At 49.1% G+C, this 63,768-nt stretch overlaps 2 long non-coding RNA genes across 3 annotated transcripts; both read right to left on the bottom strand.

Annotated features, from left to right (window-relative positions):
• Positions 1-17,284: 17,284 nt before the first annotated feature.
• Positions 17,285-39,632, bottom strand: LOC109498001. Of its 2 annotated transcripts, XR_006595180.1 has the most exons (4): positions 38,045-38,594; positions 24,286-24,382; positions 18,027-18,476; positions 17,285-17,909 (listed from the first exon to the last, which is right to left on the bottom strand). It is a non-coding gene; the product is annotated as an uncharacterized LOC109498001 (long non-coding RNA). The 2 variants fall into 2 exon arrangements; XR_002154526.3 differs by having other exon boundaries at positions 17,285-18,476; positions 38,045-39,632.
• Positions 39,633-44,418: 4,786 nt separating this feature from the next.
• On the bottom strand, positions 44,419-46,734 carry LOC123384202. The gene is made up of 4 exons (XR_006594920.1): positions 46,401-46,734; positions 46,184-46,270; positions 45,742-45,832; positions 44,419-44,547 (listed from the first exon to the last, which is right to left on the bottom strand). It is a non-coding gene; the product is annotated as an uncharacterized LOC123384202 (long non-coding RNA).
• Positions 46,735-63,768: the final 17,034 nt, after the last annotated feature.

The following is a 63,768-nucleotide window of genomic DNA, read 5'->3' as shown; positions in this document are numbered from 1 at the left end:
CACCAGCCCTGCGTCCTTGAACAAGTCACTTCACCCTCTCAACCTCAGATTCCAAACAGGGACAAGTGCCCACCTCCACGGTGGCAAAGGGTAAATGAGTGACTGTGCGAGTCTCAGGCTGCCAAGCCAGGTTCTGGGCACATAGTAAGTGCTCAGTAAGTACTGCGTGTCTGCTGGATGTCTGGTACCATGACCGAGACGAAGGTTCTGCCCCAAAGGGGGATCCAGGAGTGCCAGACAGTGGTGGTGACAGTCCCCACAGCCACATGCCTCAGACGATATAAGAATCTTGCCTTTAGGGGCGCCTGGGTGGCTCAGTCAGTTGAGCGTCCGACTTCAGCTCACGTCATGATCTCATGGTTCATGGGTTCGAACCCCAAAGTCAGGATCTGTGCTGACGGCTCGGAGCCTGGAGCCTGTTTCCGATTCTGTGTCTCCCCCCTCTCTCTGCCCCTCCCCTGCTCACACTCTGTGTCTCTCCCAAAAATAAGTAAACGTTTGAAAAAAAAAAAAAAAAAAAAAGAATCTTGCCTTTATCTGAGCAGACACTATAGACGCTCTCTCCCTGTGCTCCTATGACACAGTGCACCTTTGTGGGTCGAGCCCCAAGTGTCCCTGGCCTGCCCTGTGCCAACCGTCCTCAAGTCTCCCTGTCTTCTCTAGACTTGACACGAATCCTTTAACCATTAAGCACTGAACATTGTGTTTTCCACCCTCAGAGGTTTCTAAACAGTAATTAGGCAGTAGAACACCCTGCCAGGGTGGGGAGGGTAAATATCATTAGTGTAGGAGGGGGGCGTGGGGTAAGTGCAGGTACTTGGAGGCTTGGGGCACAGCAGCGACCGAGCTGTCACCAGGGTGGCCAAAGCCTGGCAGAGCCCTTCCATTGCCAAACCCCTAGCTGCCTAGCACTTTCTTGGGGGAAAATCATTGTGAAGTGGCACGGACAAGCGATAGAATAGAGGGAACCCTAGTCTTTGTGTCAGAAAACCAAACTTTAAAATCCATCCTTGCCATTTTAAATTGGACGTAATATCTAACCAGTCTAGGCTTGTTTCCTCATCTGCAAGATGGGAATGATTCTACGGATCCCATGCAGGAGCGGTAAGGATTTAGGGAGATAACATGTGTGAAGTACGAGGCACAGGGCTTAGAACAGAATCAGGTTCTGTAAATGGCACCTGCCACAGCTCTAATGGAGCCAGCACGATGCAGATTCTAAAGTCACAGCATCAGGTGACAGACACGAGTATCCGATATTCCCCTTTAAACAATCTCCGTATCAGTCAGGATGTGCTGGGTTATGCCACTATAACAAGCAAGCCCAAATCTCAGGTGAAACCACAAAGATCTCTCTCTCCCCAGCGCCACATTTCTCACAGGTAGGCAGGGCGGTACCATCTGTCATAGTCACTTAGGACCCCAGGCTTACAAAGAAGCCACCAACTGCCACCATGCCAAAGGGAAAGAGACAGCTTTGGCATCTCTTGCCCTGGCAATTAACTGGTTTGCCCCAGCAGTAATGCACAGCACGCATCAGTTAGAACCTATCACACGCCCCACCCAAACGCAAACTTGTACAGTCTTCTGTGTACTCAGAAGAAAAAAAAGAATTGGGAGCTAGCAAGCATCATTAATCACTACCAAAGACCCATGCTGGGGGCTGGGGGCTCACACACCTTTTCTCCATCTGTCCACAAGGCCAGATTTTCTCTCCGGTATTGGAATAACTCACCATTTCTTCACTTGAGCACTTAGAGGATAAAATAGATGTGCACCCACGGCAATGTTGTGTGAAAATGTTCAAATCCTTAACTCCCAGAATCACAGCGGGTGCTGCAAGACACTTACTAATGGAAAGGCACATGGACTTGAGCTGACACCCAACTAGCCAGTTAACTTCTCCCCCCACCAGCTCACTCCGTGCCGACGCTCCCTGAGAAGGTCAATGGCCAAAATCATTGGTGCGCTTAAATGTTTTATTTCTTCTCTTCCTTTTTGTTTCAACGCTGAATTGTTTAAGTTAAATGCCTGTAAGATATAAAGCGCTTTCCTGATTAAACTTTCTGGGGTTCAGTTGGCCTTCGTGGCAGGAAGAAGAGATTCTCCAAGGTTGTCTTCGTGAAGTTCTCAGACTGAGAGCTGTGGGTGAAGAGCTTCTCTCTCTCTCTCTCTCTCTCTCTCTCTCTCTCTCGTCTCACCTTCAGAGTCTGAGATATGACTCCTTCCTTTTCCCCTGTCCTTCTCTTTCTACAATTGCAGCAGAGGGTGTGATCCCAGCTTCCTCCTAAGACCATGATGAACAGTCTATGGACCAACCTCCTACTGAGGGGAGTGCTTGGCCAGTGACTCCAGCTCAGAGGACAAAAGATAGTCTTGAAACTCAGAAACTCGAGCTTTCTATGGAACGCCTTGGAATCCAACTTCCCAGGCCCTTGGCCTGTGTGTTCTCATCCTGTGGATTCCTTGGTTCTGAAAGTTCTTTGGAGCCAGAAGTCAGTCTCTAGCTTAAAGTGAGGCAAGTTTCCAACTGTAAGATAGTAGAAACCATATTCCACAGTATTTGTGTTGTGTGCATGTATGTGTGTGTGTGTGTGTGTGTGTGTGTATATCTTTATCTATAAAATGAAAAATGAGCATTATAACACTTACCAGACACAGTTTTCTCTCCACCTAAGAAGTGATTTGGGGCTATCATGGAAGCCAAATTCAATGGAATCAAATGAACATTTATCAAGCACCTACTATGCGCCAGGACCAGAGCTGGGGAGTTTTACATATGACTTATCTCACGAGCAGTACTCGTTTCCACTTTATAGATCTTTATAGATGAAGAGCCCAAGTTCTGAGAGGCGAAGTGACTCATCAGACCCCACCGGTTGAGACTTGAGTTCTGATCTGTCTGTCTCTGAAGGTCATGTCTCTTCTCCTCCACTCTCTTGGATGCGCCCTGGGAAAGAAGTCCTTACGGCCTCCACCTAGATTTCAAGGCAAGCAGGGAGGAGCAGTGGGTTAAGAAAGAGAGCAGAACTGCCAGGTTGGTCCTTGGAGACCAGAACCTGTGTGGGAAGTTGCCAGGAAAGCTGGAAACGTGCGTCAGCCCCACCCAGATGCTTGTTCTGAATCCATTGGTCCACTTCTTCAGAAAAAGGCTTCCAAGCCTGGACTTGTAATTAATTACAGGTGCAATCTCCCTACTGTGCACACAAACTGCGTGTTGAGGCCTAGAATATCCATGTGTGCTAAGCCTGATACCTTCTTTCACAACCACTTAGACAGATGAGTGAGCACCGGTGAACATGGGACGCCGTTTCTCCTGCCTGTTCCACCTTGAAATAGGTCCATTCCCTCCTTCCCATCTCCATGGCCACACCATTGCCAGGTGTTTGCAATAGCTTCCTGGCCGGTTTTCTGGCTACCAGCCTCTCCTCCCATCCACCAAAACTTCCTATAAGCCACCAGAATCATCTTCCTAAAATGCAAAGCTGATCCCGTCTTATCCAAATTCAAACCAAACAAAAACCTTCGACAGATTCCCTTACTCTCAGGCTCAAGTCCAGAGTCCCAGTCCTTGGCCTCAAGGTCATTCACAATCCAGCTCCTTTTAACCTCTCCCACCCTAGCTCCCTCCTACTTCCTCATGAGCGTCCCCAGCTCTAGTCACAGCTAAGTGCACGGTGTTCTTCTATGGTTCCAGGCCTGCATACGACCTTTGTAGGCTGCCCTTTTCTCCAATTCCCACCGTAGTGAAACCCCATTGAACAGTAACAAGAACAGAAAATATGAGTATTCAGGATCTTCTTCCCTCCCCACTTCCTTAGAATCAGGGCAACATCCCTCGTTAAGATGCCTACAGAATGCAGGGACTGAGTTACCCATTGAACAATAAGCTGAAGTATAGGTAATATGGAGGAGATGTGTTCTTAAAAAACATGAGAGAGTTGGGGCGCCTGGGTGGCTCAGTCGGTTGAGCATCCGACTTCAGTTCAGGTCACGATCTCACAGTTTGTGAGTTCAAGCCCCACGTCAGGCTCTGTCCTGACAGCTTGGAGCCTAGAGCCCGCTTGGGATTCTGTGCCTCCCTCTCTCTTTCTGCCCCTCCCCCACTTGCGCACGTGCTCTCTCTCGCTCTCTCTCTCTCAAAAATAAATAAACATGAAAAAATATATGAGAGAGGTGAGAGTGGGATGGAGTGGATGGTTGAGAGCGGGACACAGAGGAGGTTGGAGGAGCCTCCATGTAGAAGATGTTGAGTTGGGAAACTGGAAGGATATTCATAAGAGTAACCCTCTACCATTCAGCACTTCCCCCAGAAATTGAATAAAGACCGAAACTACTTTTAAAAATTACATTTACTTTTTTCACTACCTCTTATGTCACAACACCAAAATTGGACTGAGCCATGTGGGATGTCAAGATTTCTTCAGGTTGCAAGTTCTAGAGAATTTAAATCAAAGCTCTTGAAGCTTGCCCCAACCACCTTCCCTGACCCAGCAGAATTAGTCATTCCTCTCTATGTAAAACCACAGCCCTTGATTATATAAGCCCTGTTTTAAGTCTTCACATTGAGATACATTATTTGACTATGTGTCCTCTCTGGCATCAGTTCTTGAGGTCCTAAGAGATCAGGGATGGCCATATCATCCCCATTTCTGAATCTTCAGTTCCCAGAACAAGTCCTGACATAGAAAACATGGCCATCCATTCTTGTTGGAGCCATTCGACTGCCTACCGGGCTCTTATGAAGTCTTCACCAAACTGGCCCACCACCCAAGCCTCACCTTGGCCAGTCTGAGATGAGAGGCTCCACTAAAGAGAGGTCAGCCTCCCTCCTAGGTGCCACCGCTTTCAGTTTTGGTTCTGACCACTTTCCGGCTGAAGAGAGAAAACAGAAGTTAAGAAAAAAACAAAAACGAAAGTGTCTGAACATTAAGGACTACAAAGACGAGTTGTCCAATCGGTTCTAAAAATGTGCTTTGTGCCTCTCCTTCCCATCGGATTCAACCTGGCCCAGTAAAAATTTGCGCAGCTCCCACTCTGCCTGGTAGAACAGATCCCAGCAAGGCACCCTTGCCACAGTCGTGTGTGCAAGCATCTCTGAAGAGTCTGGAAGGAAGTGAAAAATCAGAGAGGGAGGCAAACCATAAGAGACTCTCACAAATGAAGAAAACAAACTGAGAGTGACTGGAGGGGAGGCGGGTGGGAGGATGGGCTAAATGGGTGATGGACTTTAAGGAGGGCACTTGTTGGGATGAGTACTGAGTGTTATATGTAAGTGGTGAATCACCAAATTCTACTCCTGAAACCATTATTACGCTCTATGTTAACGAACTTGGATTTAAATTAATTAATTAAAAAAAAGAGTCTGGAAAGAAAATAACTTCCAACCCCAAGCACCCTTCTACAGGTCAGGCTTCATGCTATCACCTGAGTCTGGGAAGAGAATTGACCATGGCTCTGTTCCTTCTCCCTCACGGGCCTCTGACATTGTCTGAGTGTTGGAAGGACTTCAAACCTATGCTCCCTCCTCATTGGCTGAGTTCAAGGGCTTCTCTCTGGGCTATTCTATGAACCCCAAGGCAGCAGTACAGACAGCTGGAAATCAGGCAACTTCTTGAGTCCTTTGCTCTTCAGAGGACAGGCCCCAGGCACCCCCTCCACCATAATGGATGCCAAAGAAAAAAGGAAAGTTGGAAACACCCATGGGAGACCCAACTTCATAGAGAGGAATACCCTCCTAGAGAAATACCTTCCCAGGAAGTTTGAATGAATCCAGAGGTTGTGAATCCCTGGAGGAAAGCAACAAGGTCACCACCCACAAAAAGATGGAGGGGCTCCTGGGTGGCTCAGTCGGTCAAGCGTCTGACTTTGGCTCAGATCACGATCTCACTGTCCGTGGGTTCGAGCCCCACGTCGGGCTCTGTGCTGACTGCTCAGAGCCTGGAGCCTGCTTCAGATTTTGTGTCTCCCTCTCTCTCTGCCCCTCCCCTGCTCATGCTATCTCTTTCTCTCTCTTTCAGAAATAAACATTACAAAAATAAATAAATAAAAAGATGGCAACAGCCCTCCCTTATTTCCTGCCTGTGTCCTGCCTGTACCAACTGTGTCTACTTTTCCAGGGTCTCTCCTCCTACCTCCTGAGAACCTGCTCATGCCCTTGAGGAAGAGAACAGAAGGGAAGCTTGAGGTTGCCCCTTGGGGTCACTCAGGTTGCCAAACTTTCAGGCGGGACCAGATGGGGCCCAGAGTCCCCTGTGTCTGTGCGCTGTCCAACCATGAGGTCTGCAGTCCAAATCTGTCCTCACCACTGGGTGGCCAGGGGCCCCATGGGCATCACTTCACCTCCCAAAGCCACAGCTTCTTTCAAATTTGGATTTCAGTGGCTTGCGCGGGGGATTTCATGAGATAGATGGTGCATGCGAGACACCAGGCAGATAGGAAGGCGTCAGTAATTGTTAGGCATTGATTATTATTGCTGTTTAAAACCCCAGCGTGCTTCGTTTGAGAGACTGCACCGAACCACACTGCATTCCCTTGTGTTCATCCCCACAGCGCCCAGGCCCTCCCTTCGTCGACATCTCCACGTCCGCCTCTCTGCTCAATGTCTGTCTGTCCTCATGGCCTGTGAATTCTAGGTGTGGATCATGGACCACACTTCTCGTCGCCCGGAATCCTATTCAGTGCTCACAAAGTGTCTTCGACCTAATTCGCTCACATTCCAGCCATTGTCACGGAAGCTTCTCCTGTCTGCGGTTGTTGCCCGTTTCCACATTAACCTCCACCCCCCCCCCCGCCCCCCCTCCACCTGTCTCTCTGCCAGTTTTGAATCTGGAGAAGCCTCTTCTCTTCCGAAGCGGGCGTGTTGAAGCCTCCGCTGACCTGCGTCAACAGGTTACCTGCATGAATAAACAGAGACCCTCTTGGGCCTTTTCTCCTCAGGCCCCCAGGTGGATGCTGGAAGAAGGAGCAGGGCCAGGCTCAGGTGAACCGCTCTGGAAGCTTGGAAGTCGCCTCCCTTGGAGGAGACTCAAGCATGGCGATGGGCTCTGCGTCACGTTGGCAAACGCAAGACGGGGAGAAAGGGGGAGAGGAGAACGCCGGGCACTCTGACAGACGTGACAGCCAGATGTTATTATCCCCCATTTTACAGATGAAGAAACTGAGACTCAGGAAGTTGAAGTCACTTGCCCAGGGCAGTTACACCTCCCCGGACACTGACTGGGATGCAGTCGAAAGAGAGCGTCCGGGTAGGCGGGCAGCTGAGCTCGCTAACACGCACCCCTACCTCTCCACCCTGGCCCCCGCCCCAGAAGGTACCGGATGGCATCCGTAAACCCAGAGAATGTAGTGTCGTCCGGCTTAGCCCAGTGATGTCAGACGCCAGATTGAGCAGCTCAGGAGTCCCTCCACCCTTGAACTAAACCCTGTTCATTCTGGACACACGGTTCCGGCAACTTTGTGATGACAGATGGGGGAAGAACAGGAGCCCATCCTACCCTGTGATCCCAGAAGGGAATGTGAGGATTCAGACACACCGGCAGCCCGTCTTGACCACCCCACACTGGTTTCACCTGCATCGATGGAGACAGTTGGCGTGGGGGGGGGGGGGGTAGGGCGGTCTGAGAGTGTCCTGGGAGCTCCACACGGGGACCAGCTAGAGGCCAAACACAGGCTCACAACTGGATCTCTGCTGTCCTGAGCATTCCTGGCTACTTTCCACCCCCACCCCCTACATCTCCCTTCTGTTTCTTCTTTCCCTCTCCACAGTTCACTCCCTCTTCCATCCCAGGGGAATCAACACCCAGTTGGAAAATATATATATCGCAAACTGTTTAGTATATGCCCGTCACAAGGTATTGACCTGACTGCCATATCTGAACCACAAAGATGTTTTAGTTGTGCCACATAGAATGTTTCAGAAAATTTTCATGTAAAAATCCAGTTTTCTGCCTTCTCATGAATAATGGAAAACTGGAAGTTCTGAACGAATAAACCTCTCATGTGGCAACAGTTGGCTAAAGTTGAAAAACATCTGCCCCTTGGGGTCAGGATATTTTCCCCACAGCATTGTTTCCGTTGTTTCCCGCTTCACTCATTTAGCTACCTGGCCTCTGTATATGCTTGCATTTAAGACTTTGTCATCTTTGCTTAATTAATTTATTTTTTAAGGGGGGCGGGGTGAGAGAATCCCAAGCAGACTCCTCCATGCTCAGCGTGGAGCCCCAAGCGGGACTTGATCTCATGACCCTGAGATCATGACTTGAGCTGAAATCAAGAGTCGGAGGCTTACCCGGCCCAACCACCCTAGCATCCCAAATTTGTTGTGTTCTTAATTCCCAGATTCCCAGTATACAGAAAAGAAGAGAAAACCCGAGGCACCGAGAGCTTTACAACTTGCCGAGGTCACTGATGGGTAGCATCCCCAGGTCTCCCTGGTAACTGCCCCTCGGCAACTCCCACGGGAGAAGGGAGAAAAGAAAGCCTCAACTCACCTTGTCCTCTAACCTTCCACAGCCCTCTACCGCCGAGCCTAGAGGCCAGGAGTTCCGGAAGACCCAGGATGACGTCGGTGAAAGGCGGACTCCGGTGCGTGGGTACTTGGCCCTCACTACAAACACGGTCTCCTCCCCTGCCGGTGGCTTGTGGGGGCGGAGTCACCACCAGGGCGGGTGAGGACGGCTCTCAGGGCTACGCTGTCCTTACATGCCCTCTCAGAGCCAGGTCTCCCAGGCGTTGGAGCCCCTGCACCATAGCAGGGACTCTTCTACCTGACATGTACTCACAGTCCCACCCTCAAGGGTGAGTCCCAGTGCTGGAGAACACACACACACACACACACACACACACACACACACACACAAATGTATACATATACATATATACACACACCCAAGCACACACATAAAACACACATGCACACATACATTGCACAAATACATGCATGCAGACACAACAAACGTATACACACAAACACGTACACATGTACACACACACAATTCTAGCAAAGAAGGGAGGTGAGCAGTAAGAGGGTGGAAGGAGGGAAGCGAGGGAGGGGAGGGAGGAAGGAAGGGAGGGAGGGAGGAAGAGAAAAAGGAAAATCTTTTTAAATTAGTGTATAGTGAGTATTTACTCTGTGCCAGGCAATGTACTGTGTTTTCCATGCTTTATGTTATTCACTCCTCTCAACATCCTTTGGAAGTGGGTGTATTTTTCTTTCCTCTTTTCAGAGGAGGAAGCGGAAGCTTAGGGAGCTTGGACAAGCAGCCCCAGATCACACAGCCAAGACGGTTTGCTCTTGAGCTGAGGTGGGAACTGGTGCCTCGGAGAGTGTATTCATCGTTGCAAAGTCTCCTAAAGAGCCAGACTCTGTGCTAGGCCTCAGGAATATAGAAGTGGGGACCATTCCTAGCACCTACCCTCATGGGGTTCCAGTTTGGGGAAGGGGACAAATCATTATGCAAATACCACACAAATGCAAATATCCAATGCCCACGAGGTTGCAAATGTGATAGGTGCCATAAATTCGAGCAGCATGCGTGGAGGCGCCCTCACTTAAACTTAGGGGTGAAAAAGGGCCTCCCTGTGGGAGCACTGGGACCCCAGCCTAATCTCCCCACTTCTGGTTAAACACCTCATCATCACCTGCCTGGGAGGGAGCGCCTTTAAACTCAAATCAGGAAGACGGTTTCAGTAGCAGTTTTGGAGATGATCTACCTTAACCTCCAAAAGGCTTAGGAATCCAACTGCTAGTCTTGCTCTAAAGAAAGCCCATTTGGGGGCTTCCTGGGCCCATTCTGGGGGTCCTCACCCCTGAAGCCCACCCCCGGGAGCTGCACAGGGATACAGCCAGCAAAGACAGGGCCACTTGAGTGTACCAGGGCTCTTTAGGCTGTGCAGGACTGGTGTTCAACAGCGACACCATGTGGACAGGACCAAAATGAAATTCCACAGAGCCGGGCAGAGCTTCTAGTTCCTCTCACCTGACATCAGGAAACAGAGTGGGCCCCCCTCCTGACTGAACAAGACCCCAGTTGACCCTTGCAAATGGGCAGATTCATGCTAAAAATGTAAAGGGAGACCCAAGTGACTGATGGGAAAAAATGAAGTAGCAGTGACCCTATTGCTATTGTCCCTCAAGCTGTTCAAATGGCCCCTATTGGCTTCAAATGAGTTTCCAGAATGTTCTCTGGGGCTTCCCAAACACAATTTGCATCCTTATTTACCCTCTAGAGGTGGAGCATCCACACATAGCTAACCTGTTTCCCCAGAGGGCTGCTCAAAAAGTTCTCACTGGTATGATGGGGACAAAATAGGTTTGGATGAGATAAATCTGATTTTGAACACCAGATCCAGTACCTACTAGGTGATAACTATAGCACTTCCCTCAGTCCCTACCAGAATCTGTTTTCTTAAAAATAGTATCTTCTTCACAGGCTGTGGAAGGTGTATTAGTTTCCTACAGGTTATTTGTCATAATGAATAAACTGGGAGACTTAAAACAACAGAAATTTATTCTCTTGCAGTTCTGGAGGCCAGGAGCCCAAAATCAAGATGTTGGGAGGGCCATTTCCCCTCTTACAGCTCGAGAGAGGGGTCCTTCCTTGCCTCTTCCAGTTTCTGGTGGCCGCTGTCATTCCTTGGCCACCTTTAGCTCGGAGGTGCATCGGAGGGCTAACAGGACGGCATATGAAGACAAGGCATGCCACAAACACACAGCTAACTTTATTTGCATCTGAATCTGGGTGTACTGTGCCCAGTTCTGAAGTCCTTTGCTTCATTCGCTAGGCGGTCAACAGTAATTTTGTCAGTATAAAAATGGTCACATCACTCTCCTGCTTACAGTCCTCTGTGGCTTCCCAGTGCCCTTAAGAAAAAGTACATCTTGTGAATAGCCTGTAAACCCTCATTACCTGGCCCAACCTAATCTCCTACTCTTTCAGTTACCTCTGATCCTTCCATACCGACCCAGTCAACAGTCCGTGAGAACTCCACACATATTCACGCTTTCAAATCATGCCTTATTTTGTATCTGTCTCTAACCCTCCACCCAACCCTCTTCTTCACCAGAGAAGCCTTTTTTTTCCATTGTTCAGCACTCATCTTGTATCCTGTCCTCTGTGAGGATTTCCCAGAGACCCCAGGACAGAGTTAGAGCCTCCCATCTAGGGGTTCCTACAAAGCTCTGTATCCGACACGAACATGGCCTGCCCACATTCTATTGTCATTTCCACTGCCTCTGTGTCCCCTGCCGGGCTGTGAGCTCCTTAAGGATAGGGACTGGGTTTTATTCACTCTGATCTCCAGGTCCAGCCCAACAGGCCATGGACCCCAATCAACCACTTACTGAAATGGACATGAGATCAGAAGAGGTTCTGAGGACTCTCAGATCCCCCAGGGGTGGACAAAGGAACCACCAAGTTCCCTCTGATGTCTGTGACACCACTTAGAACAGTAACGAGAACCAAATCTGAATGACTTTGGATACCTGGGTTCTCCCTCCTGCATGTTCCAAACCTCTTAATCTACCAAAGTTTCCATTTCTTCGTTTGTCAAAGTAATGCGTGCTTCTAAACAGGTTTAGAAATGTCACCTGTTTTCACCCTCACAATGACCCAGGTACACAAACACTTCGTCTTCATTTCACAGAGGAGGAAAGTGAGATCCAGAGACGTTAAGTAACTTTCCCACTTTACCATAGCTAGTAGGCAGCAGACCTGGGATTCAGACCTATGTTCCTGAACCCAGAGACTCTACTTATTCATTCACTGTTTCATCCAAAAAACTCTTTACTGAGCACCTACTGTATACCAGGCACACGTCTAGATGCTTGGGCTACAGCGGTGACCAAAATGAGCAAACATCTCATTCACGACACACATTTTTCCTCTGTCACGCTGGCACTCTAAAACTGGTGGCACCAATGAGACGGACAACAGGACTGCAGGGAGCCCAGCCAGCCCAAGGGCACACACCAGCCTCAGAAGGAAGGCAGCAAGACTCACTGGCCAAGGCCAACCCATAGGCAGAGCTGGAGCCTGACGAGGACCGTGTCCTGCCTGCTGGGAAGGGCAGGGTGAAGTTGTTCAGCACCTGTGGCCAGGCTGGGCCAGGACAGGGAGGGAGAGACAACCTGGAAACGGCAGGTCACAAATCTGTCCTCCCGCCACCTGGAGCCCCCTCCCCACCCTGTTCTCAGCCAAGCACAGAAGCAATCGCTCAAGTTTACGAGGTGCCGCGTGCGAGTTGCAGACCTACCATCATCCGTAATGGGTTGTTGTTTTTATTTTCCATTTATAGGGGAGCCTGAGTTACTACCTGTGGTCACCGTGGCCATTAAACTGCTCCAGGGGCTGAGATTTACATATCGGCCACGTGACCTGCAACAAGCTTAGTGGAGAAAAAAAAGGGGGGGGGGACGTTTACAGTCTAATTAGAGCTGGTGATTGATACACAGGGCTGGCAGAGACCAGCCTCGTCAACCCCAAGAAACCCAGAAAGCCCCCACCCACGATGCATTCCCAGGTGATAAGCAGAGTGGATCCTGGGTCCCGTGCGCTGGAAGGAAGGCACACAGATAAGAAAAAGGGCTCCGAACCAGTGGGCCCCCTTTCCCCCCTGGAGTGGCCTGGGAGTGCTGGAAAGAGGGTGGGGAGGAAGCAGGGTGGGAGGGCCTTCACTCCTCTCCACCACTGTGTCCAATTAATGCAGTAATTAAGTCTATTACCTGCACAAAGGTTGCTGACAACCAGTTAATAACACGCTGCACCCTCCACCGCTTTCATCCCAAGATCTCCAAACACGTTATAAATAATTAAATGCTATTATTTAGTGATTTGTGTAATCAAAGAACTTTACAGCCATCTTTTTTTTTCTTTCACTGCACACAGCTCAGCACCATGACCTTCGGTGAGGAAACTGAGGCACAGAGAGAGGCCAGGGGAGTTGGCTTAGGTCACGTGACACCTCGCCATGGCTCTTGGTGCCCACCCACGTCCCTCCTTCCCTACCGACCAGCCCTCAGCCTGACGGCTCTCCCGGGCACAGTGATGCAAGTGTTCCCCACTGAAGCCATCTGCGTTCCCGCTGGGGCAGGTGGAGGGCCCCCACAGAACAAACCAGATACCTCTCGTCCTGGCCTCTGCCTTGACCCCCTTTTGCCGTTTGAACCCTCTGTATTGAACCAAGTCACTAAATTGTGCCCCTTTTTCTTATGGTTTACCAGAGGGGCAGGTTTTGATCTTTACAAACAAAGTCCAAGTTTCCACCGAGTGTCCAAAGCCATCTGTGGTCACTTAGATGCCGCCTTCTGAAAGCTATCTTCTATGTCCTATGACTATCACCCGTGAGGAGCAAAACTCGCACACGTGCGGGACCTTCCATCTAAAGCAACATTTCGTTATCATATGCCGTTGGGGCTGTAGAACTCAAGCCAGGACCCACTCAGGCCAAGGGCTGTGGGAAGCTGACAGCATAAGCCTAGACCGTGGTAACCCCCCTGCCCGACCTGGTCCAAGGCCCAGGGTAGAGTTAAGTAATTAATCCTCCCACAGCGCGCCTTGGACGGACCTCCTCCGGGATGCGAGTATTATAGATCATTTTGATTACTCATCTGTCTCCTCCATCAGCCTGAACTTCTTATCTCAGGATCTTTCCTACAGTTTCCTAATACTCTGAACAATGCTGTGTGGTAAATATGATTATCCTAATTTTACAGACGTGGAAACTGAGGCTCCTGATTTACCCAAAACCTCATAGATCGTTGATGCCTTAATCATGATGAGACTCGGTTTCTTCAGCCCTAAGTTTGCTGTTCTGCTCACAGCCCTCCGGATCCACCGTCCAGTCCACCTGACTCATGGTCAGAGTAGTCAATCTGACTAACTCAAGCTCACTCCTGCACCGGAGCTGTGGAGGACCAAGGCCACATCCAAACTGCAGAGCGAAAAGGGTAACTGGCAAGTAGCCATCTCAGATATCCCAGCCAGAGTATTTGGAGGCGAAGGAGCATTCTCATTATCATAATTGCCAACACAAATACAATTGCCTAGATCGTGTCAGCTTTCTTCATTGCCTTGAAGACATTTAGCTGTATCTGCACGTAAGTGAAATTATAGCACCTCTTAGCCAATCATCTGGTCTATAAAGATGAAGCAACCGTGTCTTGTCTGTGATCTGTGCCTCATTTTCATTCGGCACATGTTTATTGGGTACGAGGGATGTGCCAAGCCCTGTGCTGGATGGCAGGATGAGTGCATGACTGAGACAGTCCCCACCCTTGGAAAGTGCCCAGTCCAGAGAAGCCACGGGGTGCAGCTCCCAGGAGGAGTGCACTGAGGCAGGTGGAGAAAGACAGGGAAATCACGCAAGCCTAGGGCACACCAGTCACGATGACGATGACGATGAAGCTAGCTACCAACTCTGAGGCCACCAGACACAATAAAGGGGACAGCGAGGGTTTAGGTTTGTCTCTCCCTCCTCAGAGCCTGGCATGACCACCGGTAAAATCTTCCTATAATAAATAACTAGCAGTCCTCATGGGTGGGAGCCTAACGGGATACTAGGTGCCAGCCATTCTGGCCTCACACGTCTGCTCGGGCTCCCCTGTTCGTCTCCGTGATCACGTTCTGTCTGGGTTGGAGAGGACCCCATTCCCACTAAGGGGACACATTATTGGGTGCCCCAGAAAACCAGGGGTCATTCCTCACTTAGGGTGAAGTCCAAGAGCATCCTATCCAGGTAACTCAGGCCCCAGTCATTCTGAGGCTAGATTGCCCGTTAGGCAGTCGAGCGGTGGACGAAGTTACCTAGCTCCTTCAAGTAAGAAAAGCACCCTAGCGCCACGCCTTTGTTAATCAGACGCCAGCCTGCAGCGGCCTACTGGCCATCATCGTTCTGCTGCAGAGTTCATTGAGAAGATCAGAATTCAACATGTAATTTGATTGCAGGAATGCACTGGTATAGACAGAAGAGCAGAGTAATTGAGGACTGCCATCCCTGCTCCCTGTTAGATGGGCCTTGAGAGAGACAATAAGTCCCCAGATAAGTAAATCCTTTGACAATAATTATGGGTGTCCATTAATGGGTCAGACCCTGTGCTGGGCCTTCAGAAGCAGATGAGGCCAACACACTCCCTCTCCTTAAGGGGCTGATGCCAGATGGGAGGAGAGTACAGCCGCGGTTAGCAGACCATCCTAGGAAAGGACATGAAAAATACAGTGCCAGGAACTGGGGAGGCACAAAGGAGGGCTGCAAATTCTATCCACGGAATCTAAAGGCTCCAGAGAGGATGTGATGTTTGGGATGGGCTTCAATGAAACAAGCAGATCGTGAAATAAATGAGAAGCGAACCTTGAGACACGCCACATCAGGTAATGCTGACACTCGTGGTTATACAGTCAGGCTTTGTGGGATTATAGATCAGGCCAACTCTACCTTGGTGATGGGGCCGGATTGCTCTAATCTCTCCATTCCTCACTTTCGCCATCTGCAAAACACCATTATTCTGATCATTAAATTAGACCATCTAAGGCTAAGCACCTGACACAGAGTCTGGGAACGAGTGTCCAAGAAACGTCGGCCATTATCATGTATGGATGGAAAAGTGTGAAGGAGACGAGCAAGCCGGTGTGGCTTGAGGCTTTCATGCAAAATGAAGGGTAGGAACTGTCCAGTTTAGTACGTTGACATTTATCCCAAAGTCAATGGTAAAAATGAAGTCATCTCTGACCTGGACTATGCCACGCTGGATTAGATCAGAGACCACAGACAGGCCTGGATGCAGGGCCATCAGAGATGAGCCATTGACCTTGAAGTTTATAAACGAAGATGAAGAGAAGATGAGGGATTCTGAAGATATCAGGTGGTCAGTTTTATGTGTCAACTTGGCTAGTCTACAATCCCCAGTTATTTAATCACACACTAATCTAGAAGTTGTGGGGCGCCGGGGTGGCTCAGTCGGTTAAGCGTCCAACTTCGACTCAGGTCACCATCTCGCGGTCCGTGAGCCCGAGCCCCGCGTCGAGCTCTGGGCTGATGGCTCGGAGCCTGGAGCCTGCTTCCGATTCTGTGTCTCCCTCTCTCTCTGCTCCTCCCCTGTTCATGCTCTGTCTCTGTCTCAAAAATAAACAAACGTTAAAAAAAATTAATCTAGAAGTTGCTGTGAAGGTATTGTGCTGATGTGATTAAAGTCTAAACGGTTGACTTTAAGTGTGGGAGGTGCTCCTGCATAATTTGGGTGGGCCTCATTCAAGGTGAAAGGCCTTAAGAGCAGAGCTCAGATTTCTCTGAAGAAGAAATTCTGCCTATGGACAGAAGATCTAGCCCATGTCCAAGTTCCAGAACTGCCCTACGGATTTTGAACCTGCCAGGCCAGCCCCAGCCATCACATCAGCCAGTTCCTGATAACAAATCTTAATACCTATCTGCTCTCAGTTCTGTTTCGTTGGTTGAATCCTGGCTGATACAGTAACTGATTAAAAGTAGGGGTAAAAGAAACCACATCAGTCCTAAAGATTCTTCCCAAAGCCCTGGACACACGATTCCTGCCTCATCCTATGCCAAAGTCCATAAAAATCTCCCTTTTATGCGGCTGCCTTTTCTGGAGAAGGCAACATTCCCGCCTTGGTTGGCAACTCTATAGAGCAGATCACGGAAGTTCGGCCTTATCAACTCTGACATATGGATCATGCTCCTGGGTTGAGTTTTTTTGTTGTTGTTGTTTTGTTTTGTTCTTCATATATATAGTTTTATATGGTTTCTTTTATGTTTTAGGCTGAGTCTTTGATCTCCCCAGGAAAAATCTTCTCCCCCCTGGAGTTCCTTTTAATCTACGAAAATCACTGACCACAGCTGTGGACCGAGAAGGGTTCTGCAGAGACACAGGCCAAGCCGAGTGAGAGAGTGTGGACCCAGATAACACGGAACAATATGTTGCTTCGTGGCCCTACAGCATGTGTTGGGAACTTTCTGCAGGCCTCCCAACCCCTGGGTTCAAGAACGTGTGGCTGATGAATGGGCAGGGGGGACAGAGTCTCTGTTCACCATACGAGGCTTGACTCAGATACCCAACTTCAACCCTGGCTAAGCCTGATCAGGCACGCACCCCCCCCCCCATTCTATTTAACAATTGAGGAAAATGAGGCCCAGAGAGAGTCCAAGGTTCCGTTCCCTAGAAGTAGAACTGAGACAAAGGATCCTCTCATCCTGACACAATTTTAAACTTAAAGAAAAGTTTCAATAATTGTGTAAGAAGGTCCCATATGCCCTCTATCCAGACTTGCCAATGTTAGAGACATCGTGTACCTTTATTGCTATATATGTCGCTGTGTACGTCCTAAGCACTAGAACATTCTTTTATACAATCATGGTGCAGTGATCAAAAACACAAAATTTAGCATTGTTTCCATGCTACTACTCGTGCAGCCCATATTAAGATGTGGTCGATCATCCCAATACTGTCTTTTATAAGCTATTTATTCTTCCTGGTTCAAGATCCCATCCAGGATTATGTGTTACATTTAATCATCGCAACTCTTTAGTCTCTTTTAAGTGGAAATGTCATCTAAATCTTTCTTGGTCTTTCTCAACCTTGACATTTTTGAAGAGTATTGGCCAGGCACTTTGTAGCAGGTCTATCGGTTTCGGTTTGTCTGGTTGAAAGCGTTCCCAGGAAGAAAGCATCCGCAGGTAGTAAGAAATAGCAACGAGAAACACCGAGGTCAGCACGGGTGCACACTGAAGCAGAGGACCCCTGCAGGCTGAGTCTGGCTCAGACCCCAGGGAATCTCTCCAACAGCGTCGTCACACCTCAGTGTTGTCCTAATTGGGGGACCAGCTACAGAAGATATACCCCCTGTGGCCAGTGGTCACGTTCAGCTCCAGTTCTCCATGCACGCAGGCTCGGGCAACTTCTGCAGCCAGAGGGCATACGTGTTGGCTACCGGCCGGTGTGTACGAAAAAACAGTAAAGGGATCTGGGGGCACACAGTTGGCACAATGACAGTGTTGCTAGAAAGAGTTTGACTTACCCAGAATCATAGAGCTGATAAGGAACAGAGCTAGGATTTCGGCAAGCTCTGTGCCACTGACCCATACTCCATCACCTCTCTGGAGAACTACAATCACGCAGGAGACAATGGATCCCGCATCATGACTTAGCTGGAGAAATGAGATATTAAAAATAATTTAAAGCAGGGTCACATTGTCTCTCCATTTTGGATTGCAGGCAGTTGGTTATTATTTGACCTTTGTCTGTTATTTTTACATGCTGTTCGATGAGTGTATATTCACATGACTACTGGTAAGAGAAGTATATTCACGTGATGATCGAGATGCAGATACTCGTGTGTCCGCAGGGTGCACAGGTGGCTGGGAAGCCCAGCGTCTGAGAGCTTGGGCTCTGGGGCTGGACTGCTGGGTTCGAGCTCTGGCTATGCCAGTCACTAACGCAGTCACCTCTCAGAATAGCTTCTCAGCATCTGTAGGGAGAGTAACAGTGCCAACCCAGGAGGTTGGGTGAGAATTAGATGAGACACGGTTTATAAAATTCTCAAGATAGGGCCCGACACATGGCAAGTGCTCTATAAATGTTAACTGTCTTATTAACATCTTGACTGACCCACGGGGTGTGACGGGTCTGCCCTGCCCTCATCTGATTCACCTTTGTCCCCACCCCCTCTCAATCTCTGTCCAGCAGGGACCTGCCTCGCACACAGTGGCCGCCAACAAGGGTTCCAGAGGGGGCTGGCGAGAACAGTCAGAGTATTCAACCATGGGTCAGCTAAGACAAAATTGGGGTCAAGGGGATAGAACCCATAAGAAGAAGCTCTAAGGATGTGGAGAAGTGTGCGGGTCATACCCGAGATGCCACCACCATTCTCCCATGGACTGTTCCCCACAAGCCACCTGCCTTCTCCCAAGCACACCAGGCTCCTCTGCTCTGTACCGTTGCACAAAGTTTCCTGTTCCCGTCAGAAACTTCCCCACGGTGGTCAGCAGATTCTAAGACCCGCCTTCGGATCTTTTCCCTTTGTGACTCTTCCTTTGAGTGTGGGCTGGACCTAGTAAGTTGCTTCTCCTGGGAAACATGAGGGGATGTCACTTCTGAGATTAGGTTATAAAAAGACGGTCTCATTCACCCTTTCTTGCTTTCATGTTCTGGTGGAAGCCAGCTTCCATGTTGTGAAGAAGGAACGAAGGGACGCCTCTGTGACCAACAGCCAGTGAGGAAGAGAGACCCCGAGTCCGACAGTCCAGGAGGAATCAAATCCTGCCAACATCCACATGACTGAAACTGGAAGGGTATTCTCCTGCCGGCTGAGCCCTCAAATGAAACCTAAGAACCAACCAACACCCTGATGGCACCCTGAGCACAGGACTCAGGTGATCCGTGCCCTGACTCCTGACCCACAGAAACTGTGACATAATGAATGTGTGGGTTGTAGGTCTCTAAGTTTGGGTTAACCTGTCACACGGCAATCAATAACTAATACACATACTTTCAACCTGCCGAAGTCATATTCACTCAGGTATTACATATCTGGGGAGGTCTCCTGTGGTTTCCTATCCTTGACCCTGGCTGGGCTAGGTAGCCCTCCTGAGTGGTACCACAGTTTCTACCCTCACAGCCTCAAACACATTATACTATACTTTTCTGGTAATTTATCAACCCTTCCCTCTGGAATATGAGTCCTTTGCAGCCATAAGCTGTGTCTCATTCATCTCTGTCACCCCTAAAACAAGCCCGGTGCCTAACTTACTAGTAATGATAATACCTCATATTTAATGAGTACTTATTATGTGCCAAAATCATTTTGCTTTTCAAACTCAATCTCACTGAAGTCTCCAAACAAGTATCATTAAGTCCATTTTTACTGATGAAAATAACAAAACAAAACTGAGGTTCAAATGCTTGCCCAAGGAGCTAATACATGGCAGAACTAGAACTTGAACCCAAGCCATGTGGCTCTAGAGTTATGACTCTGTACGGTAGGCGTTTGTTGACTGACACCCAACTAAGGACCTGCTATGTGGCCACAGGATTGACAACAGACCCAACATGACTGGCCATTTGTGTATCTGCCACACAGAGGAGCGAGAGCCCCACAAAGTTATAGAGATCAGTAAGGAATAGCAAAGTCAAGACTGAGAACAGCTGGGTTTGGATTTCCTGGAAAGCCTGGGCCAGAGGCCAAGACAGAATCCAGGGAGCAAAGTTGAGTGGTTGTCAGGTCAACAAGCCCATGGAGCCAGGAGAGGACACAGCAGAGGCTGGGGGTGGGAGACAGCCATCTGGGAGACCCATATCTCCGAACACTCATGAGCACTTCCCCATTCATTCAATTCCTCTGACATTTATTGAGTATCTACTATGTGTCAGATACTGTTTAGGGTGGGGGCTATCGCGATAAATGCGTGAGACAAAAAAAAAAAAAAAAAAATCCCTGTCCCTGTGGAGTTTACATTCTAGTGGGTAGGGTATATATATGTATATATATATATATATATATATATATATATATATATGGGTATATATATATATAATATATATTATTATAAAGTAGAAGATTTTAAATGCTATCTAAAAATAAAGCAAGAAAAGTGGGAGGCAGGGCAGAAGGGGAGATGTCGTGGAAGGATGTCGCCTGTGAAAACGTAAAGAGCTTGGACAATAAATGTTATTAGCATTGCGATTCCCACTGTGAGAAGGTGGAGGGTCTTAATTTGTTCTCATGTTGATTCTGCCTGCTTTGGAGGGGGATGTCCCCTATCTTTAGTATCAGGATTTAGTGAACCAAGCTCGTGAATATTAATCTGGGTTGGTTCCAGCAGAAAACAGATTTCCAAGCCGTGCGAGGAACTCTGGTAGGATACAGGCGGCCACAAACATCCAAAGAGGGCATCTCTGCGGGTACGAAGACCAGGGAGCAGGTGGAAAGAAAGTTTAGGGTTCCACCTAACTCAGTCGGCTAGACACAAGCCAACGGCTGGGTCTTTGTGTGATGACAGATCCAGAAGCCACCTCTAATCCCCTCGGGCAGTAGGGGTGCGGGTCAGAGGAACAGAGGCAGAAGCGGAGACCTGAAAATGGACAAACACACCGAGGCAAGGGATATCAAGGCCTCCCTGTGGCCTTCACCGGGTGCCCACCGGCCGTGCGAGCGGAGGTTCAGCCCCCGCTGGGGGTTCGGTTGGGACCTCGGGCAGCTGCTGCTTCTCAGGCCAGGACGGATCCTCCAGACGCGGGCTGAGCCTGCAACCAGCATCGCCATCCAGCTCCCGAATTCTCGCCGCGTTCTGTGACAGGCGCCACGCAGGGCTCGCAGACTGGGACTTTGTATGGTGGCCGAGTCGCAAACCTAGCCTCGTCCTTCTCCAGCCTGGATCTCTGCAACCACCCCGTCAAGCCCGTCGCACTGCACCTTGCACCTTGCACTCCAGGTAGGGCGCCAGAGGCCCCCACACCATGCCAGGTTTGTCTCGGAAATACGTGGTTGCTCCCCCCCCCCCCCCCCCCCGCCTCCTACAGTCCCTTTCTTGCCACCAGCAGTGTCCTGGGCTGACTTCTAAATCCCCTAATCCTGAGAGCACCTTACTAAGGACCTGCACGCAGGTGAGGCGACTGCCACTACAAGACAGCAGGCAACCCAGTAAAGGAAGCTCGCGGTGGATTCTGAACCAGATCCAAGCGATTCGGACCCCTGCTCCCCCACGAGGCTACGCAGCCTGCAGCCCACGCTTCTCGTCTGTCAGATCGGTCCAGTCACGCCCACCTCATCCACCTGCCGTGAGGTTTCAGCGAGAATCTGCAGAGCCCTCAGAACAGGCCCTGGACCACCAAGTACAAGGCAGCCGGTGGTAGTTATAGACGTCAGCTCTCCGCCCTCCTGAGAAATTCTCCTCATTGCTTTGAGAAGTCGCGGGAAGGACACCCGTAAATTTGGAACGCTTAGCTCCTGCTCCCCAAAAAGGAAGCTGCCCCCCAGCTTCTGAGCTCTTGGAGCTTTAACCCAGCAGGTGCTCACTCGTGAGAATCAGGGCGGCACACACAGCCAGAGCATTTGTTCAAGAATTAAAAGTCGGCCCGTATGGCCCTGCTATTAAACTCCCTGTGGGTGAGCCGGGTTAACGGTGGGGCCTCGTGTGATAAGCCATTAATCTCCACGTGTAATGCAAGAGCCGTACAACTCACTTCAGCCCTAATCTCCCGTGAGTTACAGCCTCTTCTGTGATTCATAAAACAAATCAATCACACCTCCCAGGCTCTCATCTATTTATTACTGCTTTTTAAATGCTCGGAGAGAGAGAACGTGGAGGGTGTTATTCATCCTTCCCCAGCTCAGCCGACCTCTGCATGCTGCAGGAAAGCAGACTCTATCCCCCTTCCTGGGGTCACAGGCCAAGGTTAGTTGGGTTCTAAGGCTCACAAGGAGCTGGTGATTCTTAGCATCCTTAGGGGCTGCAAGGAGCCTCCCCGTCACTCTCCATAGGGGCTGGGTGCACAGACTTGACTGGGTGACAGTTCCCAACCCAACAATAAAATGGTCGTTTCCCAAGCACTAAGTCCAAGGGGAGGGGGGAGTTGTTCGGCAGCGGTCAGAACTGTCAGGGGGAACACGGCAGTAGCTGGACAGAAGGGAAGCACCCATTCTGTGCCTGCTCTTTGCCAGTCACCTTGCCGATGTATTTTCCATCGGCCTTGGCCAAAAGCCAACAAGGTGGCTGCTATTGTCCCCACTTTGCAGAAGAGGAAACGATGGCTGTGGAGGGCAAGGCCACACAGCAAAGCCAGTATCTGCCAGGGAAACCCCGCCCAGCCCACACCCGTCCCTCTGCCCACCCCGACGGCTAACCAGCCTCACCCGAGTTCTCTGAGCATTTCTGCTACTGCGCCTGACATTCTCAGCATTGTAGCAATTTCACCTGAACAATCTGCTGACATTGGCCCATTGGCAGTGGGTGTGGGGGGACCGTGAAGGCCGTGGCTTCTTGACCACAGGTTCAGGAGCTTGACAATGGTAGACGCTCCCCTGCAGCTCTCAAACTTAGGGTCTCGGGGTCAAGCTGGCGTGGGAAGGGCCAGGATCCCCAAGGCTCCCTCTGCCAGTCCCCCGCAATGGAGATTCTGAAGGGAGCAAGCACAGGGCAGGGAACCACAGGGGCAACCACAGGGCTCACCCTTGGCCCCATGAGCCCTGGAGATCACAGCGCCCCCTTCTTTCCAGTAATGTTGGCCAGCAGACCCAGGCGACAGGCTGGTGGGTTTCATTTCCTAGTCTTCCCACAAGGAAGTTGCTCAAACACAAGTCTTTGCAAAACCAAGGTCCAGCCTCTCGGCTCTACACTGTACAATCCCTGCAGAAAGAAGCTCTAGGCAGGGACTTTGGGTAGGGGGCAGCTTGGCCACTCAACGTCCCTCCGAAGTGGAGGAGGACATGGCAAGACGTGAGCCATCAGGCGAATCCCCGGCCCGATTTAGATGGCCCCAGATCCCACAGTCTCTTCCCCACCCTCCAGCCAGAGGAGCCTTAAAAAACTTTTGTTAAGTTTATTTATTTATATTTTGAGAGAGAGAGAGAGAACAAGGGGGGGCAAAGAGAGAGGGAGAGAGAATCCCAAGAAGGCTCAGCACCATCAGCACAGAGCCCAACTCGGGGCTGGAACTCATGAACCATGAAGATACAACCTGAGCCAAAACCAAGAGTCGGACGCTTAATGGACTGAGCCACCCCGGTGCCCCAGAGGAGCCTTTAACATCAGTGAACCAGATCACATCCTGCTTCCACACCTCTTCCCCTGATTAAAACCCTCTAATAGTGTTCCCCCCACCCTGGGGTGGGGGAGGGGCGGGGTGTGGGCAGAAACCCAAACTCTGTCCCTTAGCCCAGCCAAGACTCCAGCTTGAGCTTCACCGGGGTCCCCTACAGACACCACAACCTAGAGTTTCTGATTCAGAGGCTCAAGAATGCACATTTCCTTCAAGTTCCCAAGTGACACCGAGGCTGCCCATCCAGGGGCCACACCTGGAGAACCAGGATCCAGTATATTTCGTCTCATGCTCACTTATTCCTGATCTAACTTGCTCACCATGTCCAGGCCCTAGAGACCCCCATGAGGATCTACAAACCCCCCAGAGGATTTCTTAGTGTCAGAGCCCTCCCGCTCAGGATACCCTGGACTCTTCCCCCTGGCCCAGTCTCCCCAGTCCTGGATTCTTCTCATCCTCCCGGGCTTTGGGTAGTCCCAGCCCCTGCTCCTCACTCCCCACCTGCCTAAGGATGCTCTCACCTTGGTGCCTCGTGTCGCGGCTTCCCATCCACTTGCTTCTCAGCAACATCCAGCATGCAGGGCAGTCGCAAGGCTCTGTTGATTTGCTGGGCTCTCTCTGTGAACATGTGCGAGAGTTTTCTATCTCGGCCTTTAGACTGTGGGCTTCTTCCATCCAGGCTCTGTCTTAACACTAACCCAGCACACAGCTCAGTGCCAGTCACACAGGGGGTGCTCAGAAATGTGTGTTAAGGGTCGCCTGGGTGGCTCAGTCGGTTAAGCATCCGACTTCAGCTCAGGTCATGATATCACGGTTCATGGGTTCAGGCCCCGCGTCGGGCTCTGTGCCAACAGCTCTGAGCCTGGAGCCTGCTTCAGAGTCTGTGTCTCCCTCTCTCTCTGGCCCTCCCCCGCTCTCGCGCTGTCTCTCTCTCTCTCAAGAATAAAATAAAAATATTTAAAAAATAAAAAGAATCTGTCTCTCCCTCTCCCTTGACCCTTTCTCCTGCTCGTGCTCTCTCTCTCTCATTCTGTCTCTCAAATTAAAAATATATATGTGTGTTAAATAGATGCTTTGCCCTCTGTGATTGTCATGGCAACCCTGTTAGAAAGGGAGCATTAAGCCCATTTTACAGATGAGGAAACAGGGGTGTAGTCACATGCCCCAGGCCAAACGGGTATCGAACCCAAGTCTGTGGACTCCAAAAGTCTTAGCTGACACTCTGCATATCCTGGTGGGAGAATAAAGGGGCAGGGCCAGGACCCACGGGTGGGGGGAATGGTCTGAAGTCAAGGTGCTAGAGAACGAGAATGGGCGGGCAGCAGGAGTCGGGCTGAAGAGGCAGGCGGGAAGGTCAGCTGGCATAGCCTCCCCATGGAGTTCTGGAAGCCTGCCCTGGTGCACCGCAGGGGGGTGGTGGGGGGCGGCTGCTATCCTGACTTTAGGCGTGAAGGTATTTCCACCCCCACCCCCCTACAGGCGTGCTTCTCCCGGTCTCTCATTGGTCTGGGCAGTAGGTGGGGCAGACCGTGACCACTGGGAAGGGGCCAGGTTCAGGGCAAAGGCCGGTGCAGGACCTGAGGTGGGGAGGAGCAGAGCTGAGACAGGCTGGGAACAGGGACGCGGAAGACATCATCATGGTCTAAACTGGTTCCAAAAGCAGAGTTCCGCAGTCAAAGGTCTTCAGCTCCGTGGCATGGATCTCACAGCCAGCTGCTCCCAAGGGCTGTGCTCCAGGGGCCGGGCTCCCTCCAAGACTGCAGCCCGGCCTGGGGCCCACAGCTGTGTGGTGGCTGGAGGTCTTCTCCCAGAGAGCCTGGAAGGAAGGAACCCCCCACCTGAGACTCTGAGTGGGCGGAGGATGGGAGGGAAGGAGGCGTGGTTCCTGCCTCAGGCTCCCCAGTCTGAGCACCAGCCCACATCGGAGCAGGAACTGCAGAAATGGGGCACAGGCCGTGAGATTCGGGCTAAAGGAGCTCCCAGATTAGAGGCTGGTCAGAGGCAGAGGTGATAGGTGGGTGCACAGATAATCCCAGGGCCCCCTGAGAAGGTAGATGCCTCTAGAAGGCGATGCATTCTTTCAGAAGCGGCACAGAGATCTGTTTCTCCCTCTTAGAGCAATTCAGAGGCCATGTCTACTAACAAGGGCCAAGGAGCTCTGGCCTAAAGACAAAGAATAGATCTGAAAAGGTCCTGCTCATTGCCTCTGTGTGTGTGTGTGTGTGTGTGTGTGTGTGTGTGTGTGTGTCTGTGTGCATGTGTGTGCAAGTGTGCATTCACAAAACAAAGGAAGCAGGTGGTGGGTGGGACAAACATTGCACCCAGCTAAGATCTGAGCAGACTCTACGGTGGCCCGTAAGGAGCAAAGTGAGTCCAAATCCACCATGAATCAGTCCAGTGATGTCTACTGAACATTACCATACGCCAAGCGTTGTCTGGGGTGCTCGGGACACAGCAGGAAATGGCACAGGCGTGAGGCCCGGGCTCCGTGAAGCCCACAGTGCCGTTGGAAGCCCAGGTGACAGGTGCATATCGGCTGAATGCCACAAGTGGAACGGCGAGCGAGTGAATGTACCCCAGGAGACGCCTCCAGTCGGGGGCATCAGAGAGGCCTCCCCGAGGAAGCGCGATTTCAGAGGACTGCGGGAGGATGAGTGGAAAGTAACCAGGAAAGCAGCAGGGATGCAGGACAAGGGGCCCACGTCTTTCGGATGAAGAACAGAGAGCAAGAGAGAACAGGAGGTGGCTTTAGATGAAGCCAAGACAAATTGGAAAGGATCTCAAAGAAATAGAAGTAGTAATTATTACTCTAGAGCACACACTCAAACTAGTTTAACAAAATGTTGCCGTAATTATATCTACCTTAATGAACAGATAAAAACAGTTTGCAATTAGTTCTGTAATTGGTTATGTGAAAAGAGATGCTTCTTTGAGTTCCAAAGCACATTGTCTCGTAGACGGTTTATGAGAAAGAAGATGCTTCGAGTATAAAGCACTTGTCTTAAAGAGCTGTCCTGCTCTAGTGTCCTGTGGACATCTTTTCTGCAAGGGCTCTGCAAAGGTAGACAACCCTAGTCATTCCTAGAGTGGGGAAAAAACGTTAAAAAGAGGGGCAACTGGGTGGCGCAGTCAGTTAAGCATCCAACTTTTGGCTCAGGGCATGATCTCACCGTTCGTTTCGTGAGTTCAAGCCTTGTGTCACGCTCTGTGCTGACAGCTCGGAGCCTGGAACCTGCTTCAGATTCTGTGTCTCCCTCTCTGCTCCTTCTCTCTCTCTCTCTCTCTCTCTCTCAAAAAAATAAATAAACATTTTTAAAAAGTGTTAATGTAGATGTGAGTGACTTTGCCTGTAATCGACAGAACAGGCTCAGGTCTCACTTCTGTGCCTCAAGAGGACTTTTTTTTTTTTATCTTAAATGGAAATGCTTAATCTTGAGGGCAAAGAGGGCTTCAAGGGGCCTTTGGACCCCCACTATTGTATTTAAAAGTGTGTGCATATTCGGGATATCCATTTCCTGAGGGAAGGAACCACAACTTTCAAAAAACCAAAGTAACACTACTCAAGGAGATTAACATTTGCAAAAACAGTTCTTAGGAAGCACTGGGGCTCCCAGAGGCAAAATGCAGCCCACAACCTGTCTCTGCGGGGTGGCAAGAGCTGTGGGAAGAGAAGGCCCACTCTCCCCGCAGGCGCCTCTTGGGGGCCCATCTGAGGCTTGCTCCATGAGGATTCAGGCTCACCAAGACTGCAGGCTGAGTCCTCCAAGAGTAAGAGAGAGCCTTGCCCCGGCCACACCCATAGACATTCCTCCCTGTGGTCTGGCTGCCCCACCAAGATGAACACCACTCTGTCCCCAAAAGACCTACAGCCCCCAAACAGGATCCCCAGACATCTTCAGTGTCACCCTGGGGCAACCAATGCCTTTGAAATCCACAGATATATCTTCATATTCAAGACCCCAAATATCGCCTCAAAATGGACCTGCTTAGACCTTATAAGCCCTGTCTGAATGAAGATCTGCCATAAAAGTGCTACATCTGTGCCGACCAAACCTAGCCCCCTATGGCTACTGAGTACTTGAAATATGGCTCGTCAAAATCGAGATGTGCTGAAGTTCTTTTTTTTTAATGTAAATTATCTCAGTAATTTTCTATTGATCATCACATGTTAAATGATAATTATTTTTGGAGAATTGGGTTAAATAGAATGTATTACTAAAATTAATTCCATCTGTTTCTTTTTTTTCTTAATATAGCTCCTAGAAACTCTTAAACTGCACATATAGCTCACATTCTATTTTCATTGTATACTCAGGTCTGGCTTATTCTGCTCTGTATGAGCATGTCTCCCCAAAACCAGGCCAGCTCTGTGGAGCCACATCGCAGCCCAGTAGACCAGCCGCCCCGGAGGGCCCCCACACCTGCAGGAAACAGACCACCCCGGGGGCCCCCACACCTGCAGGAACTCCCAAGCTTTTAACACTGGATCTAAAAGGGCTCATACCAGTCCCTGTGGTCTGGTCAGATTCACAGGCCTGAGCAGGCTGCTACCTGTCCCCAGTGCCAGCCCAACCCTGAACCCCAAAGAATTTTGCAGTCTTGTGCCAAACTGAAGAGATGGCCAGCACCCAGTGATGTGCACCCGCAGCTAATCACTTAAGAGCAAGGGTCACTCGGGAACGGTGGCCAATTTCTTGGGTTGCCCAACAATGAGGGGTTTCCTGGGCAGTGGGACTTCTCGTTTTAAAAAGAGGACAGCCCCGGGCAAACCATTGTGAGCTGGTCACCTGGACGCAGCCTCCGAGACCCTGATTCTCAGGCACCCCAGAGCAGACTGGCCTTCCCGGCCACCCACCAAGCCCTGAGATGTGTAAGGACGAGCAGAGCATGTGTCAAATCCCAACCGCTACAGGTGTCCTCTGAACCAGGTGAAAACCCAAGTTCTCAAGCCACACCCACTGCAGCAGCAGGAGAATTGGCTGTGGCCCTTTGGCTATGCTTGGGGATCAGACTCCTCCTTAAATCGTCCGCCTGGTGGAGCTGGCCTCGTGATTGCTCAGCAGGCTTCCCTCCACTCCCTGGGGGCAGGGGGAGGGGGTGTCTGCCTGGCTCCCCGCCTGCACCACAGGCCTGTCTGTGAGTCACGGGACCTGTCCCTTTCTCTCCTTCAGCTGGGTCCTGTTGGGCCACAGGCTGTGCCTCCACGGGCACATGGTGGATGGGCTGCTTTGGCTGAGGCCAAGGAAGGGGCTTTCTGTCTTGAGTTCTGCTCACAGTCAGACATTACTAGCCCCGTGATCATGCAGCTCTCTCTCATAGTCTCCTTTCAACACAAAACAGTGTCTTCCACACTAAGTCACTCAGGGAGGGGCAGGGGAGGGACAGAGACTCACACGCTTCTCTGCTTCCCTGTGGATTTGGAGACCAGCGAGGCTGATTTCCCTGTGAGGAGAATGAGCAGAATTTCATTCATCCATTCAAACATTCACTGGGCTCCTGGCAGGTGCCAGGCATCGGAGCGGTGCTGGAAACGACAACGACCAAAGTGCCTGCACTCGTAAGGCTACGGTCTCGTAGGGGAAACAAATGACAGAGGAGTCATTACAAAAAAATTGTAGATGTGATGAAAGTTAAGGAAGGAGAAGACCCTAGTGCTATAAGAAGGCAAATCCAAGATCTAACCTAGTCTGAGCAATCATGGAGGACTTCCAAGGTGGAGGTGACCTTTGTGTCAAGACCCCCAAAAAAGCAGAGTTCATTTACCCTTAACGCTGTGTCCTTGGACCCTCAAAGGTAGGGAGTCAGTGAACAAACAGTGAGAACTGGAGGGTCCTCCCCACTGCGATGTTGGATTTGACTTACTTCTTGGCTGACACACTCAGGCCTCAGAGCAGGGACTAAGCTGTCCCCAGTCAGGACCACTTCTAGGACCTAGGATGAGAGTCTTTTCAGGCGGAACCAGGGGCTCAGGCATGGCTGAGTAGGAAGTAACCTCAGGAACCAGCACAAAACTTAGATGTGGGTTTGTAGCCCAACCCACCTGGGTTTGAAGTTCAAGGTCATCGCTCACTATTCTTACATCACATCTCTGAATCTGTTTCCTCATCTGTAAAATGGAGGTCAAATGGCACCTCTTTCATAAAGTTGTGAGAATTTTAAAAGACAGTGAGTATGTGGGGAGAGCTTAGTGTGGTCTCCATAGTAAGTACTGGATAAAAAGTGAGATTTCTTGCTTTAAGTTATTAATGCTACAGTAAAAAAAAAAAAAAAAAAAAAAAAAAAAAAAAAAGATGCTACGTGCTGTGAGAACTGACTGCCTCCTATCATTTATCTTACAGTAACAATTATTTAAAAGAAACTCAAACTGGCAAAACGCCACATTGTGTCTCCAGGAAGAAATATTGGAGCTGAGCCTGGAAGGGTGGATATTTGACTTGCAGAGATCAAGGCGAGGTTTGCAGGCAGAGGAGTATGAAGAAAGGCAGGAAGACCAGAATGGGTGGGGCCTAGGCAGGAGAAGCCCCGGGGCCTGGGAGGGGAGAGGGCAGGGTGGCTCGGGAGGGCCCCGTAAGGCCGCCGTGCTAAGGAATTTCGACTTCACCTTGAGAGCAATGGCTAGACTATTGAAGACTTTGGAGGTAGTCAGTGATTTGGTGGGGTTTGTGTAGGCAAAATGGGGATTGCCTGAGAAAGAAAAACACGAGGCAAGGGACCAAGGAGGAGGCTGATAGAAGCATCTAGAGCAAGACTCAGCGAATTTGCTCTAAAGGGCTACTCCAGACACCCCCATCACCAGCATGCTCAGTGCTACTTGGTGGCCCCATGCCTTGCGATACATTCTTCCCTCTGCCTGGAATTTCAACAAAGTTACCATCCAAAATTAACCAAGTCATTCATCTCTTCAACTCATATTAATACATTAATCACTTAGTCTGTGTCAAGCTCATAATCCCCGTTCCCACATAATTAATCGTCTAGTGCAAGAGTCAGCAGGCTTTTCCTCTAAAGGGCTGGAGAGTAAATATTTTAGGCTTTGAGGGTCAACATGTCTCTGTCTCAAATACTTGACTCTGCTATTGTAAAGCAAAGTTGGCCATTGACACCGTGTAAACGGATGAGCCTGGTTATGTGTCAATAAAACTTTATTTATATAAACAGGCACTGGGCCAGATTTGGCCTGAGGGGGCTGATCGGCCTCAGTAGAAACATAATGTGAACCACAAACTTGAGCCATGACATATTTAAATTACACATGGAAATTTAACATTTTCTAGTCGGCACGTTTTAAAAAGTAAAAGGAAATGGGTGAAATTAATTTTATTATATTTTACTTCGTCCAATATATCCAAAATATTACCATTTCAAACCTGCAATTAATGTAAAAAAATCATTAATGAGATTTTTCTTATTTTTTATTCTAGATCGTTGAAATTTGGCATGCGTTTTACACTTAGGGTACTTCACAATTCAGACTCCCCACATTTCCACTGCTTAATAGCCACCTGTGGCTGCTAGCCACCCTATCTAGTAGAAGGGGGCTCCTGCCTAGGGAGTGACAAGGAGAGAGGACAGGACACTATCTGACATCAACTGAGGGCATGAATTAATTATGATTCACATCCAGTTCAGCCACTTGCTTGCTGGCTAATTCAGACATGGTCCTTAACCAACCTGGTCTCTTTTAGGCCCGAAGTATCAAGTGGACAGTTGCCTTCAACCTCTGGGTTTTCTGCCACCTCTCCAATGTACAGATTCTGGGATTCAGACTTTGCCAGGAGCGGTTGTCAACTTGGACTTTCTTTGCTAAAAAGCATCTTCAATAATACAATCATCTTGTCAAGATCAGGGTGAGGCTCTTTGCGAGGCTATCACCGCCATTCACCCCACCTGGGGGGGTTGGAGGATCCTTGTCTGTCTTAAGATGGAGAAGGAATAACAATCACCATCCCCAGCTTCCCGGGGGAGCTGTGACCCCCGCGCACACATGGGCACACATGCACAAGCACACACACAGGAACCCAGCTGTTCCCTCCCCGGAGTGACAGCTGTGATCTCCAGCCCATCAGGGAGCAGAACGTGGGAACAGAAATAGACTCCACCTGAGTCAGAGGATGAGTCAGAATGTTCTGGAGAGCTTCAGAAGGGAGCAGCAGGAGGGGCTGATGGTGGGGAAGGGAGCCAGGCCCCCAGGGGAGAGGGAGGGAGAATAGACTGCTTTCCTGGGCAGGGGGCCAAGGAAGAACATTCTAGAAGGAGTGGGGTCCACTGCTGCAGGCAACTTGTGTCCTGAAGGAGGGCCTGTGCTGGGCGGGGAGGGGAGGGGGGCAGAGGGAGCGGCGGTGCAAAGTGGAGGGGCATTAGAAGGACATGACTTTTGGAGGGCCGGGAAGGGAAAGATTCAGAAAGGGGTGCATGGGAGGCTACTTCGAGCACACAAGACACCCACAACGCCGACAACCAGCTCTCCTTCGTTCCAGACCTTTTCGCTACAATAGTAGCATGTCATGAAACTTACCCTGCCAGGTGAGCTAATAACCCACGCTGAACTGGGGAAACCAAGGAAGAGGCAATATTGAGTATCCTACCTGGCCCGGGGTGGGCCTCTGCCCATGGCAGAGGCCCTGAGAAGCCCACAGGATGGGGGTCCATATGGCCCAGACTAATTCAGGCATACAGTCAGTGCTGGGGGCCAGCCATGCTGCCACATGGGGACCCCGAGAGCTCACCAAAACACCAGATCTAGGCGGCAGACTGGCAGAACCACATGGGAGGACAGGATGAGGACACCCTCACGAGAAGACAGGCTCCAGCAGGTCAGGGGCCACAGCCTCGAGTGACCTGCATCAGAAGCCTGACCCCAAGCCACCATGGAGGGGTGTGCATTGGGCAGAGACACAGAGAGACCTCTGGAGTGTCCCCACACCACGGTGCTGGGTTTGATTTACCTCCTGGCTGACACACTCAGGCCTCAGCAAAGGACTAACTTGTCCCTAATCAGGACTGATTCTGGGGCCTGGGAGAGGGACCCTGAAGGAGGAACCCAGAGCCCCAGGCATAGGTAGAGGAAGCTGAGGAGGCAGAAATGGTGCCTCCAACTTATTCCCAATCTACCCGTTCTGTGCTCACTGTGTTCACATCACCCCCATATAACCCACCTTAGTATGGGGACCCCCAAAAGCAGAGCTTGAGACAGGGGTTTTGATGCCAGTAATTGATTCGGGAGTTGATCCCCGGAAGCATGCGTGAAGGAGCAGAAGGAGGGAGACAGGAAGGGCCCACGCTGACCGGAGGGGACATTACTGAGGTCGTTATGGTAGGCAAAAGGGCTGGAGTGCACCAGGCTCTCTGAGAAGTGCACAGAAGTCTCCCTAGAATTTCCCATCTGAAAAACAGGAGGTTGGAGCCTTTATCCACCAATTTCCATCTCCTCTGGTTGAAGGTGGTCCCCAAGAGGACTCATTTCCTGCTGCCCCCGCGCCCTGTAGTTCTGGAGAAAGCCCTGGGGCAGAAGAAAGCCAGACACAGAATGCCTGGGATGTGGGGATCAGGCAGCACCCGGAATCAGAGCAGACACTGGGGACACCTGCCACGTCCTCCTATGTCTTCCCGGCGCACTTCCTATGAAATGCAAACCCCCTGGCACCCTCAGGTCTGCCCCCTGCCTGCTTTTCCAACATCCTCTCCCCTCACTCACCACACCACAGCTCTCTGCACCCCTGAACAGCCCCCATGGGTCTCCTTTCCCTTCCCAGAAACAACCACGCCTCAGGACTTCACCCTTGTTCTTCCCTCCACACCAAACTCCATGTGCTCGATTACGTGGTCGACACCTCCCGGTCCTTCAGGTCTCTGCAGAAACACCTGCTCCTTAGAGACGCCTCCCCTGACCTCCCTGCCAGAGGTCCATTCTTCTGTTACTCTCTTGTGGATGCCGGTGGTCTGCTGATAAATGAGTTAACAACCGGCTCTCAAAGAGAAACAAAAGCCCTAACTTGTTGTCTTTGCCAGTTGGGGTTGAAGACTCCCATCACGGTCCATGTCACGCCAGCAGTGTGAGGTCACTGAGTGTGGTGTCAGGAAGAGAGGCACAGTGACACATCATTAGAGGGTCTGTCCACTGTATGGATACCACCAGAGTGAATGATTTCAAGGGCACAGATAAATAGTATAGGAACTAGGAAGTGATGCATTTTACTTTTTTAACATCATTCATTCATTGTAAACTTACAACAAGGTAATGTTTCATAATGGCTATGTTTAACCACCAGCTCACAAAACTCCTGGATTTTTAACAGTTGTCTCTTGTGAGCTGAGAAGAGTCAGCTCCATAACCACTAGGTATCAGGGAGCCTGGGCGGTTCGGTCCGTTAAGCATCTGACTCTTGATCTAGGCTCAGGTCATGATCCCACGATTTGTGAGTTCGAGCCCCGTGTCGGGCTCCACGCTGGCAGTGCAGAGCCTGCTTGAGATTCTCTGTCTCCCCCCACTCCCCGCCCCGCACCCCACTCTCTGCTCCCTCCCCTGCTCGCTATCTATCTCTCTTTCTCAAAATAAATAAATAAATAAATAAATTTTAAGAACACTGGGTATCACCCCATTCTTTCCTTCTGTGCACCTTTTAAGGTGTGTGACTATTTTTTCTCCTTAGTATACTCTATTTATGCAGGCCCTCTCAAATGTGGGTTCTGTGAGGGTGGAAGTTATGACTGATTTATTTTCAGATGCGTCCAGCACAATGGCTAGCCTACAAGAGAAATTCAGGAAGTATTTGTCCAAAGAAAGTATTAGTGCATGAATGAATATGTAAAGGAGGTCGATGGAGGTCATAAGGTTGGGATCTCTGCTGTGGACAGAAGAGGGAACACCCGCCTCAAGAGACCCACACTGAATCCCACAGAGCATTTTGGGACACTCCTTACGGGGCGTGGGGAGCAGAACAGGCCCAGAGCCTCCAGGCAGGACAGCCAGGCTGCAAGGTAGGAGAGGTGAATCTGGAATCACTGCTGAAGGCTCTTGGGGGCCTTCCAGGGATGGCCCCACTGGGGCTTCGTGCCCTCTCCACAGCTCAGCTGGCCCATGAGTGAGCGCAGCCCTCAGACACATCTGGAGCTACCACAGTTCTCCGTCACAGCCCTCCCTAAGGGCCTTTGCACGGGAGAACTAAACAGGCCTGGTCTGCCCTGGTGTATCTGGGATCCCGGCCATTCACAACCTTTGTGCCAGCCGTCCCCTCCACGTAGGGTAGGCGAGGACCCCAGGAGGAACAGCAAACTCGGCTAGCCTGTGCCCATTAGCTCCCCAGTGTGTGGCCCCCCTTTCGCCAGGCCCTCCAGCCTGGGCCTGCTGCTCTCACGCACAAAGGATGCCTGGCTTCACCTATCTGTCTGCAGTTCCTGGCATGGCAGAGGATACTTGCAGCATGAATGAGCCAATGAGTAAGGTGGCTTCCCAGCAGAGCAAATGTGAATCAGAGGCATTTCCCACTCAGGCCAGTCCCCTGCCTGGTGCTGGGAAAGAGCACAGAGATGCCAGGCCCGCTCTACCCATAACTGCAATCCAGGGAAGAGGTTTAAGAACCCAGCCCCAGAGCCAGCCAGCCCGGGGTCACGTCCCAACTCTTCCACTCCCCAGCTGGAACTGTCATTTCTTCATCTGTAGAATGGGAATACAATATTACAGGTGCTGGGAGGATTAAATGAAAAGAGACGAGGAAGGGTCTTGCAAATTTCCTGGAACAGTGAAAGAGCGCCTTGTCCCCGAAACTGCTCTACGCGCCTTGTAAATATCAACGCATTTACTATCGTACTTGCTATACCTGCTTCCGACTGTGTTTTTTTCCTTTTGTTTGATTAGTTGGTTTGGTTTGATGGGAAGTTTTGCTGTTATTGTTATGGCTACAGAAGAAGTTTCTTCCTCTCCCTAAGCCTCAATCTTCTTAACTGCAAAATGGGGCACTGGATTAAATGGCCTCTGATCCAGTGTGTCCACTGCAGTCAAGCTGATTTCCCACCTCTTGGTTCACAGCAGCTGCTCATGCCTTTCTAAGTCCCCGGGTGCAGAGTCGACTCACCCCATCACAGGCCCCATCACAGGGGCCTGAGCGGGGATCCCAGCCTCTGTTGCCAGGAGGATACGAGAATTGTGGCCACTTTGCTCAACTGCAGGGGCTGGGGACCCACACGGCTATTCTCATCCCTACCTGGGCTGCTCAGTCGGTTAAGCATCTGACTCTTTTTTTTTTTTTTTAATTTTTTTTTCAACGTTTATTTATTTTGGGGACAGAGAGAGACAGAGCATGAACGGGGGAGGGGCAGAGAGAGAGGGAGACACAGAATCGGAAACAGGCTCCAGGCTCTGAGCCGTCAGCACAGAGCCTGACGCGGGGCTCGAACTCATGGACCGCGAGATTGTGACCTGGCTGAAGTCGGACGCTTAACCGACTGTGCCACCCAGGCGCCCCAAGCATCTGACTCTTGATTTCGGCTCAAGTCACGATCTCACAGTTCGTGGAATCGAGCCCCACGTTAGGCTCTGCACTGACAGTGCAGAGGACCCTGCTTAGGATTCCCTCTCTCTCTCTCTCTCTCTCTCTGCTCCTCTCCTGCTTGCTGTCTTTATCAAAACAGAAAAATAAGAATCGAAAAAATTGTAATAATAATAATAAAAAAGAAAATCCAATGCTGCCAATTCCATGCATTCTTAAGTTGATAAGCATTTACTGGGTACCAACTGTATGCCAAGGGCTGTGCAATGCTTTGGGAACAAGGTAGGGAACAAGACAAGAAGACTGTTGCCTGCATCCGCTGAGCTTAGTCTACTGCAAGAGACAGAAAATAAACAAGTCAACAAATAAGAAACAAGTAGACTTCAGAAAGAAGAATCAGGGGCTATAAAGAGTATAAATCAGGTTAATAAGACAGAGAGTGGCTGGGAGGGGGGGTCAGGGCGGTCCTTTCCATGGAGGAATAATGATGAGCCAACCAAAGGATGAGCTGGGGAGGGGCTGGGGTCTTGACCTGTTAAAGGAACAGGCCTGGGTGGCTCGAGTTCAGGAAGCACGGTGGCCCATGTCCACTGAGCTCATCAAGGCCGCAGGGCAGAGCAGGCAAATCAGCCTAAGGAGCTTGGATTTTCTTCTTGGTATTTTTGCCCGCACACAAGATCTGCTCCATAATTTGTGGGGCCGTGTGCAAAATGGAAATGAAAAGCCCTTTTTCAAAAAGTATTAAGAGTTTCAAGATGGCAACAGGAGAGCGTTAAACCATGCACAGGCCTTTATTTTTCTTTTTTTGTTTTCTTTTTTTTACTGTTTATTTATTTATTTTTAAGAGAGACAGAGAGAGAGAGAGCGTGCCAGGGAGGGGCATATAGAGAGGGAGAGAGAAAATCCCAAGCAGGCTCAGCACTGTCAGTATAGAGCCCGATGTGGGGCTCGATCTCATGAACCGTGAGATCATGACCTGAGCTGAAACCAAGAGTCGGACGTTTAACCAACTGAGCCACCCAGGTGCCCCAGCACAAGGCCCCTCTAAGCATGGGGCCAGCCCTGTCGGGACAAAACTCTGTTGGCATTAACAAAGCCTTCTTTAATTCGACAAGTATGTATCGAGGGCCCAGAATAAGCCAGGCGCTGTGCCAGGCTCTGAGAAAAGCGAAAAAGTGAATGATCAAACCAAGAAAGCCGCTCTGACCTTAACTTTTCCATTAGATTTTCTCCACACACACACCAGGCCAGAGCGCTGACCCACCGTCACATATTTGACGGTGGGCAGAACCACAGAGGTGCAGGCCATCCACTGAATTGGATTTGACTTGATTCCTTTGTAATAATGAGATTGGTTATTACACATCTACCATGTGCCTAGCACATGCACAAACCCCCACCACCACCCGCTAACAAGAACCAAGCAAGGGAGACGAAAATTCAAGCTCGAAGAAAAGAATGAGTTTTCCCAAGTTCACACTGTTACTGGTAAGTGTGGGGCACGTTGACTGGGACCCAGTTCTCGTTGGATCCAGAGGCCCCATCTCGAAGCGTACAATCCTTACTCCCATGTACTGTGCGTTCCGGTGACTGTTCAAAGTAAAGACTGAGGTGCAAGCTTCAAGGACCTTGACAGGAAACGATGTCAATTGAGGGTCTAACATATGCCAAGTCTTTCACCAAGCTCTCCATCAGAATCCTCTCATTCTTTCCTATAAATAACCCCTTTGTGCACAGAGCGCAACTTCTCCACTACCTCCTGGTGGGGAGACTGAGATGCCGAAAGGTTAAGTACCTTGTCCGGGGCTTCCTGGTCAGCGTGCCGTGGAGTTGGGGGCCACGTCAACCCATGTGGGTCTCTGCTGCTGTCCCGCTCTGCTCTGTCTCTTCTAAGGCCCTGCACGGTTGTTGCTGGCACGGAACCCCTGGCCAGTGGGTCATTTTCTTGCTGCCAAGGTCAGAGCCCAGAAGTCCAAGCAGCCAGGCCCAGAGAGAAGGTCTGGGGGGGGCGGGGGTTGACCTGGTGTCAACATCAGGCCTGAAGATTGCTTCATGTCCAGCCCAAGAGGAACCGGAAAAAGTCTGACTTCTCCCCTAACCATGGGAAAGAGCTCCTTTTCTAAAAAAAGCAAGGCCAGGACCATGAATGTGACATGTCAGGCCCTTTCTGCTACAGTTTTTCCCTCTGTCTTGGCCTTCTGGGCAGCGGAGAGGGCTATCTTGAAAGAGGAAGGCTTGCTCACCCTTGGTTTTCTGACCAAGGATCTCAGGGACTTCCGTAAAGAAAGCGCCTGGCAGAAAGGTTCTGGGCCCAGGCGTGGCCCGGGAGCCTCAGCCCCTGCTCTGCAGTGCAACCTTAGCTGGGACCCTCGAGTCACGACTGGCAGACACACTTTTGTCCAGAAGGAAGGGCTGGAGAGGGGGCAGGGGCCTCCTGAGCCCCCGAACCTCAGAAAACCCAGGTAGCCCGACAAAATGGCCACACAGGTGCAGGGGGCTGGGTCTGTCCCAACGCTGCTCTGGGGTGGCGTCCTCCACGGTCAGGCAGAAGCCGTGTCTGAGAGAGCCCAGGAGGAATCCCACACCACCCCTCAACAGTTGTGGGACCTGGGCCAGTCCACTAACCACTCTGGGCCTCCTAATCCCTATTTTCCTAAATTAAATGCTACAACCCAGATTAAGGAAAAGACACAAGTAATAGGGACATACATTTCTTGGTGTCAGGGACGTTGCAGAAGCAGAAGAGAGTAGCAGAAAGAAGTATTGAGAGTTCACAGACACCACAGTGGAATCCACAGCCCAGATATCTGATTCTGGGGTCTACGTTTCAAAAAGAAAGAACCCCATGTCCTTTAATACCAGAATTTCCCATTCCCATTTTCTCACTGTTGATTTGTGTTACACCTCTGTTCTAAGTCTAGTCAAGTCCCTGGACCCTAAAGAAGGTCTGCCCGTTCCTGGTACGAAGAAGTCTTCAAAATTCTTACGTTCTGATCTGCTTCCTTCGAAACCTTGGAAGGACTCGTCCATTTTTAGAAAGCAAAGGAGAAGCCTCAACACAGCTGATTCTCACCTTCTTTTAGAAGACGTTGATCTTTTTCTTCCTGGAGGTTTATAGTATAAAAACAAGTCCTCGTTACAATTGAAATATTTTGCGTTCAAAATTCTCAGAGCCCTTTTTGTTTTTTCTTGGGATGTAAATCTGTCCATTTTGCACACTCAGTAAAGTTTGCTGAAAGTATTGTGAAAAGCTATCACTGAGGAAGCATTTAGAGCCCCGTTTTAAAAATTAACTCGTGCAAAACTTAACAAAAATCTTTATCAAAGAGCAATTAACGAGGGTCGTGACTGGGGTACCTCGCTGGCTCAATTGGTTAAGCATCTGCCTGTTGATTTCCCCTCAGGTCATGATCTCATGGGTCTTGAGCCTTGCATCAGGTTTCCATGCACACATTGCAGAGCCTGCTTGGGATTCTCCCTCTCTCCCTTCTCTCTCCCCCTCTCTGCCTCTCCCCTGCTTGTGCTCTCTCTCTCTCTCTGAAAATAAGTAAACATTTTTTTTTTTTTTAAATGAGGGTCATGGCTAAGAGTATTGGATGTGAAGTCAGGCTGTCTGGGTTTTCCACCCAGACCTGGAGCCTTTCCAGCCAAGTGACCTTGGACGTGTTACCCAAGCATTCTGAGCCTCAGTTTCTCACCTGTAACACGGTGGGCAGCAATGCCACCTACCTCGTCATAACAGTGAAGCTTAGATACTTCAAAGTACACCACCTGGCACCTATCAGGGAGTCTACAAAGGCTGACTTTTAGCATGAAGCTCCTTTTCCTTTCAAGGAAATCGGGGCTTTGAGAAGCTAAGCAAGTGACGTGCCCCAAGTCATACAACTCGAGGTAACAGAGCAGGGGTTCTAACCCAATTTTTCTAACCCTAACGTCCACTCCCGTAACTATCAGAGTTAAGGGTCCAGCGCCCAGCGTCTGCCTGGCATGGAGTCAGCTAAGAACCAAGAGAACGTCCTTCCTCTCTTGTCAACCATCGAGCACAGGCAACAGAACAGAAGCTAAGGGGGAGCTTCACACACCTTCCCCACACGGGCCTTGGGATCAGTCATCCTCAGTCTCTCTGCACCGACCAGGCTGAATGTTCTAGAAGCCGCACCAGCCGACAGCCTGGCCCATGTGTACCTGTCTGCCTCATTGCCTTGTGTCATCTGTGTCATGTTCTTTGGATTTACTTCTGCTGAGGAAATGGGCCTGCTCCCTCCCATATGCCGAAAAATTATATGTAGTGTATAAAATATAAATATTATATATGTACATGTATATGAATATAATGATGAAAAAGCACCCTCAGCATCCACTCGACGCTGCTTCAGGCAGCAACAGCAGGCAGAACAGAGCTGTGAAACTAAGTCTACTTGCTGTCCCTGGCAGGGACAAACAAGGAATCAGAGACAATCGTCATTAAAGTATTTATTCCGATGGGCACAAGCACAAGGCGCTGTAGAAGCACAGAGGGAGAAATGAGTAAGCCTCACAGGCTGAAGGTGTCAGGTCGACTTCCTGAAGGAGGTAACATGGGCACTGGGTGTTGAAGGATGAATAGGAGTTGGCATGTTAAATTTTAAAGAAAGAAAGAAAAGAAAGAAAGAAAGAAAGAAAGAAAGAAAGAAAGAAAGAAAGAGGACTGTGTGAACAGAGACAGAGGGGTGTGAAGGCCATGGTGGGAGGAGGTGAAGGACTTTGCCATTATTTACTCTTACTTCCTCATCCACTACTGATGAGCCCCAGGAAGTTTCCAGGCCCTGTGCTGGCTACTGAGAAAGTCAAGGTGAACCTAATCTCCAGCAGTTCCGGGTGTGACCAGTGAACAGATCGTTGGGACACAGCGTGGGAGGTGTGCCCAGGGTGTTTCCTGTGGATGGGAGTGAGAAGGGACTGAATCTGCATTGCAAATGGGAACAAGGATGGCTTTTGAATTCCATTTGGGGGGATAGAACATGCAGGTCTCTGTGACTGGTTACCTCCCAGGAATGAGGGATGGAGAGAAATCTGGGAGAGGACGGAAGGAGGGAAGGGAAATCTGTTGGGGGAAGTTAAAAGCAAGGGCAGCTCTAGAACCGGCTTTCTACACCCGTGAGTCTAGGAAGTCTTGGAAACTCTTTGCGGGCAAGAATTAAGGTCATGGCGCCCTCAGGTCCTTGCACCTGCATCTGGGTAGACACTGGGCGCTCAGTGAGCGCTTGATGGTATGACTCGTCCTGCCCCATTCCACCCTGCAGAGCCTTCCGGAGCAAACCCACCCTGGTCCACACCCCACCTGAGCGCCAGTTCCAGAAGCTTCCGAGCATCGCGGAATGACACAAAACTGTTCCTCTTTTCAAAAACCGAAACGCTCCCAAGACTGAACGAGCGAATGCTTGTGTGGCTAAATCTCGACAAACATCTGCTACCTTTGTGTGGCAAACGCAGTCTCTTTAGAACAGTGCCTTTGATTTCAGGGAAAGACAAATCAGGCTGCACGTTTTTGTTCTGAATGCGTCTCATCACGGGAGGAAATTTTCGGCAGCTTGGGATTCTGAATGGGTGAAAAATGGATTTTCTTTTTAAACAAAGAGTTCACGATAAAGAATCAACAAGGTTCCTGAAAGAGACGAAACCAGTTCTCTATTCCTGGCCCTTCCCCTTCCCTACCTCGTCGTCTTCTGGATTCTGCGGGTTCTTTCTCATCTGTGTTGCCGTTTCCGGAGCTGAGGTGGCGGCGATTGTGGCCTCAGAGCGCGGGGTCCGGGCTGGCAGTGGCCCGAGTGGCCCTCTCTCCGTGCAGCGAGCCACAAAACAAGCTGCGAGTTCTTCTCTCCTGGTGTCAGACCTCGAAGACTGTGTTTGGAAAAGGACCCAAGCGAAGAAGGGCTGCCCGAGTGTGTCTGGGGCGGAGGCCCTCACGTCCACGGCCCAGTCATAAGGGGCTGGCATCACCACCCCCGACACAGCAGGTGCGGGAGAACAGGCTCAGGTATGAGCATCGGGCTGCGTTGATTCAGCTCCTCTCCCGGCTGCCTTCCAGCTGGGCGATCCAAGCGGCCATTTCAGACTTGCTGGATCTCAGGTTCACCGTCTATGAAACACACAACCGCAAGGCCCGCCCCGGTCAGAAGCCGGTGGGTGATCGTGTGGGGGGCGACCCACGGTCCCGCTCTCTACGAGGCGGAAGGGTTTCCCAGGATGTGGGACTCTCGGTGCCCACAGCAGGAAAGTCCCAGCCACACCAAGACTGTCACCCTACGTGTCTTCAAATAGGGCGCAACCCCATTGTGTGGCAGGGGTGAGCATTAAGGTCATCAGAGGGGCAAAATGAATTTTCTGGAAAAGTATACAGCGACCGATTCCGTAAACTAAATAGTCTGAGAACGTTAGGACCCGGGCTCAGCGGGGCCACTCCTCTTGGCTGGGCCCACTTGGGGACCTCAGTCAGAGGCGGGTCAGCTGGCAGGTGCTCACAGGGGGTGGTTCATGTCAGTTTCCCATGGCTCTCATCATCCAGCAGGCTAGCCTCGTTTACATGAGGGCAGGACAGGGCTCTGACAGAGCATCCCAGCCCCCACGGCCCCTTGAGGCCCAGTCTCGGACCTGGCACGCCAACCCGCCCACCATTCTCTGGGCCAAAGCAAGTCTCGGGCCAGTCCGGATTCCAGGGGTAGGGAAATGAGACTCCCTCTTCTGATGGCAGGAGCTGCAAAGATACATTTCTTTTTTTTTTTTTAAGTTTATTTATTTATTTTGAAAAAGAGGGGAGAACAAGCGGGGGAGGGGCAGAGAGAGAGGGGGAGAGAGGATCCGAAGCAGGTTCTGCACCGACAGCAGCGAGGGCTTGAACTCACGAACCACACCGTGAGATCATGACTTAAGCCAGAGTCAGATGTTTAACCGACTGAGCCACCCAAAGATACACTTCAAAGGGGTAGAGATACAGGAGGGGCGTGAAAATAATTTACAACAACATCATTCTGATTTATTTCATGAAACATTCAAACAAGGGGCTTTACTATGATAACTGATTGTCACATGGCTACCACCCTCCTGGTCATTCAGGCCAGAAACCTTAGAATTCTCCCACTCCCTCCATATCCAACCACCACCACGCCCTGCTACCGTCGCCTCTAAGCATCCCTCAGGGTGCCCTCATCCCTCCACCCCCACACCTGGGGCTGAATCCAGGGGCTGCTTCTGGCTCCCTGGGATTATGGTGGCAGATTCCTAATGCTGCTCCCTGTTCCCTGCCCCACCCTCTCTAGTCCTTTCCCCCTGCAGCCAGGGGGCCTTCCTACAATGTGCCTTCGGGTATGTGGGTCCTCTGCTCTAGAGCCTTCTTTAGCTCCTTACTGTTCCCAGAGCCCATCAGCCAAAGCTTTTGGACCTTCCTCTCCCTACACTCCCTCCTGCTGAATCGCTTCTCCTCGTGCCGAAACTAGGATCTGGGTACCGTGAACTGTCTGGCTTTTCTTAAGCAAATCATGCCTTGCCATGCTTTTGAAAATATAGCTCCATCTTCCTGGAGTATTTCCCAAAACCTAGATGTTTGTTACCAGATTTAGACTACAAACCTACCTCCATGCCAAGAGGAGTGACCATGTTTCCATCTCTGCTACGGGGTCTCCCTGATGATAACACAAAGCATCGGTTTGTTCTACTGGTCGGCGTTCTCCAGAGACACAGACCCAATAGTGTGTGTGTGTGTGTGTGTGTGTGTGTGTGTGTGTGTGTGTGTTTGTATATTTGGTCTCTCTGCCTATAAATGTAGATAGGTGGAGAGAGAGGGAGAAAGAGAGACAGAGGGAGAGGGAAAGAGAGAGAGAGAGAGAGAGAGAGAGAGAGAACAAGGAGCACCTGGGTGGTTCAGTTGCTTAAGCCTCCAACTCTTGACTTCAGCTCAGGTCAGGATCTCATGGTTCATGGGATCCAGCCCCACATAGGGCTCTGCATGGAGCCTGCCTGGGATTTTCTCTCTGCCCCTCCCCCGCTCGTGCTCTCTCTCAAAATAAATTAAAAAATAAACTTAAAAAAAAAGAACATATAGACAGAGTCAATTCCTCATAATAAACCTCTTTGTGTATGTGTATATATACACACACATATATTTACATTTGTGTGTACACACACACACACAGACACAGATTTATTATGAGGAACTGACTCAAGTGGTTATGGAGGCAGGCAAGTCCCAAGGTTTGCAGGATGAGTCAGGAGGCTGGAGATCCAGGAGAGCCAATGGCTTAATTCCAGCATGAGTCCAAAGGCCTGAAAAGTAGGAAAGCTGAGGGTATAATTTCCATCTAAAAGCTAGCAGGCTCAAGACCCAGGAAAAACCAATGTTTCCGTTTGAGTCTGAAGGCAGGAAAAAGGTTGATGTTCCAGTTCAAAGGCAGTCAAGCAAGACAGAATTCTCTTACTCAGGGGAGGGTCTGCCTTTTCTAGTCAACTGATTGACTGAGGCCTTCAACTGATAGGGTGAGGCCCACCCACATTGGGGAAGGCCATCTACTTTTCTCAGTCTACCAATTTACATGTTTATCTCATTTAAGGAAAAAAAAACCTTCACAGAGGGGCCCCTAGGTGACTCAGTTGGTTAAGTATCCGGGACATGATTTCAGGCCCCCCATTGGGCTCTGGGTTGGACATGGAGTTTATTTAATAAAAAATAAAAACAAATTTATTTTTAACTTCACAGAAACACCCAAAAGAAAGTTTGATCAAATATCTGGACTCCTCATGGTGTGCTTACGTTAACACATGAAATTAGCCATCACGATGATCAATGATTTAATTGGTGGGGGAAAAAATGATGTTAAACTATAAGAGAAATGAAATCTACAGATTGCTTAATGGAAAGAAATACTCATTCACCCTTCTTTGTTTGAAAAATGCCCATAGTGGTAACTATGGTGAGCAATAGATTCCAGAATCAATTATAGAGTCCCTCTGGGCATGGACATTTGTCATTCACGTAAGCACCCAAAAGAAAGGCGTCAGAGTCAATGGCCACCACTGCCATCTTGGTCCAGGCCTCAGTACATCTCCCACGGAAAATTGCCACATCCTCTTTACTGGACTCTTCTACTCTTGGCCTCCTGACAACCTATTTTCTACACAGCAGTCAGAGTGATCTTTTTAGGTGACAAATCAAGACAGATCATTCCCTGTTCCAGAACCTTCCATGCCTTCCCAGTGCACCTGAACAAAATCCACCATCGCCTACATGACCCAGCCCCTATGGTCTCTACAATCTCACCTCCTATCACACTCCCCCTTCCTTACTGAGCTGGCACCCTGGCCTCCTTCCTATTCCTCAAACACACATCCTTAGGACCTACACATGGGTGCAGCTGTCCCCAGTCGCCACTCAGCCCTTTGCATGATGGGCTGGCTCATTCATCAGTCTTCCCTCAAATGTCACTCTTCAGAGAAGCCCTCCCTAATGTCATTGGAAATTACCTTGTTTGCATATGTGTATCCTTGATTGTTGCCTGTCTCCCCAACTGGTGTGCAATCTTCATGAGAGCTGAGACTCCATCTGTCTTATTCTCTGTGTCCAGAATCCAAAACAGTGTACTCAATAGAAGTTGGTTAAACAAATCAGCAAGTAGATGAATGTCATTTATTAAAAATTATAAAAGAAAGATGTATATTTGCTTGGCCGGGATAAAGGTAGATGGCCACCTCCTACTCAATAGAACCCTTCCTTCCAGCACCACACGCGCGCGACAGAGCCCTCTCTCAAGGGCACGTAGTCTCAGGGCTCACCCAGGAGGCCTGTCATGATGGCATTTCATTTTATCTCCTTAACGGCGGTGATAAATACAACCAGGTTTACCTCTTCTTGGAAGAACCACATTTCCTCATTCAAAAACCTTAATAGGAAAGGGAAGGAACTCACATGCCTTGGCTATGGCCTGATCGAAACTCAGCAGCAAGAGAGAAATCAAGCTGAGGTTTCGGGTTCCAGGATTCATCCTCCAGAGAACTGTGGGGCGAAAGGCTCATGCACATACATCTAACTGCCTATTAGCATCTGCACTCAGATGTCCCACTCTGAAGCTTATAGGGTCCAAGGCCACCTTCTTTGTCTGCCTCCCTCCACCCCTCAACCTCACCTTCTGTTAGCATCCTTGGTGTCCCTAAGTGGGGCCACCATCCTGCCAGTGGCCAAGCCAGAAATGTGGAAGTCTCCATGGACAACTCCCTTTGCCCTGATCCCCCCATCCTACTGATGCTACCTCCTAAGTCCACATTCTGCTCCCCGTCTCCACCACCCCTGTGTGTTTAAGCAACCATTGCTTCCCCCTGGACAACCAGCTTTGCCTCCTCACTGGCCTCCCACGTGCACTCAGGTATTCTACATTGTCCCACAGCAGCCAGAACAATCTTTTAAAGATATAAACCAGGGCACATGAGTGGCTCAATCGGTTAAGCAACTGACTTCGGCTCAGGTCATGATCTCACAATGAATTCAAGCCCCGCCTCAGGTGAGCACCAGCCCCACTTTGCATGAGCCCTGCTTCTCTCTCTCTCTCTCTCTGTCTCTCTCTCTCTCCTCTTTGCTCATTTGTGCCCTCTCTGAAAGAAAGAAAGAAAGAAGAAAGAAAGAAAGAAAGAAAGAAAGAAAGAAAGAAAGAAAGAAAGAGAAAGACAAAGAAAGAAACCAAATGGTATCCCAGCTGCTAAATCCCCCTCTATGACTTCCCACTATTCTTAGACTAGAAGCCAGATCCTAACCTTAGCCAGCAAGGTCCCGCACAGTTGGCCACTGCCTGCCTCTCTAGCAGGGCTTGAACCCTGTGGCCCTTTCATGTTCTCACCCTACGGCTTTTGTTTACTTCCAGCTCTCCACAGAGACTTTGTGCGAGCCATTCCCTTTGTCTGGAACATTCTACCAACCATTCATCAAGTCTCTGTCCGGTTTTATTTCCTAAGGGAACTCCTCCTAGATCATCCAGGCTAGGTCAAGTCCTCATGGAACTATTTTTTTTTCCTCCAGAGCAACTGTATCTATGTGCAGTTTTGGATTCATTATGTCCATAGTGTGACTATGTGACTGTCACCTCTATCTCCTACCAAACTATTAACTCTGGAGGGCAGGGACTTGTCTCTTTCCATCCTGCATGGCACCCCTAGTGCTTAGTACAGGGCCGGCACAGAGTAGAAGTTCAAACCATTGGATAAGTTAATAGCTCCTCTGTGGAGTTGGGTTCATCCTCCATGAGCTGGCCAAGATCCCGTGTTGAGCAATCTTTCTGGGGTACGGACAACTAGATGAGCTAGGAGTGAAAAGTGAAGGGAGAAAACTGACAATCGTTGAAAGATTTAGAACCCTGTGGTGAAATCAGCCATTGTTCCCCTGCCACTTGCAAGGATCCACTGTGATTTGCATATTTCTGCACCGAGGAAGCGAGTAACTGACTCCCAATCCCTTCCAGATGGATGGCACATGGCCTTTCTCTCTTTGGGAATCTTAGGTTGTGTAGAAATTGGTGGAGAGAGGTGGGCAGCGAGGAGAGGGAAAATGGGTTTGCCATTGTCACTGTGCCAGAGAAGAGACTTACTAACACCTAAAGGATGTCCCCAGCCACCCACTTTACTCAGCATTCTTAAGAAAGAGCGTGCACACACACACACACACACACACACACACACACACTGTAAGAAAGAAGCAAACCCAACTTCAAACCACCGGGTCCAATGGCCTTGGGTTATGTAGATCTGCTCAGCTTTCACCATGGGCCAGTGCTCTGCTGGGTGCTTCTCACAGCAGAGAACGATCCTTTGGGCCCAGCTCCTTCCCTCATGGGCCTACGGTGTGGCGGGGGCTATGACTTTGAACAGGCATTCATGCCAGGCTGCAGTAAAAGCTGAGAGGCAACAGCAGGGGCCCGGGCTGTATGGGGAAGGGACGCCTGTGCTGGCCTCAGAGGCCCACAGACACTTGCCAGAGGAACTGAGAGCAAAGCTGCACCACGGTAACCCCGCCAGGCCGTGACTTTCTGGCACATAAAATGGAGACAAGAAGTCCCACCTCCCAGGGTAGTGAAGAGTGACAAACTTAAAAATAACAATAAAGCTGCCTAACATCTCACAACGCCTTATTCTGTGGCAGCTGCTGGGCTGAGCACACCTTGTGTATTAGCCCATTTAAACTTCATCACAACTCTAGAAAATAGGCACAAATATTATCCCCATTTTATTGATGAGTAAACTGAGGTTTAGGGAGCCTCTGGTGACCCAGGTCTGCCTGCCACCATTGCTTTGAGACAGGGGACTCTGCCACCTCGTTAATGTGACCATGAAAAGCACTCAACCCAGAAAAAACCATCGATGAATTTCGGTTCCCTTTCCCCCTTGTGCCCTCCTTCCCTTTCCTCCATAGAGGAAAAAACAACCACGAAGATCTCAGAGTTATGTGCCTTTAGCTGATGTCTCTGGATCCCATGAAGCCAGCTTATCTGCATAAATAGAGTCTTTGAAAGGGCCTAGAGAGGGAAAACCAGAATATGGAGAATTATTTCCACCTCAAGAACAATAAACTAAATTCCTGAGTCCATCTGTGAACTCAACCTTCACCCAGGGAATGTCCTGGGGTGCAAGGATCCAAGCTCTGCTACTCCTAGGTCTGGGAGGTCACTGAGTTTAAGGCCTGGCTGCCAAACATTCCAACGATGCAGTCCAAAAATTAGCCAAGCCCGAAGGTGCTTGAAGTCAGACTTTCCCCGCAGTCTCCTGTGGCTTGTGTTCTAGAAGATGCAGCTCCAGCTGCTGCTCTGCTGACCCCTCTGTGGGACGTGGCACTATCCCATCCACCAAAGCATCACCCCACAGGCCTGGCCCTGCCTTCCCCTCTTCAATCTATGCCCACCCGCCTCACTGTATTCCAAGGTTTGACCTCATAGAAGATGTCCCCATTCGCCCATTTGATTTATTCGTTCCCTCATTGTTGGGGGAGGACCTGTGTGCACCTGTGTCCATGCACATGTCGAGTCCCCGTTGTGCTGACGTTGTGAGTGTGTGCGCAGATAACATCGGAGGAGGAGACCTGACTTCTGGCCACATCTTTCACTTGGCCATGAGCGTGTGCCGCCAGCTGTCAAAGCCTCCTCCCTGCACTCGATTCCAGAGCTGCAGAGGTCAGAGCCATGGAGCTAGATGCTGAAACTGTTGGAATGGTGTCCTGCCTTCGCTAGCTCAAGACCAGCCCCCCAGATCAATCCAAGCGCCCCTGGCAGACAGTGGCCCCAGTAGGCAGGGGCTGAGTTTCCATGTTCTCTTGCAGAGAGGCAATAAGACTTGGTAGCTACTGGCCTTAGGGGACCCTGGGGTCCCCAGAAAGCTCAGAGAATCAGCTCCCAAGCCATGTTCTTTGTCCTGACCTACACGCTCAGTTGGCCTGACCTTTTTATTCCCAACAAAGTAGTCAAGTACACAGGCTTTGGAGTCAGCAAAACTTGGGCCCACAGTCTAGCTCTGTCCCTTTCCAGTTTGGTTAACTTGGGTAAATTGCTTCATGTGTATAATCTGCACCTTCCCCATCTGTAAATGGGGGATGCTGGAAATAACAGTAGCAGCTGCTTCATAGGGTCGGTTTGGTTATTAAATGATACGATGCATGTAGAAGGTATAACCTAAAGTTTCTCAACCTCAGCACTAGTGACATTTCATGCGAGAAGAATTACTTGATGTGTGGGGTACCCTGTGCATTGTAAGACGTTTAGCCCAACCTACACTCACTACGTGCCAGAAGCACACCTCCCCCTCCCCCAACTCAGTTATGACAGCTAAAAGTGTCTCTAGACATTGCCAAAGATCCCGATATCATTCCTGCTTGAGAACTACTGGGTTAACCCAGTGCCTGGGAAGTATCCTCAACTGGGGCCCCTGGGTGGCTCAGTTGGTTAAGCACGTGACTCTTGATCTCGGCTCAGTTCATGATCTCATGGGTTCCTGAGTTCAAGCCCCACATCGGGCTCTGCCCTGACAGTGGGGAGCCTGCTTGAGATTCTCTCACTATCCCTCTCTCTCTGCCCCTCCCCTACTTGAGCTGTCTCCCTCTCTCTCTCTCTCTCTCCCTTTCTCTCTCTCTCTCCCTCAAAAATAAATAAACTTTAAAAAAGGAAACTATGCTCAATTAATATTAATCATTATTATTATTATTGACTGCTGAAACCCAGCCTACTTGGGTGGTCTCTGGCCCCGTCCAGATCTTGCCAGCACTGCCCCCTGAGAATTATTCCTGATCCCAATCTCCTGTGTACTAGAAGGACCCTGATTTGAGACACCTGGAACTATGGTACTTTCAAAAGCCTGAGAAAGCCTGCAAAATGTGTCTTCTATGACATACAGAACAGATAAGACCTGTCCCCTGGGAATACCATGACCATAAGAAAATCACACAAAGGTATAATCAAGAGGTAAGTTTCCTGAGGCAACAGGACACTAGCAAGAAGTGGAAATCACTGCTGAGAGTGTTGGAGAGCACTAGGAAGAGGGCACCATTTCACCAATGCAATAAGACATGGAAAGAAATAGACATAACGATGTACTATCAAGGGGAGGCTAGAACCCTTGATGGCAATACACCCCGTAAGTGAAATAAAATGCTTCTATGGATATAATGATGCCTAGCCCATGACCTGGCCTATTATAGGCCCTCAGTAAAGATCATTTAAAACTGTCCTCCAGTATGACTTACTTTGGGTCAGGGAAAATGCTCAGACAATTGACTTAGTGTCCTAGAATGTCAGAGTTGGGAGGGGTCTTTGAGACAATCTGACCCAGCTCCTTAATTTTACAGCTGAAGATATTTACATGGAAAGAGAGAAATGGGTTGTAGAGTCACATGATGGGAAAATAGCAAAAACTAGAAATAGAACTAAGTTTTCCCGACTCTACAGGTGACTATAGAGAGCCACCTAGACATACATAACTATGCGACTCATCCTGAGCCTCTCACTCGGGTTACCTGGCCATCAGACTCAGTGGCTAGAAGAGACAAGAGCAGGTGCATCTGGACACGTAGTCTTAGGCCACCCCCTACCCTCTGGCCTTGGCACACCCCAAACTATCATCCTGCCCCCTCTTGACTCTGTTCCCTGTGTTTCTGGTCTCACTTCCATTTTTATGCCTCTCTTCTCCCTACCTTCCTCCCGACAAAGCCTGGTCAAGCATTATCGTCACCATCTGGTCCCATCAGAGTAACCTAACCCTTTATTATTTGGTTTCATGCACCTTCTTGACAATAACTAGTTTTTATTGAGCGCTCACTATGTGCTATGAATTTTTTATGCAAAACCTGTCTGTGCAATAAGGATTACTATTATCTCCATTTTACAGATAAAGAAAGTGAGACTCAGACAATGTCATGTGTGGGAAAGGAAAGCTGGAGTGTTAATAAGGTAGACGTAAAGGACTAGTAGATTAAAGCTCCAGCAGTGGGAACATGAGTGTCCTAGAGTAACAGGTGGAGGTGGTTGAATTCCTGGAGAGAGTGAACTAGTTTAGTCTGAAGAGGGAGGTGGCAGCTGATGAATGTACTTTTCCTTCATGTCTAGTAAATACAGATTCATTGAGGAGTGGAGCAGTAGTGATGCTAGGACTCCTGGTCGGGGGGTGGGGGTGGAACTCACAGGCAGGCTCTCTCTTCTGCCTCAAACCCACCCAGAAGCTGACATCCCACTCAGAGGCAGGCCCATTGCCTGGCTCTTGTCTGTCCTCACCAGGTCCACAAATCACAGGTAGAGTAGGGATCACAGGGCTCTACCTGTCTTGGTGCCGCACCTCCGGCTCCTGACCCACTTCTGACTAACCCACCTGTGGAGTCAACCAGGTCTATGACCCACTTACCACAGGCCCCTCCCCAGACATGCCTCCGTGTGAACCTTCTCTGTGCCCTGGAGTTCCCGCAGCCTGCAGGCACCAGCACCGCCGGTTCTGGACAGCTCCACCCAGCCCCGCCCTCACCTGGGTGTCGTCGGCTACTCCACCCTCTCCTTTCCCTTCTCAACCCAGGTCTTGTGGCTCCGTCCGCCCTGGCCCAGAACTGTGTCTCTCTCATGCCTTTTCAACAGCTGCTCCTCCTGACTCAACTTCTCCCTTTCTGATATCCTCGCCCCTCAGAAATGCAGATCCGTTCATTTCAGCTTGCTGCTTAAACATCTGTTGCAGATTCCTCTTTCCTCTAGGATAAAATCCAAGCCCCATAGGGTGGACATCTCACCCTGAAGCAGGATCTATCTGTTTAGAATTTCCTCTGCCCCGTTAGCCTAGAGAAGATAGAGTTGCTTACGCTAAGCACTGAGACTTCCCAACAGTTCACCCTATGCACAACAACCCTTAGATCTTAGAATCTTACATTTTTTAAAGGGACCTCAAATCAACTCCCCACCACCACAAACTCAATCTTTTCCTGATCAGTGACAGGGTGCCCACAACATCATGAGGCAGCACATTCTGTCATGTAAAGGGTTTTCTCATTATAGGGTCCTGGAATCTTACACTTGTAATACACCCAGAAGATGATGACCATCCACCCACTGGAAACATCTCTCTGCAACAAACTTACAGATAACCTGATTAATTACCTTGAACTTCCCATGCTCTGGTGTCATTGTGTTTTTGAACCCAATCACAGGACTTTGCCTCTTTCCCAAACAAATGTCTTCTAACACACAAAATATATTTGGATTCTGAATTGTACCATCAATATGATACTCCAACTAGCTCTTTCCCATCAAATGTTTGATGCACTTGCTTAGGAGTGCAGGCCCTGGAGTCAGACTCCCCACATTAAAATGCCATCTCTGCCACCTACAAGCTGGGGGACCTTAGTTGAGTGACTTAATTTCCCTGAGCCTCAGTTGCCCCATCTGCAAAGGTGATACCTGCCTCTTATAACTATTATGAGGAGTAAAACAATATGTATAAACTGCTAAGCATGATGTCTGGTCTATGCAAAAATTCAATAAATGTTATCTTTTGTTATTATACTTAATGCATTTATCTGTGATGTCAATGATGGCTTTCAAACATTTTTCCTAGAATTCCAATGTTTAGTATAGATGAAAGCAGTATTTCCCCACTGACAGCATGGGTGAGGTGTCCCAGCATTCCATTGCTTCTGCCTTTCCCTTCTCAACTTCCTTTCTTGGTGGTCTCCTAAGACACCCCACTGGAACCCTACCCAGTCTAGTTTGGAAAACTATTGGTCCATGTCATTAATAAAGTGCTTCACTAGAAAAGGCCAATTGCAGAGACACATTGAATGTATGCTAATTTCTTATCGCTGCTATAACAAACTCAGTGACTTAAGCCACACAAATTTATTATCTAGCAATTCTGTAGGTCAGATATTCAAAACAGGTCTCACCAAGCTAAAGCCAAGTTGTGGACAGGGCTGCCTTCATTCTGGAGCTTCTAAGGGAGGAACTACTTCTTTGCTTTATCCAGCTGCTGAAGGCCATCCACAGTCCTTGGCTCATGGCCCCCTTCCTCCAGCCTGAAACCCAGCAATGTAGCATGTCTCTGGCCCTGTTTCCATCATCATATTCCTTTCTCTGACTCTTCCACTTCCTTCTTCCACTTTTAGGGACCCATGTGCTTATATTGGTCCTGCCCAAATAATCCATGATAAGCTCCTTATTTTAAGGACAGCTGGTTAGCAGCCTTAATTCCATCTGCAACCTTAACTCCCCTTTGCCATATCACCTAATATATTTTCAGTTTCCAGGGGTTAAGATGTGGACATCTTTGGAGGCCCATTATCCTGCTTGGTGTAGCTTGTCACTAGAGACTTCCTTGGACACTAGCCTGGAAAAATTACTCCGTCAATGACCTCACTGCAAGGGAGCCTGGGAAATTGAACACATGGCATCTTGAGTTTTGCCACAGAAGACAGGTTCCACATCTCACCAAGACCCATAAAAGTGAGAGTTCCCCCAGATCAGTTCAAATGGTGGGAAAATGAAAAATAATAACAAATATCCACAGCACTAATCTAGGACATTTTCAATAAAGAACGAAAGATATTTTAGAATTACCAACTCTTGGTGAACCTATGATGGCTCCAAACTGATTCCTACTTCCTCGTCTGATTGCACATAACCCCTACACCATTTAAATAATCATTTCTAGTTCATCGTCAGAAACTGGATTTAAGACTATAATTTCTAGAACTCACATTTTGAAAATCAAGACAAGACGTGCCCATCCCCAGTCTGCTGGCGTCTCTCCCTCCACACTTCTCCAAATAAGACAGACAGGGATCCCACAAAGACCTCTGCAAGTCCTTTCAGGACCCTGGGCTATAATTCATGTGGGATGGAGACCTGAATTAATTAAGAGCAGTGAGGTGTGCCTTCTGCCTTTCCCCTATCTTCAGTTTCAATCTTTCCAGATTAAAGGCTTTTGTCTTGATGAATTGAGCACCTCTCTCAATTCTCTCCGATGACTGTCAACGTTGTGCCATCATACCATGCTATGGGCTCTCCTTCCTTCTCCACCATCTGTCTCTGAACAAGAAAAGCCCTCGTTTTTATTCTCGGTGGCTTTTCAAAGGCCTTAGCTGCCTTCCAGATTAGCCTTTCAGACACCGTTTTTACAAACATGGGTAATTTCCCCAGGTGCTTGGCTGTGTGCCCCTTCTTAGGATTTGTGGTTTTAGAACCCAAGCCCATCGGAGGTGATGCTGAGGGGTCACGTTGCTTTCTAGTTCGCCCATATCAGGATTATACAATGAAAGGAACACAGATGCCGGGCTCAGATTCACAGGGTCTTGAACTTCACCTGCATCTCTCATTAGCAGTGTGAGCTCTCTCTCTCAATTAGGAGAATAATAGCTATTCAATCTCATAGAGCTACACAGTGTGGGTATCTTTGTGACAGCCCCTTGTGGGCTGGCTTTTATTGAATTTATCTTAGGTATTTTTCCCTTCAGTGAACACAGAGTTTTGTCTATTTGCCTGAACTCCTACTATAACACCACTTAAAAACAGATGGACAGATATCCACCAAATTTAAGAAGTTCTTTGAGATAGTCCAACATAATTGTCAGCTATGCAGCATGCAGAATGTTCCCTTTGGAGAGTCAGGAGCATTTCAAAATATTTATAAAGGCTTCCTCCAGAGCAGAGCTATTCCTAGAGTGTATGGGGCCCTGAGCAAACTGTTGTGGGGTCCTGACAAATAATTTAATTTAAAAATATATTATAAAATTCATAGACCCTTATGAGATATAGTGATTTATCAATGAAGAGTTAGAACAATTGGTAAAGAAGAGGCGATTATGTACTTATTTACTGTCCAATAGAACACAAGAAGATTTTTCTTAGGGTCCAGGCACGATCTCTTCCTGTTTGTGTCCAGGAACCATTCTTTGTGTTCTTTTTTTTTTTTTAATGTTTATTTTTTTGAGAGAGAGAGAGAGAAAAAAAGCATGAGCGGGGGGAGGGGCAGAGGGCAGGGGCACAGAATACAAGCAGGCTCCGGGCTCTGAGCCATTGGCACAGAGTCCAACATGGGGCTCGAACCCACGAACCACGAGATCATGACCTGAGCCGGAGTCGAACACTCAACCAACTGAGCCACCCAGGCACCCCTCTTTGTGTTCTTTATTGTCAAATGCACCATTTCTGGCTGGTTTTAGATCTCCTACAATGAGAAAAGAGAAGTGTAATGTTGTTTTTCCTCCCAGTGACATGGCATTTCAGAGCCTGCTTATTTGGAGACAATACAGATCCTTGCACCCATGTTGTTCCCTAGTAACGTCTTTAATGCCAGTTGCATCATTACTCACAATGCTGCCTCATCAATCATGCCACATGTGAATACTGGCTTCCAATGACTCAAAGGTTATTACTAAGTTTCATTGATGAAGACCACAAATGCAAATCTTACCCAGAATGTGCAGGGAAATGTGATTGATGATTCATTCCAGCTATGTCAAATTTACCACTTGGAATTTTATAAACTGCACATAGGAAAAGACATCTTCCAATCATATCTGGAACTCTTTCAGCCATAATCACTGCATTCCTAGAACATGACCTCTTTCAGTGTTGACCACAAGACTGCCTTCCACTCATAGGTACTAGTGGTGAGCATAGATGAGGGACCCAGAGAAAAGCAAGAAGCGTGGTTCTATTCACACAAGAAATGTCTCTCCCTTGTCCACATGACTTAAGACCAACCCAGAAGAGCATATTACACATCCATCATGTACAAGGGAGGCCACTGGTGAGATGGCTTTTGGCCATCTCAAAAGCCCTCAAAGCAGGCAGGCATAGCCACCTCTGGAAACTATTCAGGGGATGAGACAACCACCCTGGGTGCCAGCAGCAAGGATTACAAACAGGTGGGGGGAGAGTAATAAAGTATGAGGCTTGAGAGGTCAACAGGGATCAAAGGTCAGCAGCGTCAAGTGCAAGAGAATTGGGAAGATGGGCAAACCAAGCAGTAGAATCAGCATGTGGAAAGGCATAGAAATTCAAAAATAGAAGGTGCGTCCAAGAAATATCAGATGATCTCTTGTGGCAGGCTTCATTTTAGGCTAGGAAATTTAAACTTTATTCTATAAGCCATGAAGATCCCACATGGTATCTTCAAGCAGGGGAGACATGGTTAGATTGGGCTTTTAGGAAAATTGCTATAGCAAAAAAAGGGAAAGTCAACCTGGAAAAGGAGGGATTGGTGGATGAGAAACCAAGTCAGAGCAGCATCCAGTACAAGATGAAGTAAGTCAGAACTGAGCTTGGGAAAGGAGTCATCAGTAGGAAAGAACAGGGTAGACTCTAGCCAAGCAGGGGCCAGGCAGGTGGGATGTGACAACTGACGGACGTAGGAGTGAGTCTTGGCTAGGAGCCCAGAATGACTCCCAGGTTCCAGCCATGGTGACTGGGTGGGGAATGGTGTCATTCCTGAAACAGGGAATCGAAGATGAGAAGCAAGTCAGGCAGCAAAAAGGATCAATTCAGGCTGGGACTTGTCAAGTTAGAGGAGCCGTGGGATATAGAAGAGGAGGTTTCCAGAAGCCAGGAAACACATTCAATGGTCAGGAGTGAAGTCTGACCTGGTGAGGGTCTTGGTTGAGTTGGATGGAGCCCATTAAGAGGCTTCTGGAATGAGATGGGAACTTAGAATCTGGGAAACACAGACATTGAGGGAATTATGGAGTTAAAATCAAGGACACTCAGGGACAAAAGCCAATCGTCCACATATTGGAAGCTTCACCAAGTTCCTTGGCCAACTTTTCATAATCAGCTATCTACATATATCCCTATTCCCTCTTTTCTTTTCCAATCACGAGTGAAAATACCACTTGTATCCTCATCACATATGCAAATTTTTGGTACAAAATTTCTCCAGAACCTAATCTGTGCGCCTTCTTGAGTCAACACCCATGAACGTAGCCAATGGGTTTGCCAATGGTTGACTTCAACAACATGGTAGGAGATGCCAATGAGTTGGTCATGAGGGTCTATCAGCCAGTTACCAGCCCTTCAGGGTGACTTGAGCTTAGACCTCCCAGGCAACAGCAGAAGACCCTTAGATTTACTCTTGTCTTCCCCATTTTCAGATGGAGAAACTGAGGCCAACATACTGGAACACTCCTTCCCAAAGATAGTAGTAAAACCAGTTGACCACATCAGTGTGACTAAGTTTTCTGAGGTTGATTAAAATGTCTTAATGGGCAGAACATTTCCAAAGTTTCTCTGCCAATGCCACCAGATGCCACTGGCCTAGTTCAGAAACCAGTGAGTCTGCAGTTCCTCCAGCTCATTCAGAAGCTGCTGGGATGAGACACAATCCTGGCAAGACAGGATATCTCCACCTGGAAGGGTGGAGAAAAGATGCAAGTTATCACCTCCATGGGGCTCCATACACTGTGGTTGCCACCTATCCCTCTATCCCTAAGGCCATGAAGATCTGCGTTTGTCCTGGGCAGTGTATTAGGGGTCACTTAATGATCATGAGAGGGGGATTCAACGAGGGAATCCAAACCTGTTTTACCAAAGTGATCTTCCTTGAAATCGGCTTATGTAGGGATGCTCCTCCCTGAAAATTGCTGTTCTTGGGTCTCCCTCTCTGGCATCAGTGCCTCTGGTCTTACCCTACTTCAGGCCCTCCCCTGCACAGCTGTCAGAGGGATCTTTCTGAAGCATCCATCTGATGATGTCAATGCTTGGAAACTCCCAGGACTTTCTCCCACCTTGACCAAGTATTTAAGACCCTGACTCTGGTCTGAGGTTCAGCCTTTCCAGCCATCACTTCTCTCAGGGTTCCTAGAGTTCTGCCACTTTGGGTATCATCCAGTTCCCTAAACATACCAGACATTTTTATGCCCCAGTGCCTTTGCACATGCTTTCTGGAATTCCATTTGCCTTCATATCCATTAAAATGACTCTTATTTATTCTTATTAATTTTTGTATCTAGACTTTAAATTCCTCAATGTAACTGATATCTTACCTTGCTATCCCCAGCATACAGTTCAGGATTAGTGGAAGGCTGAGAGTAGTATCTGTAAATAATGTAGGACCAGCCTTCACATAAGTATGGGAGAGGGAGACAGTTTAAAAAGTTACCATGAAGTGTCATGGTAGCCGTGTTTCCACCCAGTAGGGAAATCCATTTTTGGCTCAAACCTTATTGTGGAAGTTACTTTTCCTACCAGAGAGGTACCAGGCTAGAACCTTCAGAAATTCTTCATGACAACTCTTTTATTTTTTAATTTTTTTAATGCCTATTTATTTTTTAGAGAGAGAGAAAGACAGACCACAAGCAAGGGAGGGGCAGAGAGAGAGGGAGACACAAAATCCAAAGCGAGCTCCAGGCTCTGAGCTGTCAGCACAGAGACTGACAGGGCTCAAACTCAAAGGGTGAGATCATGACCTGAGCCAAAGCTGGACACTTCACCGACAGAGCCACCCAAGCGCCCCATGACAACTCTAATCATAGATGGATCACAGGAAGTGGGGAAGCCCAGATTATGGATCATAAGTGTAGTTCTGCACACAGTGAGTAAGGGAGAAGGCGGTGGTTCACTGGAAAACAGGAATGCAGGCATTCTCCAGTGAATATTTAGAAATATCATTGATGGGCCATAAAGTAAACTTTGGGCAAAAACATAAGCAGAAGCAGAGAATTTTCTGCAAACAAGCAGTCATGTGAGACCAGACATGTGTGAGCAAACAGAATGACCTATCTTCAGAAGGAAGTCAAACATGTCTCTGGGAGGAACTAGACGGAACCCATTCTATTGGCTGTTGCAAGCCTGGAGTTTTTACCAGGTACCTAGTGAAGGTGAAGTGTCAGCTTGCACAGACCCGAGTATGGCCCACATAGCTTTTTCTATACTGATGTCCTCTAGTTGCCAAGTTATATAGGTTTCTTATTCTACAATATGGGCTCAACGTTCTCTAGTAGCATTTTTGTTGTCTTCGTTAAGTCCTAAATTACAGAGTCCCTCCAGTTACTATTTAAAGGTGACTGAGTTGGGTGCCTCCGACCTGACACATGAAAGCATGATTTGGACGCCCACACAGGACAGTCATTCATTTGACAAGTATTTGTGGATCCACTACCTTGTGCCAGATACCGGAGGTACAACAACAAGCAAGGGGTCCTCTTGGAGTTAACAGTCAAATGGGAGGGGAGATGCTGACCAGCGGCCAAGACTTACACTGCAGGGCACTCTGTGTTACGAGGGAGAAGCCGAAGGGGACACAGAGGCAAGGAGAAGAAGCATTCGAGCCAGACCAATGGGGTCAGGGAAGGCTTCCTGGAGGAGTGATCCTGAGACATCCCATTAGACAACATGGGACGGAAATGGAAGATGGATGCATGGTCCAGGCAAGATGGGGTGGGGAACTGAGTGTGCCAAGATTTGGAGTCAAGGGAGGGGAATGTGAGGAGAGCAGGGCAGGTCCAAGTATGGAGCCAGCCAGCTTCAGCCTGTCTATACACATTGCCAAGGAAGAGAATGGACAGCAGGAGGCAGAGCCTCGGCTCAGCCTGCACATGACACCCCATTTTTACCCTAGTCATGGGCTTAGAGAGTCAGCTCCACCAAGCCCGCTGGGCCAAGGTGGCTCTTATCACCCCAGCCCCGCAGCTCAGAGACCTCCCAAACTTCATCACACGAGGAAAGTCCCAGCCGTGGCTGGAGTCCTGTTTGGCCCTCTCCTTCGTTCCCCACCCCACTCTGAGCACTGTAGTAGCTAGCAGGAGGGCCGCCATCTTGGACAGCACTGCATCCGGGGTGGCGGGGAGCGTGGGAGATCCAAAGGCCTGGCCGGTTCGGTCAGGAAAGCTGTTCGTCACTACGTGGCCCAAGGAAGAGACGACTGGCTGTATCTCAGGCACAAATGTAGGCGGTCAGATGTGGTATGGCTCTGTGCAAGCGCTCAAAAGAGCCTTCTGGAAGGGATTCTTATTATCTCTCCCAGCATCCAGGAGTCATCTCCTCGAGGGCGTGCAACATGGAGACCCAGGATTGGGACAAGGGCAAAGCTGCTTTAACCATATTTTATAGTTTACAGACATTTTGACGCTCTCCGAGCACAGACTGTGCTCGGGGCTTCCTCCTAGGTATGTTAACATCTGCATGAAGCTGTCTCCTCACAACAAACCTACAGGATAGGCACTGTGTCCCCATTTCTCAGATGAGGAAACCGAGGTCCAGGGTGGCGTGACAAACTCGCCAAAATCTCGTTCCTACGTGAAAGAAAGAAAATTTGAACCAATCTGAATCCTGGCCTCCTGCTTCTCTCACTCCCCTCCCCCATTAGCTCGTGCCATCATCCCCAGAGGCCTGGCAAGTTCGGCAATATCAATGGTCTAGGCTGAAAAGAGTGAGCCCCTCATGGGTGGCAGAAGGTACCAGAAACATGTGTTTCAGTCTGATAAGTTTGGAGCGGTCAGCACATTTTCTGAGGCGGCTCCCCCTTGCTGAGCACCACCTCCTATCATTTCATTCTGACCTTTTAATGAAAAATAAACGTCCCCCCGCCTCCGCCCTGCTTACTAGTCCAGATCAGGCAATTATACAGTGTTTGTGTGTGTCGGGGGAGGGGAGGGAGGGACGGGGATCTGAGACACCAGGTCGGCAGTGAGCGGTGATGGCGGTGAGGAAAGCCAGCTGGCCCCCCAGGGCTTTCCCAGGACCCTCGGCCACGTCTGCTAATGCCCAGAGCCGCCCGGTGCCGTCCCGGTAAGGCAAACCCACCAGCCCGCATGTCATCCCCAAACTATAGATCTTACTTTCCAATCAAATTCTTACACAAGGCCATAGGCACACTGGTTAAGGGCACAAGACCTGGCATGACACTGACCTTCACTCTGAGCTTGGACAAATGGCTCCATCTATCAGAACCTGAGTGTTGTCTTCTATAAAATGGGGATAAGAGCAAGAAGCTTACAGGATTCAATGAGATAAGTCACATCAAGAGCCAGGTTCATGATGAGCACCCAAGAGACGGTAGTCGTCGGACCGTGTTGTTAGTTTATGCCGAAGAGTAATGAAGAAAAATGCACATATCGTAAGTGCAGAGCTCACTGTTTTTCACTAACTGAACACACCTGTGGATGCAGCACCCAAAGCAAGACACAGAGCAGGCTCAGCATCCCAGAAGTCCCTACCCTCCCCCCACTCCACAACTTTCTGGCCTCTACTGCCTCCCAAGAGTGACCTCTAATCCTGCTTCTGGTTTTACCTGCACTGAAGATGGCTGCTAGGTCTGTCACTACTGTGCGATCCAGGCCAGTAGTAACAGGACAAGTAGTAACAGGACAAGATCCAGGACAAGTCCTCCAGATGGAATTATCTTCTACGGTCTCCACAACAGCCCTCTGATATGTGTACGCACATCCCCCTCATGTTACAGATGAAGAAGTGACGAAGATGCTACGGAATCTACAAGAATGTTGGTGGAACAGAGTTTAGCAAGATCACGGCGAGCGCCTCGAAATGCGGAAGTCAACGGCAGTTGTTCACACCGGCGACAAACAACAGGGGACCGAAGCTTAAAGCGTCATTGCGAAATACTTAGGATGAATTCAACAAAAAATGTACAAGCCTACGTGGTCAGAATCGCAAAGCGTTGCTGGAAGCATACAAGGAAGACCAAAAAAAGTGGGAAGATACACCGCATTCATGAATCAGAGGACTCCAGAGTGTTGAAATGTAGATTTGCCCCCAGTTGATCTATAATTTCAGTGTGATCCCAATCGCATTTTTTTTTTTAAGAAATTGAAAGCGGATTCTAAAACTTATGTGAAAGTGTGAAGAGCCTAAATAAACAATTTTGCAAAACCACATTTTGGAAGATTTACATGACCTGATTTTCAAACGTACCATACAGCTACTGTGATCCAGGGTGGTCTCAGAGTCAGGATAGACAGACGTCTACATCAAAGAAACACAGGGAAAGTCTAGACATAAACCCACATAAATACATGGTCAGTTGATTTTTGACAAATATGCTAAGGTAACGTGATGAGAGGGAAAGTCTTTTTCACGATTGGTGCTGGAATGATTGGATTGCATACGCAAGAGGAAGGAAGGAAGGAAGGAAGATGAAGAGAGAGAGAAGAAAGAAAGAAAGAAAGAAAGAAAGAAAGAAAGAAAGAAAGAAAGAGAGAGAAGGGGAAAGAAAAAACGAACTCAAATTCGAATCTTGAGATTTGCCTCTCACCCTAGCCATAAAGTTAACTTAAAAACTGATTGCAGGGGTGCTCAGTTGGTTAAGCATCTGACTTTGGCTCAGGCCACCATCTCACAGTTGGTGAGTTCGAGCCCCGCATCAGGCTCTGTGCTGACAGCTCAGAGCCTGGAGCCTGCTTCAGATTCTGTGTCTCCCTCTCTCTCTGCCCCTCCTTCACTTGCACTCTATCTCTCTCTCTCTCAAAATAAAATAAAAACATTAAAAAAAATTTTTTAACTGATTGCAGACATAACTACAAAAACTAAAACTATAAAAGTTTTATAAGAAACAGAAGAAAATCTTTGCAACATTGGGATAAGCAATATTTCTTAAATAGGACCTAAAAATAAAAAACAACCATGACCCACTTTTTTAAATGATCAATTGGACTTCATCAGAATCTTAAAAAATGCCTTCTTTTTTTTTTTGCAAGTCAACATTAAGCTACATAAACAAAAATAAGGTACATATTGGAAAAAATATTCATAAAGTCTGAAAAAGGACCTGGGTCCAGAATATTGAGAGAACTCTTACAACTTGATAATAAAGAAAGAAACCAAACTTTTCATATGGGCCAAACACTTCACAAGAGAAGATATACAAGCAGCCAATATGCACATGAAATGATCCTTAGTCATCAGGGAATAGAAGCTAAGAGCAAAATGAGATTACGCGGCATGTCTGAAATGAGAATGTCTAAAATTCGAAAGACTGACATCACCAAGTGTTGGCAACGGGGAGGAACAGGTGGGATTCTCTCACACTGTTGGCGAGAATGCA

Source organism: Felis catus, chromosome A3, assembly GCF_018350175.1.
Source record: "Felis catus isolate Fca126 chromosome A3, F.catus_Fca126_mat1.0, whole genome shotgun sequence".
In the NCBI taxonomy this organism is placed as follows: Eukaryota; Metazoa; Chordata; class Mammalia; order Carnivora; family Felidae; genus Felis; species Felis catus.
The sequence above is the reverse complement of the archived record's forward strand: the minus strand, read 5'-3'. Positions and strand labels throughout refer to the sequence as shown.